The 70,952-nt window shown below is 42.2% G+C and overlaps 5 protein-coding genes and 1 long non-coding RNA gene across 7 annotated transcripts; 2 read left to right on the top strand and 4 right to left on the bottom strand.

Annotated features, from left to right (window-relative positions):
• The first annotated feature begins 32,499 nt into the window (after positions 1-32,499).
• On the top strand, positions 32,500-37,687 carry Fancm (FA complementation group M). Of its 2 annotated transcripts, none has more exons than XM_064680102.1 (5): positions 32,500-33,189; positions 33,306-33,992; positions 34,058-36,337; positions 36,395-36,600; positions 36,664-37,687. In XM_064680102.1, the coding sequence occupies exons 1-5, from the start codon at positions 32,596-32,598 to the stop codon at positions 36,986-36,988; spliced, it is 4,092 nt and encodes a 1,363-aa protein (XP_064536172.1). In that variant the 5' UTR covers positions 32,500-32,595; the 3' UTR covers positions 36,989-37,687. The 2 variants fall into 2 exon arrangements, with proteins under 2 accessions (XP_064536172.1, XP_064536170.1); XM_064680100.1 differs by having other exon boundaries at positions 36,392-36,600.
• Tsp68C (Tetraspanin 68C) lies at positions 37,442-40,291 on the bottom strand. Its single transcript, XM_064680095.1, has 3 exons — positions 40,235-40,291; positions 37,739-38,812; positions 37,442-37,540 (listed from the first exon to the last, which is right to left on the bottom strand). The coding sequence occupies exons 1-2, from the start codon at positions 40,289-40,291 to the stop codon at positions 37,757-37,759; spliced, it is 1,113 nt and encodes a 370-aa protein (XP_064536165.1). The 3' UTR covers positions 37,442-37,540; positions 37,739-37,756.
• Positions 40,292-42,675: 2,384 nt separating this feature from the next.
• LOC135426808 (uncharacterized) lies at positions 42,676-46,895 on the top strand. Its single transcript, XM_064680103.1, has 6 exons — positions 42,676-43,979; positions 44,618-44,798; positions 44,857-45,334; positions 45,532-45,717; positions 45,771-46,349; positions 46,409-46,895. Exons 1-6 carry the CDS (start codon positions 42,792-42,794, stop codon positions 46,677-46,679), a joined length of 2,883 nt encoding a protein of 960 aa, XP_064536173.1. The 5' UTR covers positions 42,676-42,791; the 3' UTR covers positions 46,680-46,895.
• LOC135426809 (uncharacterized) lies at positions 45,103-45,661 on the bottom strand. The gene is made up of 2 exons (XR_010435962.1): positions 45,522-45,661; positions 45,103-45,463 (listed from the first exon to the last, which is right to left on the bottom strand). It is a non-coding gene; the product is annotated as an uncharacterized LOC135426809 (long non-coding RNA).
• Positions 46,896-47,049: 154 nt separating the features above from the next.
• On the bottom strand, positions 47,050-49,222 carry Elp4 (Elongator complex protein 4). The gene is made up of 4 exons (XM_064680099.1): positions 48,884-49,222; positions 47,957-48,822; positions 47,658-47,892; positions 47,050-47,589 (listed from the first exon to the last, which is right to left on the bottom strand). The coding sequence occupies exons 1-4, from the start codon at positions 49,032-49,034 to the stop codon at positions 47,486-47,488; spliced, it is 1,356 nt and encodes a 451-aa protein (XP_064536169.1). The 5' UTR covers positions 49,035-49,222; the 3' UTR covers positions 47,050-47,485.
• Positions 49,223-66,437: 17,215 nt separating this feature from the next.
• LOC135426800 (histone H3-like centromeric protein cid) lies at positions 66,438-67,064 on the bottom strand. The gene has a single exon (XM_064680094.1). The coding sequence runs from the start codon at positions 67,062-67,064 to the stop codon at positions 66,438-66,440; it is 627 nt and encodes a 208-aa protein (XP_064536164.1).
• Positions 67,065-70,952: the final 3,888 nt, after the last annotated feature.

The following is a 70,952-nucleotide window of genomic DNA, read 5'->3' as shown; positions in this document are numbered from 1 at the left end:
AGTAATCAACTTTTTTTTCTTTTACAACCGATCCTCATTGAATGGACTTTTATAGATCTGTCTAAAAACTCATTAGTCATCTGATCTAAGCTCTTTGGTAAATCTAAAGCCTCTGATTGGGTAATGGACGTCCAAGTTTAAATAGGAAAATGTTAAGCTTTCGTTCTTTTTAAAAGTACTGCATACAAATTAAATGAATAGGAGAAAACCTGATTTGAAATATAATAAACAAAGAATGTAATAGCTGCACCTAATATATAGTTCCTTTATTATCAACTCCCTAAAAACAAAATTATTTAATTTACCAAACTTCATTTAAAATTTGGGCAATCGCTTAACTTCGACCCGTCAGACAATTTGGTTAGCAAATTTTTGGAAACTCTTTGCAATGGCAATGCCTTCGAATTGCAAATCGATTTTGTGTAACCAGCAGTTCCCGTTCCCGTTCCCGTTCCCGTTCAAGTTCCAGTTCCAGTCCCAGTGCCAAAGCCACTCAACTTCTTTCCTGCTTTCCTTTGCCCATTTCCAAAATAAAAAGTCCAAAGACAGACACAACACGCAAAGGGTGCGCTCGCTAGGTGCGTTCGGGGCAGGCGGTTGGAGGGGGCGGCTCGATTGGAGGGTGTCAGTTGCTGCTCAGGGGCGGTTTTCGGTCTACGCTGCAGTCGGCGTCGGCTTTGGCCCGAAGATAAATGATGCATTTTACAAATTTGTATAACGCAAAAAACATAAATTATGCACATGGTAAGCTACAATATTTAAAGAGAAGCCACGCCCACGCACACACACACACAGACTCACACACACGCGCGCGCTAGGCAATGCAATCGGCACAAGTGCCTCAAGGTGAGCTGTGACAAACAAGCCACAAACATGGATTGCAAATTTATCCCCGGGGAAGTAATTTAAAACCAAATCAAATCATTTATGTGTATATTGCAAAGCATATTCAAGTGTTTAAATTTATTTGTTGGAGCTGAAAAGCAAAAGAAATTAAAATATATGAAGGTGTTCTTTTATATCTGCACTTATTCGAGTTCATCCAGAGCTATCCGGGCTAATGCAAACTTATCCGGAACGAAAACAATGCAGAATTAAATTTTTATTTATTTATTTAGAGTTATCAAAGTTTATCCGGAGCTTATTAAAAACCAATGCAGACCTGGCTTATACGCACAACACTTATTAAGGAGTAGCTTTAATTATCCGAATTTACCCGTGTTTATCCGACTTTTATCCGATCCTGCCAAATATACTTGGATAATTAATCTAACTGTTATAGATTCAAACAAACTTGTCCGTCTCTAGGCAAAACAAAGCCAAGCGCACGACAGTTCAGCCCACGGCCAGAGTATCAAGATAAACAAATCGTTTCACAACACTTGTAAATGTGAAGCAATCTGTATAGATAAAATCGTAGTAATATACATATTTAAACTAAAAACACCTCAAGTTGCACACTACAGGTAAACACACAATGCCACAGCAATTACAACAACAACAACAGCAACAAGAAGAACAACAACTAACTTACTTAACAACAACTTGGCTGAGCTTGAAACGATACGCCAATAATATGTTGTCACTTGTCAATCAAGCCAACAACAACAACAGCAACAGCAACAACAAACACCGAGGCAATCTCGCACTTGAAACAACGGCACGAAAACTGGCTGAAACCAACTCTAGGGGTTGTCGAATGTTTGGCAAGGGAGGATCGAGGTAGGGGGAATGGGCTACTAAGGTGTCGAAGGGTACAATGGGGTTCGAGGGAGGCGCGTGTCGTGCTGGGGCAGACAACATGCAACGCTCTGACTCTTTGACTGACGTCTGTCAGAAAATGCCACCACGTGAAGTGAAAATTGGCAACAACAGCAACAACTGCAACAACAACAACAAACAATGAGAGGCAACGCAAGACGAAGCCAATAAAAAAAAATAACAACGACAAGAAGCACAGAAAAAATTGAATGCAAGAAACGAAAGAGAGAAAAAATTGCAACACGCGACTTTCCCAAATAAAAAACGCATTATAAACAATATGTTTTACTTATGTTGTTGTTGTTGTAGTTTCTGTTGTTGTTGTTGTTGTTGTTGTAGTTTCTGTTGTTGTTGTTCTTGTTGTTGTTGCTTTCATGTTTTGCATGTTGCAGCCGGCCGCCAATTGTTGGCCGTAATTTGCCGTGATTTTCACTGCCAACCGCAGCAGAAGCGACAACAACAACAGCAGTAAAAGTTTTCCAATACCAAAACGAAAAAGAAAAGTGAAAAGCTTAGAGAGTTAGGATTGGGACCCCCTGCTCGGAGGCCGGACGCGCTCGATGGACAACAGTCGATCATTAATTCATTTGCGCATTTTTAATGCCACCTGTCGCAGAGTCGGATGAGTGAATAACTAGGGAGAGTGCAAATCACTAGGGAGAGTGCAAATCTATACACAAATAAATATATACAATAAATATATACAATAAATATATATATATACATATATATATATACATATATATGAGTATATATGCATATCTAAAAATAAAAATAAAATAAAATACAAAATGGAAATGTATTTTTCTTTGTAATACATGATGAAAAGAACTTGGAAATATATATAAATATATATATATATGGATAAACATTATATTTAGATTAATCTAAAACAACACTTTTTCCTGTACAAATTTGAATATTATTTGTTTATTATATGATTTAAGTATCCAACGCAACATATATATAAAAGTATATATTTCCATTAAAAATTTGAATAATTTTTTTTTCAATATATGTATATATATCTATATATTTCCATCCATATGGAACCTTCGAATATTTATTTATAAGGTATTTAAGAATTCGATTTGTAATGGCCCAACAAAATTCTCAAGAACTATGCAATTCCATATAATTGAAGCACAGTTTAAAAAATAAATGAAAATCTTCAATTTATCTAAACTAATCTATAAAAAAAAGGAAGTTCTTGGCTGCATCGGAGCAGCTCTAAGTACTTAAGTCTCTATTAAAACTTTGACTAGAGATTTTCTATTTAATTTTATAATTATAGTTTGCGGTTAGCCGACAAGTCGGAGGTCTCCAGCTAGCGATTAATGTTGAAGGTATGCGAAATAATAACAGCATTTATCGTTTATCGCAATGGCTAAGCCTCTCGATAAAGAGCTGGGGCTGGGGGAGGGGCTGGGGGAGGGGCTGGGTCTGACGTGTTTGCGGATAAGAGTAAAATCTTTCATTGTGAATCAGCTACAAATTTTTGCATTACGCAGAAAGCAGAGAGGGAAAGATTAAGAGAGAGGGGAAAGAGAAAGGCAGAGAATATACAGAAATAACGACAAAAGACTTTCAAGCTAATTAAAATTAAACAAAAAGGCATCAAGGAGGGGGGTAGGTGGGAGGGGGGCAGACTCGACTATATATACAAGTGAATGATTACCGGTCGCACATGACACAAATGACATTGCAAACGGATGCGGAAAATGTAGAAATTACCTGCTTGCAAGTGAACGACTGCAAGATGCCCTGTAGAAATATAATCTCTATATATAAAACTGTTTGTCCTGACTGACTGACTGACTGACTGACTGACTGACTGACTGACTGACTGACTGACTGACTGACTGACTGACTGACTGAATGAATGACTGACTGACTGACTGACTGACTGACTGACTGACTGACTGATTGGTGATCAGCGCACAGCCCAAACCGTAAGAGCTAGGAAGCTGAAATTTTCACTGTAGCTACCTTATGTGATGTAGGTGCACGTTAAGACGGGGTTTCGGGAAATTCCACCCGCAAGTGTGGAAAAATCGCGAAAAACGTTTGTATGTAACTTTTTTGTTTACCATCCGATCGGCCCCAAACTTATTTTCAAAGATCTTTGTTCAAATTCATTTGAGGGGTGTTTCGCACTTTTCGGAAAACCCATTCCTCCTTAGTGGAAATGGAGGTCAAAGATTTGGTGGGTGACGTTTCGCGCTCAAATTCATTTCCAGTGATCTATATGAAAAATCATTTGAGACGTGTTTCTCACTTTTTGCAGAATTCAAACTTCTTCGGGGGGAATGCGATTTAAAGATTTTTTGGGCGGCGTTTTAAGTTTTGTCCGATTTGCATCAAACTTATTTTTAAAGCTCTTCATAAGAACTTAATAAGTACGTATTTCAGCGATTTGGAAAATTCCACCCGCAACAGTGGTAAATTGGCGGAAAAAGGTTGTATGAAAGTTTTTTGTTTACCATCCGATCGGCCCCAAACTCATTTTCAAAGATCTATGTTCAAATTAATTTGGGGGGTGTTTCACAATTTTATGAAAATCCATTCCTCCTTGGTGGAAATGGAGATCAAAGATTTGGTGGGTGACGTTTCGCTCTCAAATTCGTTTCCAGAGATCTATAAGAAAAATCATTTGAGGCGTGTTTCACATTTGTCGCAAAATCTAAATCACTTCGGTGGAAAATGCATTTCAAAGATTTTTTTGGTGAATTTTAAGTTTTGTCCGATTTGCATAAAAGTTGTTTGATTCCCGTCCGATCGTTTCAAAATCATTTTCAAAGCTTTTTGAAAACATTGATTTTATAACATACGTGCCACGAGCAAGGCCGGGTTATACCCGCTAGTTATGTATAAAGTTGTACATTTTCTATTTTTGTTTTAAGGAAACGGGCGTGTGATATACAAAATTTGTTTCTCATTCTAGCAGCATTGGGTGGACTTGAGTTTGTATACCAAATTTTATACATTAGCTCTCTTAGTTAAGATCAATTTCATAATCATTTGTCTAAAGCCAGCTCACATTACAAATAATTTATGTTTTTGTCGTGTGGTTCCAAGTTCAACTGAGAGGAAAATTCTTTATTTAAGATCAAAATTATGTTCCAAATGTTATATGTCTGTCCGTCGTTACAATAGGGTTCAAGTGAGTAGAAAAATATATATTTTAGATCAATTTCAAAAGCGTTTGTCTAACTCGAGTTCATATTCCAAATATTTTATGTCTATTACTTGTAGTTTCTGAGTTTAAATGAATGGAAAATTATTTATTTTAGATCAACATAAAGTACAAAATTTTTTATGTTTATTCTTTGTTATTCCTGTGTTTAAGCAAATAGAAAATTCTTTGTCCTAGACATATTTCATAAGCGTTTGTTTAACTCGAGTTCATATTTCAAATTTTCTATGGCTATCCCTTAGAGTTCCTGAGTTCCATAGGATCATTAGGGAATCGCGTGTGATATTCAATAATTTAAATACGTCTATGCTCTATTAGGAAAGTCGACAAACCAATTTTGATTATCTCTAGCTTTTGAAGTTATAAGGTTCGATAGGTTTACACATACCGGAAACAAACATCTCTTTAAAATATAAATGTATTTCTATTGTTTTAAGGAATGAGATACTACGCATCCAAATACCCCTTATTATAATGTGTAAGTACTACAGGGTATTGAAAGTGCGCCAACAGAAGCTCAACTGAATTCGAACAAAACTGAGCTCAGATTCGCTTAGTTCAGTTCAGCTCGCAGATGGGCAACTGGTCAGCTATAAATGCGAATAGCTCACGTTTGGCTCAAGTGGAAGTTGATAAAAAGAAATAGAAACTTGGAGTTTTCAAATCGCGTTGAAGTTGCAGTTGAAGTTGAAGTTGACTCTGTAAATTTGTGGCAATTACACGGGGTCGATTTGGTCTCTAGAATTGCAACAGAAAGCGAACAACGAACGGCGCATTGGCAGAACCAACAATTACATAAACTAGAGTTGCAATCAGTCAGTCAGTCAGTCAGTTAGTCGATCAGTTCGTCAGTCAGTCAGTCAATCAGTCAGTCAGTCAGCCCCGTTGGCCAGTCGACTGACATGTTGCAAGCCTTCATGCGGCCGAGCTGGAGATGAAGACAGAGACGAGGTCCACAGAGTTCGCTGGGCTCTGTTTGAAGTATTCGACGAGAAAAATCTTTGGCTTACAAAATAATTTCAAGGTATTTAAAATGCACACAACCCAAAGCAGTACCTACAACGACAACAACAAAAACAAAATGTATCTTGTAGCTACAACTTGGCAGCGAATGCGAATGCGAATGCGAGTGAAACTGAACTGAAACTGAAAAAAGCAAAAATAAATAAATAAATAAAAAATAAAACAAAAAAAAAACGCTGACCTCATTATTATTTTGTATACATGTGCAGTTGTGTCTGTGTGTGCGTGTGTGTGTGTGCTGGCTTCGTTTCGTGCACCAGCTCTAATATTGCGCCCAAAACATAATAATAAGCGCACAATGAGCCTTTGCCGAGCGAGCGTGAGAGAGACGTATCTGACAGATACATATGTATCTAAGCATGCATGCACACTACTCGGCTACATATATATTTATACATGAAGTGCTGCAAGGCAAACGACACAAAAACCAAATTGCGAACCAGGAATTGCAAACAGCTATGTGAATTGCACATGTATCACATAGTTTAAGAGGCTTTTTAAAAGAATTCCATAATAATCCGTAAGATTCATCTTCCTCGTAGACTTTTCGGGATTGTCAGACTACAAAAGCTCCTGAAATGATCCAGTTTTATCTGGCAACCTAAATATACTCTATTTTACATATAGAATCTATAATTTTTTATTCTAAATCATCCGTATTTTATCCGGCTGTCAAAACTAACTCTAAATTCATCCGAATTTTATCGGAATGTCAAAAACTAGCTCTAAATATATACGCATTTTTTCGGTTTGTAAAAACTGTTTTAAAATTTATCCGACACTTTATCTCATGGTCAAAGTTAGCTTTATTTTTATTTGAATTTTTATCCAACTGTCAAAACTGGCTTCAAACCGCAATCTGAAATCTTATCCGACTGTCAGAACTAACTCAGAAATTATCCGAATTTTATCCGACTCGCAAAACTGGCTTCAAATTTAACCGAAATTCTATCTGACTGTCAAAACTAGGTTCAAAATTATCCTAATTTTATCTTGCTGTAAAAGTTCTGCATTTCAGCTGTAAATTCAGCTCCTCTGAAGATCTCGCATATACGAAACTTTCGAAAAACAAAAACACTTTAATCGAACCCCTTTCCCTTTGAATAATTATTCTTATATTTATAAATATAGTTCAATATGTATTTTTGGGCACTTACCACATGTACGCTGCTCTGCAGCTGTCCGGCTAACATCTGTGTCTGTGCCTGCTGTTGGGTCTCCGGCAGTTTCTTTTCAGTCTTTTTGGCCGCCCGCTTGTTCTTGCTCTCGAGGAAGCGCTTCTGGAGCGTGGTTGTCTCATGGTTCTGCTGCTCGCAGACGGTGCTGAAGGTCTGCTCGTAACGTGGCACGCAGTCCGTTTGCCTGCGCCGATAGTTTTCCATGCGTCTGCGCAGGCGGTCAAGAATTGGCTGGCGTTTCGTTGGCAGACCGTCGCCGGGCGCAATGTTGCCGTTGCTGATGTTGATGCTGTTGTTGTTGCTGTTGTTATTGTTGCTGTTGCTGTTGTTCCCATTGGGTCCGCCGACACTTGCTGCAGACGCAACGCCGCCAGCTCCGTTGCCGCCAGAGACAAGGCCGCCGACAATGCCGCCTGCTGCTGCCAGGTTGGCATTGTAGGGCGAGTGTTGCTGTTGCTGCTGTTGCTGTTGTTGCTGTTGTTGCTGCTGTCGCTGCTGTTGCTGCTGCGCCTGCAACTGCTGCTGCTGTTGCGCCTGTGCATTGTGTTGCTGTTGCAGTTGCAGTTGCTGCTGTTGCTGCAGGTGTATGCCCAAACTCTGCTGCTGCTGCTGTTGCAAGTGCTGCTGATGCAATTGGAGATTCAAATGCTGTTGCTGCTGCTGTTGTTGTTGCTGCTGCTGCTGTTGTTGTTGCTGCTGGGCGACGGCGGCTGCTGCTGCTTGGCTGGCGCTCTGGAACACTGGCAGGCCGCCCGCATCCATAAATGCGTCCGTGTTGAGGCTTTGGCTACGGCTCGTTGCTTCGCGTCTCTCGTCCTCCTCCGTCGGCGGCAAACGCTGACGACGGCGACGAAATCACGAAGTAACAAGACCACAAAACGGCAACAAACACGCTCGAAGCGTTTCTCTCAGTGTAGTTTGTTGTTGTTTTTTTTTTGTTTATATTTAGTTTTTAAATGTTTTTTCTTTTTCTTTGCGTTTCACTTGTTGCTGTTGGCAGGAATTTTCACAAGACTTTGTTGTTATTATTATTATTTTTGTTGTTGTTGCAATTGCCACAATTTTGGTGGAAGAATATGAGACAAAACAGAAGAAACTCTACGTTGCTCGAAGTGGCGGGACGTGAGGCAAGAGGCATCGATATAGCGATTGGGTAGGCATGATGAACTATCTGTAAATAATGATAAATACACGTAATTAATAAGCTGTTAACGCTAAAGCAAGCATTATTAAATATTAAATATTAAATATTGGAAATATCGATAGATATTAAAATCGATATTGAAAGCTATCGATAGGCAGCGAAATAAAGAAAGAGGGAAATGGAACAACATAGAGCTTGTTCTACCAGAATAGTAAAAATTCCAAGCAATAAATAAGTTTAGTCAAAGATATTTCTTTAAAACAAAACCTCGATAATTGCCATCATCTACTTTCATTGCTTCTACTTAGTCGAACACGCACTATATTAGTGTAAAGCCACGGAAATCAGTTAAAATTTTTTAGAAATATGCCTCATTTATCAATTGCTTGATAACATATCATCAAACTTGAAATAACCAAAAGAAAAAACACAATTAGAAAGCCCATTAAGCACATAAAGCACACATATTATGATAGTTTATTGGAATTAGTGCTTCAGAGTGCTTCAAATGATCTCAACTATTTCAAGTTACTTTTTTATGCATAATTTCCTGATAAATGGCACTTGCAGCAATTTCGGACATTTAAAACAGATCAAACTTTTTGTGTGTGAAACTCTCCTAGAAACTCTTTTTAGAGCTCAAACTTTGCACAGACGACTTTTTTATTTGGTTTTTTGTGTATTTTTTTAATTTTTTTTTAGTTTTTTGGCAATCTGAGGCGCTGTTTTTCCAACTTTTCTCATTTGGGTTCTGGCGGATTCCCCGCAACAATGGGACGCAAAAACAAACTGCTGATAAGACACGAATGGACTAGCATATGAGTCAAAAAGAATAAAAATAAAGGTGCTACGTGCTTGCAGGCGGCACACACACACACAGATACAAACACACACAACAATCAAAACAAGCATTATAAACCAAATGCAAAATAGCGCTAAAAAAAAAAAAACTTGACTAAAATTCAGTTGAACTGATAAAAAGCATCCGAAACGTATGAGGCAGCCGCAACAACAACAACAACAACAAGAACAACATCAATAATTACGCACTGATTAAATGCATTAAACGCCAGCGAGTCGCGCGCGAGTTTTCTCACGTCTGCCCTGAAGAAAAAAAACTGCACAGACGAACACAGAGAGCTGTGAACTGGCCTGCACGCGGGCTGCCAAATGAATGAATGACAAACTGACTAACTGACTGACTGACTGACACTCTGTTGTGCTGGCTAACAACAATAACAACAACAGCGAACGCGTCTGGGGGCAGGGTGGAGCTGTGTGGACACGACTGCAACGAAACCAACGAATATGTTGGAGTTGTGAGAGGCGTGTGCATGTGTGCGAGCGTGTGTGTGTGTGGGCACAAATGAGCGAACCTTTTGCAACTTATGCCTAATGTGGCACGTGAAGCACGCCGTCCAAAAGGCACAGGGTATAGGGGGCAGGGCCCCCAATCAAATTAAGCTGTAAACAAAACTGGTTTGCAATGCTTGAGGAACGCACGCCACAAGCAGCAGCAGCAGTAGCAGCAGCAAGAAATGGAAGTGGAAACGTTGTCGCGACTTTACGAAAAACAACAACAAAAGTTTACTCGCGACAGCGACGCGTTCGATGATCGAACGAGCGACTCGACTCGCATACAAACGAACGGCGGTTTGGCCGAACACTTGAACAGGCGCACAGCATAAAAAGGCAGCGTAGGCCGACTGACAACGACTTGCAGCAACAGCAACAGCAGTCGCAGCCGTCGCCAACGTCAAGTGCTGCGAGTCAGAGCGAGAGAGAGGGACAGAGAGAGCGAACTGCAGAACGTAACGAGCGAGCGAGCGTGCGGCGAGTGCGAATAAACGAGTCAAGGCAGAGCGAGTTGGCGTGAGTATTTGTTTACATTTGACATTGTTGTTGCTTGCTGTTGTTGTTCGCTCTAGCTCTTTCGCTCGTTTCTGCCTGAGGAGCGAAAGGCGAACATAACAGAGGCAGAGCCCAAGCATAAAGCGAAAAAGGTCAACATATGTATTAAAGACGAGCGATTTGTTTGTTGCTGCTGTTCAAGTTTAATTAGGAAACTAAGCCACGCGCTTTTTTATTGTTAACATATTCTGTTAACAGCATACGCGCATATATGTAAACAAAAAACGCCTAGAAGAGATGTTAACGTGACACAAAATAGGCTTTGTTAATAAATTAATATAAATGTTTAATCTTTTTTTGAACAGTAAATCCTGTGTTTATAAACTTTTTAGTTCAAATCAACATTTTTAAATGAATTTACTTATATATTTTTAAATGTTTACATATTTACATACATATGTATGTGCATAAGAATAAATAAATTTGCGCGTTTAAGAATTTGATATTTATGGCTAGACTAATATGAGGAAAAGGAATTGAAACTAAAAAAATCCCCTACTATGGCATCTGCTTCACCCGGAGTTCTCACTGTACAAATGCACGTTTAATTATTATTTATGAATCCATTCCGCAAATAGCACTTCGCAGAGAAATGCGATTTGCTCCGAATGACGTACATAGTTAGCTGAGTTCCGACTGATTAGCAATTATATTCTGCTTGGCGTGACGTCACATGACGACAAGTGTTGCACAGCAACTGATAATCAAAAGTACAGTTGTAATGTTAAGACAGCTTTGGGACTGCACAAAAGCGCCAAAGCATCGATAAGAGTTTTATGAGCTCTCAGCATTTAATTAAAAAAATAAAAGCGCGACGCCCTGGCTCTCTTACATTCGCATTAAATTACACCGAGTCAAGTAAATCCCCTTCCGAAATTTGCATTGTATTTAGGCTGAGAGGGAGGGGAAGTGGGGGGTCGCATCAAGAAATCGATAACAGTCATAAAATTTCGTGCAGTACATTTTCGGGCAGTAACTTGGGCTTTGCTTAGCGAAACGATTTTTACAGTAACTGTAAAAGCGGGAATGAAGATGAGATTTACTACAGTTGCGGCGCGCACAAACACACAACTATAACAACATCATGATTAACTGCAGGTTAATTATCATTACTGCAACTTCATTATTTTGCTCATAATTATTTGTTCAACATACAAAACAACAACAACAGACGACTCGACGCGACGCAAGCAGCAGCAAGCATTAAAAGAGTAAGATAGAGAGAGAGAGAGAGAGAGAGAGGCAGACCAGGCACGTAGAGGAGTTGAGTCGCAGTCGTAAGTAACAGAATTTCTTAGAACAAAACAAACTTACGTGCATTTTGTTTGAAACTGATTTATAGATAGAAAGACGTTGAATTCCATCAAAATTTTGCGAATCAGATGCTATCAATAAAAACAATGCGGCAAACTGCATAGAAAGCAGCAATAAAAACAAAGAAACAACAATAATTATCACAAATGTTTTCGTAGAAACTGCTCAAACAGCTCTCGCTAGCAAAGCCGGCGACAGACAGAGAGAGAGAGAGAGAGGGAGAGAGCAAGGGCGAGCGAGCACTCGTGCGGCGTCAACTGTTAACTGAGCCGCATTTTAACATTCGGGAACTGTTAAACAACAGTCGCCGCCGGCACAGAAATTGCAAAATCGGCGCAAATCCAAAATCGCCGGCGACGACAAAAACGCGTTGAAGCAACGTCGACGACAACGCACAGTGGACGAAACTAACAAAACAGCTGCTTACATTCCTAATAGCATGCTAAAATCCAATATCAATAAGCTGTGCATACGTATATGCGAGGTAAATAAATAATGGAAAATTTTTAGAGCAGCTGGCGCGCTCAATGCCAAGCTGTTGAGCGAAAATACAAATCCATGACTATCTATCGCTTAAATCGTTAAATGCTGCCCACCGTACATTTTGTCCACTGTGCAACGGCGACTTTTTCAGGCAAAACGACGGCGACTTACGTCGCGCGTCTATCGCAAAAACGAACAGGCGCACAGCAAACGTTAACGGGCGACGCATTGTACTCTTCAGCGCAGGCAACAGAAAACAAAGTGCGAGTCAATTCAGTGTGTGTGTTTGTGTAGGTGTGAGTGCGAGAGCTGTGTGGCGCTCGCTAGCTCGCTCTTTGCTGCCGAGTTAACTTTTTGCCTATTTCGTCTGCCTGTATCGGCTGCTGTGTTGTGTCTGTTGTGTGTGTGTTTGTGTCGACGCGTCGCTATCTGTCTGCATTTGTTTTTGCTTTATGTTGTGTGAGCAGCAGCTACATCAGCGAGAACAAAACGAATTTCAATTGTTTCTTATGCCCTTTGCAGAGCAGAGGCATTGCGCATAACATTTTCTTGTGTTTTTATGTAATGTTAACGTCTTATAGCAGCGTATGTTAATAGGTGACTATGTACAGTAAAAGGTTTATTAAAAGACAGTATACTATCTATGCGGACATCTTTCATCGACCAGTTTTTTTATTGCGAAACTTTTTCCTATATGTTGATTTAGCAGCACAATATACATATATATGTATGTACATATAAAAAATAAAAATTATGCGTGTCCGCTGAATAGAGCTTTCACTGTAACCTTAACATGTGATAAATCTGTTAATTAAAAAGAATTTTTTGGTTTTCTAATGGGAAGACTAAACGTTTTACATAGAAACATATACCGCATGTGTATATTACCACTTGGAGTTTGTATTTGTATTCCCAGTCCTTGCTTTGTTATTGGTTCACTTTCTTCTTAGTATTTTCTTTATGACACACATGTGAATAGGACAATAGCGAGAATCGCGCGCGATTTTAAACGCACATAATTGCAATCGCCCGACTGCAAGCATGTGCGCTGTGGAGACAAATCGCATTCGTGCAGTGGCAAGCAGCTTTCCCAGCTGTGGCTATGTGCTGCACTGGCTGTTGGCCCATTAGAAAACGACGCCAAACAAAATGGTGCCGCCGACGAGACCGGCAAAACGGGCAACGGCGACGGCATCGGCGACGACGTCAACGCTAACGACGACCGACAAAAAGTCAATTTTATCGGAATATAACAGGCAACAAGCAAATGGCAAATGGTGCAGGAAAAGCGTGCGGAAAAGCGCGTGTATGGAAAAGCAGCAACCGCAATCGCTTGGAAAAGCAACCGGCCGCCGCCGTTCGCCAGGGCACGCTTTTTCGATATCTGTGCGCCTAATCCAAATTGCGAGAAAGATCCGCTTTTAGAGCTAGTTCAAGGCACACGCAGTTCGCAGCTCCACAACGGGCGCAACTGCAGCGAACAAACTCACAACTCACACACACACATCAAACATTGCTAAAGGCATAGAGAGTGGAAGAGCGAGTGAGAGAGCGATTAGAGTGTCGCAGGCGAGAGCCAACCTCAGCGATTGCATTGGCTGTGGTGGGTGGCGCGGGCTGCCAGAAAGTGGGAGCGAGTTAGGTGTAGTTCGAAACTCACCGCAGCCTCTGCTGCTATCTGGTACAGCAATTAGCTTAATTGTCTCTGTTGCTGTTACTATTGCTTTTGCTGTACTCCAGCGAGGTGGGCTCATGAGGTAGTCTGTTAATTTACATACGTACATATGTAAAGAAATTTTAAATTCATTTTAGTAATACGTAAAAGTAACGTATTTTGTTCTGTTTCAATTTAACAGAGGTGAAGTTTAGCCTCAGAATTAAGGGGACAGTTATTTAAAAGCTTGTGTTAATAATAGTGTTAAGAATTATCTCTTTAAAAAATTTAAGTTTTATGTCTTAAAAGACTGTCTAATATATGATTATGGAACCTTAAACCTGAACTGTTATATCTGACATTATTATTCTTATTTTTCTCGTTTTATCACGAACCGCCCTCGCCCAAAGAATCTTTCTCAAGTACTGCACATGCGCGTTTTGTCGCTTTTTGGGGTATATCTTGCAGCATATTCCACATGCCGCATGCCGCATGCTTGGCAAAACTTACCCCTTGTTGGTGGCTGGCAGAAGGGCTTAAGGTTGGGTGTAGGGGATTTTCCACGATGTGTTCTGGCCTCTTCTTATCAGCACAAACAGTTTTTGTGCAATGACAATTAAAATGTTAGCTAGGGGCAGTTCTTGTTATTGTTCCAATTGGATTGCAGAAATGTGGCCATAAGTGTGGCAGTGTCGGCTGCAAAGAGCGAGAAGAAGAAGAAGGACCAGACGATTAGGTGAAAATGTCAAGTACAGTTAGATAACATCTGAATGAAGGCGATAATTTGGCAATGGAATCAGTTGAATGAAGCGAATGTCGTTAGATACTTGAGATATTTGGGAACAAGCTAATGAAATAGCGGAAATAATTATGAAAATATGTGTGAACGAGCTACTTGAAAAATATTAGAAGGAGTATGAATATGAATATATAAAAAAGCAGCTCAGAGTAATAAAAACTATAAGCATTAGAAATATATATTATTAAAGATATGATTACATGATTATTTAGATAACATTTTATATAATAAGCACAAGTCATAAATTAAATAATTTTGCGCTTGCTATGCCTTAATTCTGTGAGAATTGCATAGAGCGGCGCTTTACGATTTGGTTCACACGCGCGGCTGGCGTTCAAAAACCGCAAAAGGAAAAGCCCCACAAGTAAATAAATGCAAATTGTCAGCGACATGATGGCTCCAACTGTTGGCCAGCTGCAACAGTAGCAACAGCAACAGCAACAGCAGCAGCAACAAACACAGCAGCGACAACAACAACAGGTTCATCCAGCAAAAGTGAGGCGGCGACTTGCAAAACAGATGTCGTCTGGAGCTGCTGCTGTTGCTGTTTGGTGCTCACATGTGGCAGGCAGCGCGATATGGAAACAGCTGCAACATGCAGCAGCAACATTTTGGCTGGCTGTGGCTGGTGCAACAACTTCTTGTGCTGCTGCAACATTGCAGAGGGCGCCACTGTTGTTGTTTCGTGCCACCAGCGATGCGGCGCACAGCAAATGCAGCGCCTCACAAGTGCCACAAGTCGGGATACGGCAGCCTGGAAAATTCGCAAGCAAACAAGAAACAGCAACAGCAACAACGGCAACAACAACAATGAAACCGGTTCAAACAGCAGCAAAACTAGCGCAAAAAGTAGACAAAAGAGTGTGGCGCACACAGAGAGTGGCCACCACCAGCTCTGAACCACTTGGGGATTGTTGCTTTTTTTTTCTCCTGCATTTCGTTGTCATCTCCTCAAGAGCGTCTTTTATTTGCTGGGCTCCCTTCTGCACACAGGCGACCAGCGTCAGCGACATGCGACATGATTTATCCCCTGCTTTGATTATTCTGTTTTATTTGGCTTATGAATATTTTATACAGTGCTGAATAAGAGACAAACGTACAGTGTTGTGATGCAAATAAACAGTTAAAAGCTCAATAGTGTTGCAAATCACTTATTGTGCTGCTTAAGCCCTTATGCTATAATAATCTAATTTATTTATGTAGATCTTAGATACTATATTTTTCTCTTCTTTTTACTTTATTTCTCGTATTCAGCTCTTCCTTTGGCATCCAGAATTTGAATTACAAATGAAATTAGTCGCATTCTGAAAATTAATAAGTATTGCAGTTCTCCGACGACTGCCTATCGTGGGTTAGGCCTCAGGGTTATCAGCTCAGAGAAAATTGCATAGCGCAGTCTAATCAACACATAATTGCACTGAGCGGACTTTGTAAACAGTGTTGTGTAGCGAGCAGCAGTGCTATGAAGCAAGGTATTGAACAGTTTTGTAAAGTGAGATGCACGAAACTAACTGTGTAATGTATTAAAAAGTTTTGCAAAATGTTCACACAGAACAGTGTTGAATAACAGGCAAACAAGTAAGCTTATATTCAACAACAAACATACAGTGTTGTTTAATGATAAATAAATTATTTAAGTGTTGCTAATCCTAAGCAAATGAACACCTAAAAGCTCATTAGTGTAGAAAATCGTGGAAAAAGGCAGTGCTGCATAGGCGTTAAGTTTTAATTAAATGCCAGTTGAGTTCATTATTCCTAAGAATCAATTACCAACATCTGCCAATTGCATTGAAGCAGCAGAATGACGTCACCTGATTAGGGGAAACTACAAAAATAGCTTCAGTTGGAAGCGATTAATGTCTATGACAATCGCCAGAAATAGAAAATTAATTAAAGTTAACTGCGAGTCCTTAGAGCGCTTTGGTAGTGCAGCCAGCCCGAATGCCATTTACTTATTATTATCCCTTTTTTTCGGGGAAAAGTCACCCCTGTCTCGAGTGTGTGCGTGTGTGTGTGCCTGCGTGTGTGTATCTGTAGCTGTGTGTATCTGTATCTGTGCCTGTGCCCGCTTGTGCGCGCCTTTCGGGTAGATACAAACACTGCACATCGAGTGGTTGGCCGTTAAAATGTTGTACAACATGCGTTAAACGGCGCAGCTGCGCCTACCCGGGCTGCAGCCAGCCAGCAAGCAGAGGGGAGGTTGCTGGGGGGTAGAGAGAGAGAGAGTGAGAGAGGGATGGGGGGTAAGGGTAAGATGTACCGAACGATTGATGAGCCCATACACTGGCCATTTGGGTGGCAAAAGAAGCCCAAGAAGTTGCAGCCACAACACGAAATATTCACAGTTTTGCGCTCCGCTGCCTGCTAGAGCCGGGCAGAAAGGGACTAGCGAAGTTGAAGGGGGCGGGGCGGGGGGTGTCAGGCAGGCGAATAGCCGCATGACAATGCGTTTGTCATTTAGTTGAACGGACGGCAAATGCAACAACAACAACAACATCCTGCAAATGGATGACCATGAAAAATACAAACAGAATTTAAGCCTCGAAAGGGACCAGAAAAATTGTTAAGAGCACTTTAAGCACCTGGTAAATGGTTAACAACTGATATACATAGATACTCAAAAATCTGACCAAATGTGATCTAAGTGTAAATGAATTGCAATTCGTGATCTTTCTTCCTTTAGCTTTATAGACATTGACATAAGAGTCCATTGTCCAATCTTTTTGTAACTTGCAGAGTTCTCAGTTGATAGTTAAAAATTTGCTAACTGTAGTTAGCTTAAATGAAAACAGAGTATCTGACAGCTGGTCCAATGTCAGCTCAGCCAATATCACGTGTGCCCAGAAACACATTTACATAAGTTCAGAGCTTAAAGTTCAAACCGCCCACAAATATCCGTCTAGAGTTTGGTATTTCGACTAGTTGCTGGGCGCCGGTTCAAACTGGTTTTGTGGTCTGCTTTGATTATAATTAATATTATTTATATAATGAAATTTGTAATATTTTAACAGATGAAGTGAAAGTGTGAATGGAATTTATACGCGCTTTGCTTAAGCGTCTAAAATTTAGTATTCTCTTTAGATTTTTTGCCTTTTTTTATTAAAGATTCTTTATTTTAGTTTTAATATGTGTGGCTCAAACAATTAAAATAGCAACAACAACAATATTATTAATATTAACAGTGTCATAAGCTGGTTAGTTGAGGCGACATTTGCTGCGAGTTGTTGCCATGTTCAGAGTTGTTATTGTTATACCCTACTCCCATTGAAAATGGGCATATTAGCCCTTAGAAGCATATACGAACCCAATATATATATATTTGTTCAGAATTTGAACTTTTACATTGCTCGATAACAACTTTAACTAACCTAAAATCGATAAATATCCCGAAAAACCGATAAGCTACAGGCCCAAAACGTAGGCTTTCCCTTTAGACGGAAACCTCTCTTAACAATAATAAGATAAATTGATATTTATTGATCTAAAGTATTGATTATGGTTATATAAACACAATTGATTATCTTCTTTAAGTGTCATAAATTTCGTAGGTATCGCACGGATAATACAAAAGTTATTCCCGAATCAAAAATTCTCCATAACCTCTTTTCCGTAAAGCTTGACTTAGAGTAAAGAAGAAGCACAGAATCAGGGTCAAAGTGAGCAGCTAGCGTGGTAAGCACGAGTGTGCTCGTGTACAGGGTAACTGCTAGTCGTGCACTCTCTGCCAAGAGCACTCGTATTTTGTGTTTGTAGCTGTTGTGCGTCGTTTTCATGGCTCTGTCGACGTCACGTGTAGCTCATAAATATTTAAACGAACGGAGTCGTCTGAGCCCGTGAGTTGGGTCTGCGGGGTTTTTATAGTTTTTCGCGTTCTGTGTGTTAATTTAGCAAAAAGCATTGCGAAATGACTCGCAATTTTAGACTTCATTACAAGCGCTTCGGGGTGGAACTGGAACTGGAACTGCAAATGCTAATGGCAATGGAAATGGAAATGTAGATATATATAAATATATATGTATATGGATATACATGTGGAATCGTGGCTAGGCCGAGTATTGTCTAAATTGCAAATAATTGCAAAGTAGTGTGCGGCACGTTGCACAGTCGCTCTGCTGGCGGCAGCGACCGCAGAAAGTTTAAATTGCGCACAGGATATGACAGAATCCGGTGAAAAGGCTTCAAACGGGCGAGAGAGAAAGAATGAATGGGAAGGGGCAGAGAGTGCGAGAAATTCGCTCGCAAAGCAGCACACCTGCCTCTGTTTAACACACACACACACACAGCCTGTCTAAGGACTGCCTGAATGTATCCCACTTTTGTATAGATCCTGAAACCGGATTTGCGAGGCTGGCTAAGCAAATCTGTGTGCTACCCAAAATTGACAACAATTATTGTGATTGACAGAGAACAAGTTCTATTATTGAGTTTCAAGTGAATCTCTGTGAATAAAATGTAAATAGATGCAAATATATTGAGCATTACTTTGAAGACTTTTGATTTTTGTCTTGTGGCACACAAGTGTGCTTGTCTTTTTCTTATAAGAGTTACCAAGTATCAAATTTAAAACGAAATTGTTCTCAAATCGCTTCACTCACAATGTCAATGCTTCATTTCAAAACTATTATTTAATAAATCCAAATATTAATTAAATAAAAACATGTTTCTTAATTCGTAATCATGTTGAATTTTTGCTTTTAAAAAATTCAATCAATTTCCTCTTAAATATTTTCAAGTTTAAGCTGATTTAAATTGAATGGGAATTATTTCATTTAAGTCTGTGTCGATTTAGCTTTAAAAGTCTAAGATCATGTGATCTCTAGTCTTTGAGAACATGTGATCTCTTGTTCTTTAGATCATATGATAGCATAGGCCATATGCTTTTACGCAGTAGATCCATGATCTCCTCTAGAATAGAGTTTGTTGCTATTGTTTCCATAATTTAACAAACAGCTGAGTGCTTTAAACTAAGTTGGAAACGCAATTATAAATATCATAATTATATAGCTGCTAATCAGCTCTAATTATATAAATACTTATCTATATAAGCGCTGGCATTTCTCTATCAAATGTCTCGTGCCATGCGAGTCCACTTAATTTAATTGTTGTTGTTGTTATAGTTGTTGGTTTTATGGATCGAAAACTTGATTAACATTAATTAATCCATGCTACGCGTCGCTTTTATTTGTACAAATGACTAAACGAGACGAGCGAATGACAGCTCCAGCCACAGAGCTGTCCAATTCGTCTAACCAGGCAGCCAGCTTGCCGGAAATGCGCGCACACACATAGATACAGATACAAATACAGCTAAAGATACAGATACAGATACAGATACAAGTACACCCATGGCAATGTTTGACCCAGTAATTTACGCATGTTTAGCAGCAGCGCAGTTAATAAAGCTAATTAATGGACTTGCAGCAGCGACAGCAGCAACGGCAGCGGCCGTCGACTGCAGCTTGAATTGTATCTGAGAGATACACATGCTAGAAATGTTAACTCCTTGAAGATACTTGTTGTTTGCCGCGCCGCACCGCAACGGGCCTAGGTGAGCAGCGCCCAGGGCCAACCTGTTTTGTTGTTTGTGTACACAACAAAGCAATTTCATGGAAAATATTTTTACTAGTTGCAGCGACAGCGGCAGCGGCAGAGAGAAAATTAAACGCTGCCGCAAATGAAGCGAACAAACGACCAAATGACCGAACGCTCGAACCCGCCCGAAAAAAATAACAACAAAAACAAAAACAAGAAGAAGAAGTAGCAGCAGAAGCCGCACAACAGCGACGCATTCTGAGCAGAGCGTGGGAGTCTGTTAACAGCTGTACAACACTAAGCCAATGCTCTCCCACTGCTACGTTCTCTCACAGACACGCACACACACAGACACATGCATGGCTGCTCTCTTTGACTGTTGCGCTGGCACGTAACAACATCCCTGCGGATGCGTCACACGTTGTCAGCGTCGGCGGCGACGGCTGCTGCTGCTGCCTTTTTGTCACAGGTCGTTGCACTGCCGTCACACACACTCACATACATTGACAAGCGCACATACATCGCAGCGCTGCCCGTGTGTGCAGTGACACATGCAGGCCACGAAGCGACGTCGACGTCGGCTGCACACACGGACAATGGACGATGGACGATAGACGCTCATCGGCCATCAAGAACATTGTTGCTGCTGTCTCTCACCTCACCTCCTCTCGCACAGCTGCGTGTGTGCGCGCGTGTGTGTAGCTGCCGGCTGACCGGCTTCGGCTTCCCTATGCAGATATTTATTTTGCTTTGCTCTCTGCTAGGCTTGCTCTCTCCCCCGCTCTCAGCCAAGGAAGTGCGCTCTCCAAGTAAACATAACATGTTTATGCTATGCTAAAGCTACAGTTCCACAGATAAAGTAATTCTCATTAGCAAATACTTGTGTTATGTCTATCAACAACATTTACAGCTATAACCATAAAAGTCGTTGCATTACAGCATGAATTACTAGGCAGACAGAAGTACCATGAAGCAGTATGTGGCAAGGTAATAGAATTTTATATGGAATTCATGAGTTTTGCCCCAGGCTTGAAGGTCGGTTCACGGTTCGAACCTGCTGGTTTTTTATATTGAAGAAGAAGAAATTCGAACTTGGTTCGTCACAAATTTGCAATGATCGAAATACGTGGAACTTTATATGTTATAAGAATTAGATCTTCATTCAAAGTATAATTTAGTCGATTATTCAAACAAAATATTGTGCAAATTTTGAATAAATCCCATAGATTATATTAGCATAAAGAGTCCCAATCTATGTACAGCAAAGAAAATATGTGCGAGTAAATATGTAAAATTCTTATCTGTTATGTATTTAACATTCAAGTTTATTTTTCTTGCTGCTGCACAGATTAAAGTTCCACTTGGGCAGCATAAGCACTGAAATGGGAAAGATTGAACGTGGAATGGGGCATGCCGCACAAGGCGGGGCATACCATAAATTTGTAATGCCTCAAGTGGGGCAGGCGCTGCGGGCATCCTGATGGCTCCTCTTGGCTGAGCCACTCGATTTGCTTTTGCATTTAATAAATACATAAAAATGCCCAATTAAAACAAACGATGAGTGCAATCATTTGCCTCTGGAGCGCTACGGACCTGGTATTTTTGGAGCGCGCCAAACCAAATTCAAGTGCTACAACGACAACAACAACAAGATAGATGTGGAGGAGAGGGGAGGCGAAGAACACGAAAATATGCTCAAGTGGCGCGGCGAGCATAAAAATTTGTGTATCTGTATCCCGCAGCATAAAAGAAAAGCGTTCAAATGAACTTTTCGTATACCCTGGCACCCTTTTAGCCTGTTAAATAGGGTATATTGTCGCACATATGAATATCTAAGAAGCATTCATATTGGGCGCGCATTATAGTTACTTATAGTTTGTTATATATTGAGTTATGTTTTATTATCTTTCTAATTCTCAATATTATTTAAAAGAGTTTTGTAAACAAAAAGAAAATATTTGCAGTTAACACGTGATTCGCTTAAAATCTTAGGATGAGCTTCTTCTCTTCTCTCTCTCACATTATCTCTGTCTCTTGAACTTAATCTCTCCGCCTTTTATCCTAGTTTTTCCGTATTTTTTCTCACTTTCTCTTCTGAACCTACTGCGCTCCTTCTCTCTCTCACTTTCTGTGTCTAAGCCTCTTTCGCTCCTTTTTGAAGCATTTTTTCTTTTCCTCTCTACCCTAATCTACCATTGCACGCACTTTTCTTCTCTGTGCCTTACGCCTCTCTCATTCTCTCTCTCTCCATCGGCCATTCTCTCTCTTTCTTTCCATTTTTTCGTCTTTTTTTCTCTATCTCTTCACTTAGTTTTCTCTATCTTATTCTGCCCCTTGACCACTTTCATTCTGTTTTCAGTTACAGGGTATTCTTATAGTCGTTTCACTTCAGATTTTTTAATGTTCTTACTTGTTTTGTTTTGTATTTTTCGTTGTACGTGGCACAAGTGCGGTCGCATGCTTAAGCACACACTAACACACACTCATACACTAGCACACACCAACACACACACACGACAGCCAGAAACGTGTTGAGTGGCCCCACCAAACAAGTCGCTTTGTCTCCGTCTACTTTCGCCTCCATCTCTCTCGCACTCACTCGCTTCTCCTCTATCTTTCTCGAATCTCTGTTGGGCTTTGGCAATTCTGCGCTATCTTTTGCGCAAAAAAAAAACAAAAACAAAAACATTTGTGACTCCGCTTGGGTCAGCGCACGTTCAATGCTGAGGGCCAATACAACGCATACCCCCCTCCCCCCCCCCCTTCTCAACGGTCCATCCACTCCTGCACAGCACCCACTTACGCCCCTGCTTGTCCACTTTGTTTTCCATGCAATTTGATTTACAAATGCCCAACAAAAGCAACAACAAAGGCTATGCAAAGTGCCGTCTCATGCAGACAAATGAAGAAGAACAAGAGCAGCATCAGCTATGAAAAGGATATCAGCCCAAAAACTGTTATCTACAGCTTGCCGATTATTGAATACCCTAACAGACCCCAAGCGGATGTGGGATATCTTCCTATACGACTTTTGTCCGATTTGATTTAGATCATAAAGCTCATAGTTCCCATAGTTAAAAGAGTTCATCTTATGGCTGCTATATAATATAGTTATATGATCCGATTCCGACTCTACTTTTCAATTAATCAAGATGTGCTTTGAAGATTTATCCAAGAATGCATTAGAATCAGACAATGTCCTACTGAAGGGCATAAACAATAAAATCCACATTGATTGAATGTGATTGAATGACTAAAGGGTGATGCTGATATGGCGCTATATAATATAGTGCTATGATCCCATGCCTTGCTGGCTTTTGATATTAATCAAGAATTGCTTTGAACATCCATTTAACAATGAATTACAATCTGACAATGCGCTCCTACTTAATCAACATGGATTGAATTTGATTGAATGACTAAAGATTGATGCTTCAATCTTCGAGCGATCAGTCTATATTGCTGATATATAATATAAGGTATAACTAAAAGGTATAACAAATAAAATCCACATTGAATATGATTGATTGACTAAAGGTGCTTCAATATTCGAGCGATCAGTCTATATGGTTGCTATATAATATAGTTATATGATCCCATGTCGAGTCGGCTTTTAATATTAATCACGAGTCGCTTTAAGAATGCATTATAATCGTACAATACCCTTCTAAAAATTAAAATACACATTGATTGAATGACTAAAGGATGATGCTTCAATCTTCGGTTGCCGCTGCCAGTTGAAAATTGAAATTTTAAGTTTTAGAGAAACACGGGAAAAATGATTAATGCGCCGCCAACGTGCGTACAATGATTGATTAATTAACGTTGACAACCAGAAAGGAGTAAAAAGCACCGACAGACACACACACACACACACACACACGCACACAGGGCTGTAGTTGTGTTGTTGTTGTTGTGCTTATTTGTTGTCCAGTTTGGGGCGACTTTTATAAATTGACTTCATTTTCGTTACGGTCTGTTTTTCCACATCTTTGAGCTGCTGCTGCTGTTGTTGTCGTTGTTGTTTTCCCTGCAATCATTTTCCAATGAAATGTGTCATGATGTGTGCATGTGTGTTTTGTGTGTGGCCTTGATTGATTTCGACACAGAGCTGGAGGTAAAAATTAATTTTTTCTTTTGCGCTCAACTCAAATCTGTGACATGTGAATGTGCATAGAAGGTGTGTGTGCGCAATTCATTTTCTTTGACAATTGACAGCTATCGAATAGTTATCGGACAAATTTATCGAATGCATAATAAATAACAACCAAATATAGGCAGCTAATTGTTATATGTTACGCTCGCCAGTCACACAATAGATTGCAGCTACGTTAACCATTTACGGATGCGATGCAAAGCAGATGAATATATTTAATATTAATAGAATATTTAACGCTCTCGGGAAGGCAAGCGCAAGTGATGAGAGAGAGAGGGAGAGAAGGAGAAAGCGCGTAATCCTTAATATATTTATAGTCTGTTAAACGCTTGCGGATGAGACTGAAAACAGAAACAATGTGAAATGGAATAATAAATGTGACATTAACAAAGAGAAGATCAAATGCGCTTTAAAGGATGAAAACGAGTGAGAGCGAATCAGAACAATGAATGAGATGGTAACAAAGAGAACATCAAATGCACCTAAATTAATAAAAGCGAGAGAGTGAGAGCGTGCATACTACGTTTACGGATACATTTCAAAGCGGAAATGAAGAAAAATCGAAAATAAATGGGAGCATGCATCGAAAAATGTAAGCGAATGAAATTCAAATGCTGGCGAGAAACTGAGTGCGACACCATTATACATTCACTCAAATACCATTCATAATTCGTGCTAAAATTTAGGACGTGCAATGGTAATAGCATTCAACGTTTACGTTTACGGATACAATTCAAAGCGGAAATGAAGAAAATTTAACTGTCCCCATAAGTGTAAATGGGAGCGTTAACGTTAACGAATGGGACTCAAATGCGACTAAGTGCGATGCTATAATACCCAGAGGCCATCCATAATTAATGCTAGAATTTAGAGCTGCATTTTTCTCCGAGTGTATCGTGCACACTTACAAACTGTATGTGCATGTCGTACACAGTCCATCTTCATATCAGTCGCTTTGAATAGTTCTCGGCGTACTGGAACGTAGCTAAACACAGTTAGCCTAGATTTGGTCATAGCTGCATTTTGATAGAGAGATTGCAAGTCGACGACCTGGGGCACCCCCGCTCCAAATTCCGGAGCCCGGTTCAAACAATGGGCGGGCATTCATCTTTACGTAATTTGAACAGATAAAAAATGTTTGCCTGAAACAAAACAGAAAAGTGAAAGTCTAACTGGCGCAGGTCGCGGAGTCCCTCACAAAAATTAAAAACAAAAAAAAAACACATTTCAAAGATAATTACTATGCATCAGAAAAGCGAACAAGGCGAACATCGCGTCGCGTCGAGTCGCGTCTTTGGCATGCCATAAAATTAATGAATGAATATGAAAATATTGAGCTGGTACCAACCTCTCTCCCCCCACCCCCCACTATACACCCCCAAAGACAGTGTACAGCAAAAGTATCTGAACTTTGGCAACAATTGTTGCCCGCTGTCTAAACCAGTTTCGCGTTTCACATTTGTCGAGCCAATTCGAAATGAATAAAAAAAAATATGTTGCAGGAAATTCATTTGTGCCAAAACCAAAAAAAAAAACAAAACGGGAGATCATTTTTATAAACGAAATTTAAATAATTTTAAAATAAAACCAGGCAGCGAACGCACATTTTATTATATATAAAACAAAGGCGTGCAGCGAACAGACTTGAGCGAAGTTTGAATACGCTTTCCTTTTTTTTTTTTTTTTCAGCCTTAACTCTAGCATTTGCCACATGATATTAGTATAAAATATGTGTTTAAATGATCAGGAAATGGCACTCGGAGTATTATTTATGTATATGTATCTGAACAATAAAAAGTAAAGTTCCGGGTTCGAACCTCAGGCTGGCATAACGATGTAGCATGCTCCTGGTATGTAAATAGTCTAAGTGATAGCTGGTTACCAGATCCAATATATATATTACCTAAAATAACAAGGGTTCAAGTGTTTTGGTGGGTAGAGTTCGACTGCTAGATACCCTGTAGTCGAAATGTAATCAATATTTAATGACCTTTGGAAAATACAAAGTAATAGTTAAGAGTATTTATCAATTGCAGCTCATTTCCAATTCAATATTTCCAATTTGTATTTCCTCTTAGCATCATTAGCTATCCAAAACACAAACATCATTACCAACTACTAATGCTTGTCAAGTCTAGGGTATATTTAGTTATTGGACTAGAAAAATTCCCACGCTGAGGCAAATATCAGCACAAACGTTTCACTTGTTGTTGGTTTATTTCTGCTTTGGGATTTATTAAAAAATGCAATCCAGACCAGTTTCAGCTGAGCGTACACTGCGCGAAAACCCGAGTTCTTTACTATAAAATGAATGGGCTAGCTAGCTTCGGGTCTATATAAAAGCGTGTGGAAATAAGCATTTCTAATATAGCCAATGATTTCATAAGCTTGAAAGGACGTTTGTGCTTGCTTTCAACACAAAATGCTAGACTTTTTCGTCGAGTGTATTATATCAATATTGTATAATAGATATATATGTATTTATATATATAGATATCGTAGGGTCCTTTGCCTGTTATGCCTCATTGGGCCACAGAGCCTTGGACCATTGCATAGTTAACGGGCCATGCAAAGAAAATATATTTCATCAGCTAGCTGCAAATGTATCTGACAGATACGCGTGCCGTCCTCGCCAGTCTCTCGGTCTCTAAGAGTGTGTTTTTTTCTAAATCGTTTCTCAAATCTTCGAAGATATATATATAATACACATAAACACGCGCAGCACAAGCGACAGCAAGCGAGTTTCTTTATGCTGTATGTCTATCTATACCTCGAATTGTAGGTAGTACATACAGATACATTTGTATATACGATATATACCTGCAAGTGTGTATGTGTGTGTGTGTGTGTGTGTGTGCGCCCAACTGATTTATATTAACCGAAAAAATGTACAGAGCAAATGCTGCTGCTGCTGCCGTCGCTGCTGCTGCTGGCGTCGGCGCAACGCACGTTTGATGTTGTAGATACTTTTGTTGTTGCTGTAGATACTTTTGTTGTTGCTGGCCAGCCAAGTGCGAGTGTATCTCGGGCCTCGACAACAACGACGACGTCGACGACGCCACTCAGCACGTTCATTATGGCATTTTGTCAGATACAAAATTCAGATTCTCGGGCGCGCGCGCGTGTATATGTGTGTGTGTGTGTGTGTGAGTAGCTGTGTGTGTGTGTGTTGCTGCTGCTGTGGTTTGTTGCGCGATAAGCATACGGATATGTCAGTTAATTATTTGTTTATATTTTTCCCTTTTTTACTTTTTGCTGCCTTTTTTTTATATATACACAAAGTACATGTGTTTATTCTTGCAGTGTATGTGTATGTAAGCGTTAGTACATATCATATATATATATATATATATATTATTGTCGCCGCTGAATATATATATATATACAATATATATATATATATGTATGCATGTTCATGTTCTGTTTAAGATTTTATGCTGATTAAAGCACTCTTTGCCCGCGAATTTTTATAATTTTGCAATTAAATTTTTTAAAGAGTGTTTGTATTCAAACGTTTTACAACACTTAAGATTAGTTCAGCTGGGTATAAATATACATACAACACTTAAATTTTCGACTCGCTTCCTAATTAAATTCTTCCCAAAATGTAGTTAAGCATACATCAGGTGAGCCTTAACATCCCTTAAAGAAAATCTTCTATTTTCATAGCATTTTCTATGTCTTTTAAACTTATCCGACCCGAGTTTATGTCAGCTAAGTCCTCAATTACTTTAATCGATTTGATAAAAAGTAACTTAAATTAAGTTTAAAGTTCGCGAATAGCAAACTTTTAAAAATCTTCAAATGACGTTAACAGCGCCGAGGCAAGCCCACCCCCACATCACCCCATACACGAATGCCACGCCCCTTTTGCAACGAGTCGCGAGCGCCCCCACTCGGTTTGCGTGCAGATGTTTTGCAGCAAGTGCAGCTGCAACTGTTGGCGCTGCGGCAGCAGCGGCAACGAAACAGGCGACTAGAAAGAAAGCGCAAGCAAAAAAGCTCCACAATACACACACATACTCGCGCACACAACAATGCACACCGTGTTAGGATGGGGGGAAGGGGGGGGGGGCGCATTGACGCTGATGAAGAAAGCCATAAACCGGTGCAAATAGTTGTTGTTGCTGTTGTCGTTGTCTCTGTTGCCGTGGCCGTCTCTGGCTTTGGCTGCGGCTCTTGGCAATTTCGATATGCAACATGCAGCGTGCAACTAATCGCAACAGCTGAGCGCCTGTTACGCAGCGTCTGCCGAACACCTGGAATGGGGCATACAATTTCGGGATAGCCGCAGCAAACGACAGCAGCAACAGCACAGGGAATACAATACACCGCAAAAAAGAGTTGAGTTTCAATTTTAAACAAAATTGTGTATGTTTTTTATATATAAAACCAGCTTGGCATTTTGAGACTTAAATTAAATTTAATAAAAAAAGAAAAGAGATTCACTAATAAAAGATATTTTTATTATTGTAATTAAGTTTAAACGCGCTGACGACAAAAAATAACGAAAAATGCGTTTGGTTCAGGGCGGAGTCGAACCAGGGGTCACGCGTTTGCCAATCGTCAGTCTTTCCATTGAGCTGCTCCTTGCAACCAAACTACTCTGGGGAAACTGAGTAGCCAGAGGATTCGAACCACAAATTTTGTGTTTTAAGAAGCGTTGCTTACTCAGCTACGTCCGCCAAAAGATTTTAATCCAACTTTGTTTTTCATTTTAAGGAAAATACGCATACATTTTAAAGCTTAAGTTAATTTTCGCTGAGTGTATTTAATGTTTAAGCGAGAGAAAAAGCAGACCTCGTCAAACGAATTGTTCAATTGACCTAGTCTTTTAGGCAGCTGAAAAAAGAGGTTGTTGGTTCGAATCTCAGGCTAGTGTTATAATAACAATTGTTAAGAAAGTAATAATAGATCAAGAACTAGAATAACAATATAAATAAAGACAACATCTTTTGCGTGATGCGCAGTTTTAGCTGCAGCTTTGCTCAAGGGCTGTCTTCGAGTCGTTGTTGATGTTGTTGTTGTTGTTGTTGTTATTGAGGGGATGTTTCGCATCGGTTCAACTTGCATTGAACGCGAGGGTTCACTGTCCCAAACTGTGGGAGAAGCAGCGACAACAGCAGCAAAGCTTTGGCAAAACCTGTTTGCTCGCCCAGCGGCAGCGGCTGTAGAAGCGGGGCCAAGCAAGGGGCAGGCGGCAGACGGCAGGCAGCAGGCGGACGGCTGGCAGCATTGACCTCAACTGAGTCAACGACAAAATATGCCAGTCCGCAGGCCGCAGGGATCAGGCAATCGAAATAATGCAGAACATGGTGCGAAATATTTAATACAGAAATGCCACAGCCAAATGGCTAAAAAGAAGCTGCTGCAACACGGCTGCTGTTGCCAGTTGTTGTTGTTGTGGTTGTTTTTGGTGTTGTTGCAACTGCAGGCGAAACCAGTTTTGGAGTCAAATACTATCCCAATGCGGCGCATCTCTCGCTTAGGCCACCTACATTTGTGTAGGCCTTAGACAACGGCTAAGCCTAAGCTGCGGCTATAGCTGCTCAGCTTAATTGGGTCATTCACTTGCTCGACAAAACACACACACATGCACACACAACATTTGAGCCAGAGCAACTTCCGGTACAACAAGACGCAGACACATTCGAGGCAAAGACAGCAGACAGGGAGAGAGAGCGCTAGAGAATTCGAGCGTGCAAAGTGCGAGAGCGAGACAGCGTGCGCAAAGCTATGGAAGCGACTCGAAGCATGGGTAAAGTCTTTAATCCATAAAGACTAGTACATATCCGATACGCGCAACGCCGGGCAATTCTTCTGGTATAACATATTTCTCAAAGCATTCACGTTGTTCGGGGTTTTCTTCATTGATTGAGCCTCTTGAATTTCTGTTATCTTTACAAATAATTTTTCAATATTTAGCCTCTAAAATTTGACTTTATAATCTATAATAAGGCCAGGCCCTAAATTTTTCCGTCCAATATCATGCCAAATGTCCAATTTTTGTACACGTAATGCTCCCAAGTGCCAGGTCCTTAAACTGCCGTAACATTTTCAGAATTAATAATTAAAACATATCTTTTAACCTTATAAAACTCATAAAAGCATTGACCAACTTATCTTGTCCGAAATAAACAAACATCTCTCTCTTCCGCGTTCTCTCTCTCTTCCTCTCTTTTATATTTTTTTCTTAGTTCCTTTAATACTGTTTTGTGAATTTGATTGATTTGATCGGCATCCGCATCGAACGTTAGCTGGAATGTGAGAGAGCACTTTCTCTGCCTTTCCACGTACTCCGCTCTCTCGCTCTCTGAGCTACAAAAAAAAAGGATCAAGCAAGGACAGCAGCGTACCAGCAGCAGCCGAGCCAAAGACCGAAAAAGAGGGCTAAAGAGCGAGAGAGAGAGAAGCAGAGTCAACAAGAAAAAGGCAAATAAAATGTTAACCTAACCAAAGCCTTAAAAACTCAACCGACAACTTTTCGAGTCAGCAAACGCTGCCAGCGTCGACGGCGACGACGACGTCGACAGCAGCAGCACATCCATCATTCGTCGTAGTGTGCAATGCGAGCTAAACTCCAAAGAAAATCCAGGCAATTGTTTCTAGAGAGCAACAAGAACAACAACAACAAACTGCAATCGCCGTTTCGCAAGCGCTCTTCGAATTGCTTTGTTACGAGGGTTGCCATACAGTTTAATGGCTGTCATTAGCTTTTATATAGATTTTTGAGTGCCATAGTGTTTAGCTTTTCTTTGTCTGAGGCAGACTCAGACTTTGCTAAGCTGCCCTCGCACCAATTTGATAATCGCATTAAGCAACACTGTTGTTGTTTATTTGTTGTTGTTACTGTTGGAGTTATAGTAGACCCACTTAAACTGGTCCGCAGCTTGATCTATTTTTAGTTTACCCGAAAGCTTTTACAAAGCTCTTGCAAAAGTTCACAAGCGCAACGGAACGGCAATCAATGTGAAGTAGTTAATGGCCAAGGTCTTGATTCGCCCACCCACACACACAGGTATACGGACACACGCACACGCACACACAATAAGTAAGGAGCAGAAAATAAAGAGAAAGAGGTATACAAATAAGAAGCAGCAACAGCGCAGCTTTTGTCACTTACCCAACATTATTAGCACGGGGCTTGGCGATAATCCAATTTGATTTTTTTTTATTAGTTTGTCATTTCAATGAGTACGACGCGCACAAAAACAACTACAACGACAAAATTATTAGATTGCAAACAACAACAACAACAACAACAAGAGCAGCACGGAAATCAGTTCAAAATTGCGGCCGCTGCTACTACGTGTGTGTGTGTTTAAAAATCAAAACAAAACACGACAAAAACACACACACACACAAAGTGAGAGAGCGACGGCCACTGAGAGTGCGAACATAGAAAAAGAACAACAACAACAACATTAAATTAAGCTGCGATCCCTGCCGCTGTACAGTGTTGTTGTTGTTATTGTTGCTATTATTGCTGCTGTTGCTCTTGTTGTTTCTTATGGCTGCCGTTTGTTTTGACTGCAACATGTTGAATGTTGCAGCCAATACACAAGCACACACACACACACACACATACACAACACACACGCACTCACACTGCGTCCAGAGACTGGCCCTAACGGTAAATGTAAAAACAACTCAAGCAGCGCATAAATGAAACTCGCAATAAATATGTATATGAAAATATTTGATAAGCTGCATTTGAATTAATTAACACATTTAACATAAGCAATTGCACTTTGCATACGCAGCGGGTTGTTTTTTTGTTGTTGTTTGTTTTGGGATCACACCAAAAGGACGCGCGCGTATAAACTCACAAATGTATTGGGAAGCCATACAATTTTATGTATTATATTTAAATTTTGCTCACTTTGTTAAACACACAATAAACACTAAACGTACACAGTTCTTGTCTGTTAAATGTTCGGTTTATTAAACGTAAATATGCGCGTGAAATATACGAAACACCAAAAAGGGTATAAAAAAACACCGCGTACGTGCTCTGCATACAACAGAAAAAAAAGCGGCACTGACGTGGTGTGACCGTACTTGGTAAACCGTATATTGCCACAGTGCAGTTAGCACACACCAAAAAAAGGCCGAACAGCGAGCAGTGCTGCAAAGAGCCACTCATAAACGATATATCGAATTGATTAACGTGCTGTTACAGCTTAAACTTTGATTTTAAATGGAAGCTAAATATGCCACATCATTAAATATATTTAATGCACTTTGATCTTTGTTACAAACAAAACAATTTCAGTGTATTCTGCATATTGTTAGTGGTATCGATAAGTTCGCGCTTCAAAAATACCAAAAACCCAGCCGATCTGGCAACCTGCACAGCTGTTTAAGTTTGCAATTTTTTATACATATATGTTATCGTTTTGCAATTTTATGTTTACAAATTTATTTGCATTTTAAATGCAAACATGAACAACGACTGGCCAGGCGACGACGCCACATTCGATTTGGCATTAAATGATGAAGCCTTGGGTAAACTACTAGATGCACCAACTCAGCAGCTGCCAAACATTAATCCAGAGTTCGAGGGCTTCGATGAGAGCGTCGGCGATAATTGGCTCTATCCGAGCAATTTGCCGCTTCGCTCGTATCAGCACAGCATTGTCCAGGCGGCGCTCTATCGGAACACCCTGGTGGTGCTGCCTACGGGACTGGGCAAGACCTTCATTGCATCCGTGGTGATGTATAATCTGTATCGCTGGTATCCCGAGAGCAAGCTGATTTTTATGGCGCCAACTCGTCCCCTGGTCTCACAGCAGATTGCCGCCTGTCAGAAGATAATGCCCTTTCCCGCCGAGGATACGGTGGAGCTAACGGGCCGTTTGCCGCGTGCCAAGCGCGCTGAGCTGTGGCTGAGCAAGCGTGTCTTCTTCGCCACGCCTCAGGTGGTGCAGTCGGATATGCTGGACACGGGCGATGGCATGCAGTTTCCATTCATGTCCATCAAGCTGCTGGTGGTAGATGAGGCGCACAGGGCCAAAGGACGATATGCATACACACAGGTGGGGGCTGCTAAAGCTAGCCAATACACTCGGCTTTGCCTAGGCAAAGTGTTTCCTACGGCTTCATTGATTCCGAGTCAGTCAATCATATTGTTAATCTAGCTTCAATCACACAGGTAACGGAATCCATCATGGCGCGCAATCCATACTTCCGCATGCTGGCCCTGTCCGCGACGCCTGGACGCACCATGGACGATGTGGCAGCTGTGTGTCGAAATCTGTACATCTCGCATCTGGAGGTGCGATGGGAGGAATCGATTGATGTGCGGCAATACGTGCATAAACGCAGCATGCGCACAATTGTTGTGCCGCTCAAGGATCGCATCAAGGAGCCGCGTGCGCGCCTGCTGGAAATCATCGATCCCTATCTGCGCCAGCTGATTGCGGCAAATGTGCTGAAGAGCGCACGTGGCAACATCTCGCGCAATAATCTGCTGTACGATCAGAGCCGCTTCCAGGAGCGCGTCGCCAACGGGGAACGTCATCCGGAGCATAGTCTGATTGTCAGCAATTTCGCCATGTGCATCAGCCTGTATCATGCCATGGAGCTGCTCGAGCGGCACGGCCTGCGCGTCTTTGTCAACAATTTCGATGCGGACGAGCATGGACGGGATAAGTTTGTGCTGAAGGATGTGGCGCTCAGGGAGCTAGTGGAACACGTGCGCCAGCAGCTGGGCTCCAATCCCCTCGACTTTTCCACGCACGCCATGACCAATGGCCAGGTGGCGCCGCTGCCTGCAAGCCTGGACTTTGGACATCCCAAATACGAGCAGGCGCGTCAGGTGCTGCTCCAGCACTTCGAGGTGAGTCTGTGTTTTATTCCAAGAACTACTTGGGTTCTTATGTAAATCCTTTTGTGCCATTCCAGTCGCATGCCGATTCGCGTGCCATTGTCTTCTGCGAGTATCGTGAGTCCGTGATGCTGATTCAACGTTTACTGCTGCAGCACAGGCCGCTGGTGCGTCCGCGTTGCTTTGTAGGCCAAAGCTCCGGGGGCAGTGGGATTTGTGCCCTTACCCAGAAGGAGCAGCTGCAGATAATGTCGGACTTTCGCCAGGGCATTTCTAATGTGCTGGTTGCCACCTCGATTGGCGAGGAGGGCCTCGACGTGGGCGAGGTGGAGCTGATTGTGTGCTTCGATATATGCAGTTCGAACCCGACACGTTTTGTGCAGCGCATTGGACGCACGGGCCGGCAGAAGCGGGGCGACGTAGTCATGCTGGTCACTGAGGGACGGGAGCAGCAGCTGCTGAAGGAGATGCTGGCCAACAAGGATCAAACGAATCGCAAGCTCTTGCAATCGACGCTGGTCAAAAGCGCTTTGTATCAGCACGCACCACGACTCGTGCCGCCGCAGTTTCACCCGCGATGCGAGCAGCGTTTCATGGAGCCGGCACAAGTCAAGCCGCAGCCACCGTCGCCTGCGTCCAAGGCGCGCGGCAAGCAGCCAAAGCAGGCAACGGTCGGGTGCCAGGATCTGCGCAAATATTTTAAACAAAGCCAGGACAGGTTTCTGCAGGGCGAGCCCACCTATAAGACGAGCGCGGCCTCGCAGCAGCTGCTGCAGGAGCAGGCGGCGCGGCACAGCGTGCCGATCAAGAACTTTCTGCTGGACACGCAGCCGGGCACCCCACCCGAGGCAACGGCTCCAGCCGATGCGATCAGCCCAACAAGCAGCAGCCAGGAACGGATGCAGCGTCTACGGAAGATTACGCGCCTGCTGCAGGCCACAAAACCGCTGGTGAGTGACTCGCAGCGCAATCAGGATTTGCAGGCGCAGCTGCAGGACAAGCAGCTTCCGGCTGCACTCAAGCTTTATCTGCTGGAATCCAATGTCGGCTTCGTGCGCGATATCCATGCCAAGATGCTGGAGCAACTGCAGCGGCAGCTGCCGGCGGCGCGTTTGAACTCACGACAGCAGCGCACGCGACGCATCTACGAGCTGCTGCAGGCGGTCTGCGGCGAGCACCTGGAGCGGCTCCTGCAGCCGGAGTCAAGCGGAGCGGAGCTGACCCTGCAGGATTTGCTGCAGCCAGTCGATGAGCAGCAGCGCTTTGAGGCGGACTGCGTGGATATATTTGCGGGTCTGCGGGAGCAGGGCCTGTGTGCGGATAACCATGAGCTGCTGCAGCAGCAATTGGAGCAGCTGGAGCTGCGTCGTCTGGAGCAGACTATGAAGGAGCAGCTGGGCGACGAGTCGACGGGCATCTACGAGGATTGGCAGGAGCAGCAGCTGGCGGAGCAGGACTCGCTGCTGGCAGACGCTTCTGTCTATCAAAGCCAATGGGCGAACTCGGTGCAGACCGCGGAGCACAGCTCCACGCCGCTGCGAGTGAAGCAGCTGCCACTGGAAGATGACTCCAGGGTGGAGTCCAGCCAGCTGAGCGCCAATCTGAGTCGCCTCAATTGCCTGATGAGTGCGGCAAGCACGCCACTCAACAAAAAGCTGGACAAGCACTCGCTGCTGGCAGAGCTAGATGAAGATCTGTCCACATTTGATGAACTGGCCAATCAGCAGCAGCAAGAATGCCAGCCCAAAGCCGCTGAAACCATGCCGGAGGCACACGACATCGATCTCAATGATTTCTTAGAACCGCTGCCCGAGGAGCAGCTGCTGCAGCAACAGGAGAATCAGCCGCTCGCCTTGTCAGCGGCAATCACGCCGCGCAACCTATCGCCTGATCTGTTCTCGGAGGACTCCACGTCGCCCTGCAAACCCACAACAACAGCGCCTGCTGCAGCCAAAAGCTTAGCCGCCAAACTGGCTGCCAAGTCCACAGTTGCTGTGCCCGCTGAACACTCGCCGGTGCGGGCCAGTGCGCCCGTTGGCCAGGAGAAATCGCCCAGCATTTTTGAGAATTATCTGCGCAGCATGCGGGGGCGTGGTCACCTGTCCAAGGAGGCGCAACGTATACATCGGATGACCAGCTTGGCAGCTGTTAATGGAGCTGAAGCTGGTGCCGCGCCTGGCCAGGAAGAGGAGGATTCACCAATTGTGCGACGCCGGCCAGCTAAGCGCAAGATCTATGACACATTCGACGAAGTGGATGAGGAGGAGCAGGAGCAGGCCAAGGATGAGTCAAAGTGCGTGCTCGCCACGCAGCTTATGGCGGAGGACAGCTTTGAGCAGGTGCCCGCCACTCAGCTGGTAAGTGCACCAAATCCCTCATTAGTTCCATGTCCAATAATTCCTTATGTTTAGCAGGAGCTGGTGACGCCGCCGCGTCGCAAACGCGCCAGGTTCAATGCGTTCGTCTTGCAGGAGGCGGAGCAAAGTGGCTCCGATCACGAGGAAGATGAGGATGCGGAACGCACCTACGGCGCTTACCTCAGGGACTCCGTTATTGTGTCCAGCGAGGATGAAGGGCACAACGATACCACGACACATGCCATGTACCTGCAGGCGATGAAGTAAGTCTTGGCTCGCCTGAGTTGCCATTTACCCAACTGATACCATGTCTATGTCTTTGCCAGGAGTCCAGTGCATCGTCCGGGTGCCTTTAAAATGCCTGCACCGCGTGCATTCCACGATGAATCGATTTTCTCCCAGCCCGTGGAGGCGGAGCCATCGCAATATTATCCCTGCTCGTTTGTGGTGAGTGATGAGAGCGAGGCGGATGAGAAGCACGACCTATCCGAGTGCCCGCTGGAGCGTGCCGAGCGCATTCTGAAGGAGCAGCGACGCCAGAGACGTCGTGGCGCCCCAATCGACCAGAAGCCGCCAGTTGTCAGGAGCAAGCGGCGGCGCATTCACACGCTGAGCGATTCCAGTGACGATGATGTTGTCTACGTTAAATGATTGAGCCTTCTCTTGTGTATACCCTATTATTTACCGAATTTATTCCCTTTTTAGACACAGGCTTAACGTGCTCCAGAGACGATGTCAATTGATATTTCCAAGTTCTGCCAGCTCTTTATATACACTACCTCTCTGTTGTATACTCTATACTTTACTTCCTTTATACCCTGTACAGACTCAGGCTTAACGAGCTCCAGAGACGATGTTGATGTTGTCTGTCAATTGACTATTCCAAGTACTGCCAGCTCTGCTTTATATACACTAGCTCTCTGTTGTATACCCTATACTTTACTTCATTTATACCCTGTACAGACTCAGGCTTATGTTATAGGGTGACGTTATCTTTGTTAAATGATTAACCCGAGTGCGACTAGCTCTGCTTTATTTAAGGTGCCATAATGCATACCCTATAACATTAACTTCAGTTAGTTTATACCCTGTAAAGTCTCAGGTTTTTCGATTGTGATTTAACGCATTAGTTAAAGTACTTTATTTTACGTGTTTGTTTAATACTTTGGTTTTTATATGTATGTGGTTCCAGTTGTGCAGGAGCTTCAAAGAGAATAATTAAGAAAATTTCGTTCGTTTAGTCTTTAGTATTGTGCCATGTACCTTAAATCAAATCTGTGAATCTACTTTAAAGATGTTAGTTTTGATGTGCCTATTATGATAATAATAATGTTTTATATCATTTTGCAAGTCCCTATGCATTTTAAATGGGGCGTAAAAAGGTTTGAAGAGTCCGCTCACCTGTTCCGGGGGCGCCTCCTAGACCAAGTAGCTGCGCGCTGGCGTCTGATAGTCGCTGGCAATGGGCTTGAAGGTCGTGTTATGGCGCTGCTTGTAGAGATCCCTGGGCTGGACGTACAGCTCCTTGAAGTCCTCGCTGCTCACATGCCGGCTGTCCGAGCCCAGGCACATGCCGCCACTTTGGCCATGGCCGCGCAGCTGCACCTCCGACTCGTAAATGTTGTCGACGAGCGCCTGGCGCGACTTGGCCGTGGTGCGGCGTCTGCCCTTCTGGCTGAATGCCTGGGAGCGCGGACCACTGTCCAGTCTGGCGCGCCGGGACGCAATGCCCGTGCAGGTGAGTATAATGCCCAGCAGCACACTGAACTCGACCAGCGCCAGGACAAGACTGGCGGCCAGAAAAATGCCATACTGCTCGCGATACCAGCCATCCAGATGCACCAGGCAGGATTCTGTGTAGCGCTCCCGCTCGTAGACGGACCGTTCCAGCGCCTGACACTGCGTCTCATTGGCGGGCTTGGGATCGAGAAAGGCCAGCGGCTGTGGCGCATTGGCCAGCACGCAACAGCTGAGCGGAACGGGCCAGTTGCGCTGGCCATAGCTCTGGAGGCGCCACAACGAGTTATCGTAGTCCAAGGAACTTCTCATGCCGCAGCATCCGAAACGGGTTTGGGCCAGGTCCATGGCATTAGTGAACTGCTCCTGGCCGGGCACGCCATAATTGCGCTGCAGCGCCTTCACCATCTGCCCCTCGTCCAAGCTGATGCCCAGGCAGTGCGGCCAGAGTGTGATGGCCAGGCAAATGACAGACTCCGCCAGCAGCAGCACCACCACGCTCAGAAAGTAGATGCTGAGGAAGCAGTAGGTGTGCAGGCAGCTCGCCCAGAAGCCCAGCACCGCGGCCAGCACAGCCGCAAATCCGGCTATGGCCAGACCCAGTGCGATGTAGTAGAGCAGCGGCTGGGGCAGGGCGTTCAGCTGTTCGCTGGGCGCAGCCAGGAGGCGTGACAACAAAATGCGTTTGCTATCCGTATAGAGATAACAGCCTGCCACAATCAGCAGCGTGCCACAGAGCTGCAAGAGAGCGAGAGAGCGGGAGAGAGAGGGAGAGAGTGTGTAAACAAAAGACAACATCTATTATTATTATTATTATTGTTGTTGTTGTTGCTGTTGTTGTTGTTGTGTGAAAAGCATGAGGTCTGCGCGCACGCAACGGAAGTTGGAGCTCGCCTGCCCCCATTAACCCCTGCCCATTTCCTATATTAGATGTTACCTGTTTTCAAATACCCTGTACCCAATGGTGAGGGTGTTGCTCAGATGAAACGTCTGTACCTCTCGATATATGCCACGATCTCAGAGACTCTGACCAACCCACAATTTTGTCTTGATTTTTGGTATAACAAAACATTTGAATATCATCTTTAAGCCTCGAACATTTCTGAATGATCTGACTATAGACAGAAAAGTTATCTAGCGATAAAAATTAAGTTATTTTCATCAAGCTGTCTACAGGATATCTGCTAGTCATATACCCTTGACTGGAGTTGTTTACTGGTGCCAAGCTGCGCCTGCGCTTGGTCCGCCCGTTTGGCAGCCAAAAAGCGTTGGCGAAAAACTTTTGGACTCCTCCTCCACCAACTCCTCCGCCCAGCTGCCTAATTCAAATAGTTTCAATCAGCCAAGCAGAACATAAAATAATACAACAAAATCGAGCAAGCAAAATAGTGTAAAATGCAAGAGAGACGAAGAGCGTATGCTCTAACAAACTCAGGTGTGTGGCGGGAAGATAGGAGTTGAGTGGACCCGAGATAAGATAAGTTGAAAAACTGATCTTATGTCAACTATTTGGGTGGTTATTTTGTTAACTTAGCTGGGAAAACTGATTTAGTTTTAGAGAAGTCCTCGTTACTTTACGGTGAGATAACTTATTAGAGAAGTTGCTGGTTCAAATCGCAGGCCAGAAACCCTTTAGGTTTCTTAGAAACTGGCCAAGGTATCACAGTGCTTTTTATTTACCTTATTCCTGACTTCTTTTTAGACTTCTTTCATCAGGAACTATTCCAGTTCTTAATTTTATGTGAAGTTCGTAAGGGAAAACATTATTTATTTATTATTGGTCGACAGAAATGAGTGTCTTCCTAATTGTTTAATACAATACAATATTATGAAAATTAAATGTTTGAAGCCTAGTTAGAAAACACAATTTTCTAATAGCATAACCGACCGATGGAGGTGTTTTATTTGCCCGTCCGGGCTATAAAGGGCGATTATGTCCTAACTCTCAAGTGTTTTTTTTTTAATTTTGAAAATATTCTTGTAAACTTCATCATATAACCATGGTACCCCTTAGTTTACACCCAACTGAACTGAAACAAATGGAGTTTTACACAGGTAATTTGGGCAGCTTGTGACGAGTATAGGGCCTAGATTTCACCTCATCTATATATATATATATAGTATATATAGTATATCTATGTATACCTCTGCAAGACTTACCAAAAACAGAAGGTTGCAAAAGTTGAGCACAAACTTGTGATTGAAACAGCGCCCCATTTCGCTGTTGTTGTGGGTGTTTCTTAATTAATTAAGTGAATTTTAAGACAATTGAGCGGTCAGCGTTTTGTGGCATGTGGCAAGTCGCGTTCGTTTCACATAAATTGTTCTTTTCTTTATGTCATTTCTGCGGCTGGGCAGCTGTTTAAGTGGAAATGCACAAAATGCAGCGACAGCGATTTTCAATTTTCAACGGCTTTTCTTTTTTTTTTATATAACCAAACGACGCGCTTGACGGATGAACGTTAACTGAAATGTCCAAAGTTGCGGCAGCAGCAATTTTGCTGCCCCAAGTTGTGGCAAGTTCACGCGCGAGCGTTAAGGCAGAGCCCAGCCAAGCTCTAACGCTCACATTTCTGTTTACGATCACGTTCTGCCTCTCTCTCTCTCTCTCTCTCTTACTCTCACAGACGCTCTCTCCCGCATTCGCTCTTCCTCTCTCATTCTTTTGCTCGGTTGCGTCTGCAGCTGCAGTCAAATGGAACCGTTTGTAAACAATGGAGCAACAACAACAACAACAACAACAGCAACAGCCATGGGAGCTGGTCAGAACTCTGCATGGAAAACTTGTTGGACAGGCTTATCTTTCTATGCGCGACGGCTGCTTTGAATGTTGTAAAACATGGCAAATAGATGTGGCTAAAATATATTAAGACATTAATTATTATTGCTACATTTGTTTATTAATTATTTTCACCATGCAATTTTGTACGTTTAACTTTTGACACACAACTAAAAAAGACGCTTTATTTTGCGCGACGAGAAGACACGAGAACAAATTACAGTTCTTTCGACAAAGTACCGCTGCAAGCATGTTCGAATATCGAAAGGAATCAAGTGCAAGGCAAAACCGGCGAGAGCAGCCTTTGCTGTTGCTGGCTTATCTAGTTAACGTGCAGACTCAGCACAGCTACTGTTCAAACATTTGGAGCAACTCTCGCAAATGCTCAATACGGAGCGTGTTCTTTGCCTTTTTGGAGACACTTTAATTGCATTTTCTTGTTGACCTGCGCTTGGTGCGCTCTCTTTACACACTCTCTCCCACTTGGACTCCCACTCTCGCGCACTCTTTCGCTGCCCACTTTACCGTTGTGATCCACATGGCGCTGGCATTTCCGCTGCCGCTGCGTAATACGCATAGCCCTTCCCTGCCCTACCCCGCCCCGCAAGCACATTAAATCATTCATTACTTCACTCATTTGGGATTGGGGTCAAAGCTGTTGTGGGCGCAACCACTTGCCAAGGGTTGCCTGGGCAATTAGAAATCACCACAGCAGCAGCAGCAGCAGCAGCGGCAAAGATGCAAAGTGTAGCCGCTCCAGAATAAGTGCATAGAACTAATCCAAACTGGGCGCTGGGGTTAAGAGGTGCAGCGTTCAATGAACTTGAACATTTGGGTAATGTGGGTGGAAAGCAGATGAGTTAGGGAATTTGTCAAAAAGAGTTTAACTTGAGAACAACCCGATTCATTCATTGGGCTCCATTTGCCAATGCTTCCATTAGAGATTTATCTCTATATATAAAACTCTTTGTCCTGACAGACTGACTGATTGACTGACTGACTGATTGGTGGTCAACGCACAGCCCATACCGTTAGAGCTAGGAATCTGCAATTTTCACTGCAGTTACATTATGTGATGAAGGTGCACGTTAAGACGGGGTTTATCATCCGATCGGCCTCATTTTCAAAGATCTTTGTTCAAAAGAGGGGTGTTTCACACTTTTCGATAAATTCATTCTTCCTTGGTGGAAATGGGGGTCAAAGACGTGTTGCGCTCAAATTCATTTCCAAGGATCTGTATGGAAAACATCTGAAACGTGTTTCACACTTCTCGCAAAATAAAAGCTTCCTGGGTGGAAAGAGTGATTCTACGTGTTTCAGGATTTGGAAAATTTCGCCCGCAACCATGGTAAATTGGCGGAAAACGTTTGTGTGAAAGTTGTTTGATTACCATGGTTTAAAACTAATTTTCAAATATCTTTGAGAGGGGGTATACCCCCCGCTATTATCCTATATAGACATAGTTCGAAATTTTCCACTTCCATAACTCGGTCAAATCTCATCCGATTTTCACGATGTTTAGGTCTTTGTCCATTGGTTGATCTAAATCTGGCAAAATTGTTCTTGCTCAAAATTCATGTGAAAATGTTACCCTCAAATATCCAATACACACTTAGGTCAAAATTTCCCACCCCTATAATTCGGCCAAATCTTAGCACAGGCAATATCGGGGATTACGCGCTCGTAATATATAAAGTGGATTCGATGTGGATAAGAAAAGATAAATATATTTAAAAGAATTCTTGCCAAAATTTTACGAAAACCGAATGCAAAGAATGGTTAAATTTCCCATTGAAATTTGAGTCAAAACTAAAAATATTGTGCCCTATAAGTTTAAGTCGAAAACTTATATACATATATTTATATTTTTGTATAGGATATAAACACAGTTTTGGTGCATAAGCTAAGAACAGTTGCCATCATTTAGAAGACAAAAAAATGCAAATACAAAAGCCAGAGGAAAATGGCCAGCTGGAAAATGGAGAAAATGTGGAAATGGACAACATGCTGTGCGACCTCATCGACATACACAAGGTGAAGGGCAACGAGGAGGCACTGAAGCGTGTCCTGCAGAGCATCTACAGCCAGCTGAATAGCAGCCACGAGGTCAAGTTTGGCACCAAGCTCTATGACAAGCTCATCTCGGTGGTGATCGCGGACAGGGGCAACGAGCATGTGAATCGGGAGCAGATCTCCAAGGTGCTTGACGCTGTCCAGGCGCATGCACGTCAATTTCCCTGGCCGGGATTGTGTCTGCTCCGCAAACTCTCCTCGATATCGCTGTGCGAATCCATAGGCGCCGAGGGGGATCAGCTGGCGGGCGCGCAACTGCATCCGCATGCTGGCCAAATACTGGAGCATCTGTTAGATGACTTTGTGCGAGAGCTCGGGCTGGAGTGCACCTGCTCGCCGCAGCTGTTCACAGTGATCCAGAATCTGTTGCAGTCGGAGCTGAGCGAGAACCGCCAGCTGGCCTATTCCATAATGCGGAAGCTGCTGCTCAGCATAGAGAAGTGCCATGAGAATAATAAGGATTGCGACAAGGACTGTCCGCAGGTGCAGGAGGCGCTGAAGTGCGTGGAGCCCCACTGGCCGGCCTATATAGTCATCATGGAGCAGCTGGAGCAGCAGGATTCGCACTTGGTGCTGCCCATGCTGAGCGGCCACCTGCCACGCTTTGTGGCAAGCAGCCAGGACAACGATTGGCTCAGCTGGCTGGAAATCCTGTATCTGAGACTACTCGATAATCAAAACCAGTTTGTCGTGCGCTGGACTCTGGAATACTTTCTGCTACACTCCAACATCACGGAGCTGCGTCGTGTCAATCTGCTGACCAAATTCCTGGATGCCACCAACAAAACTGAGCTGTACGATGCCGAGGATTACATGCTGCCGGAGCTGAATATCAAGGCGTTTGTCCAGAATAGTGGCACGCTGCAGTTCCTCGAGTCGCTGGTCACTGTACCCTGGCAAAGTCTGCCGCTGCTCCACTGGCTGCGCAGCATGCATCCTCGCCAGCCGCATGTGGCCAAGAGCTTGCTCTTGAAGATTTGTGGACGTGTCAGGTCGTTGCAGCATGAAACTCTCCGTTATGAGGCGCAAAATCGCATGTTTGACATATTCGAGGTGAGTTTGAGCCCGCTCCAAATTGAGGTTATGCGCTTTTGAGGTTATGTGTATAAGGTTTTGAGGTTAGGTTTCATAAAATACGGAAAAGTGTGTTGCAAAAGGGTCTTATAATCGATAGAGCAACTGTTTGGGATAAACCTCTATCCGTTTTCTCTGATTAGTTGATTGACTGACTGATGACGAACGCCTAGCCCAAACCATTAGAGATATAAAGGTGAAATTTCTCAGAAAATCTACCACCTTTTAATATATTCACACTCTGCGTTATAAGGCGCAAAATCACATGTTAGACATATTCGAGGTGAGTTTGAGCCTATTTCAAATTGAGGTTATGCGCTTTTGAAGTTTTGTGTATAGGGTTTTGAGGTTAGGTTTCATAAAATGCGGAACAATATTTGCAAAATGGTCTTATAATCGATATTTTGTAAATAAGAGAACAATTTTTTGGTATTAATCTCTATCGTTTTTTCTGATTGTTTGATTGACTGACTGATGATGAACGCCTAGTCGAAACCAAGGAGATATATAGGTGAACTTTTTACCTTTAAATTAATTAATATGAGATTATGAGATATTATCGCTCACGGGCAGAAAATTCACCGCCTATTAATAACTTCACACTATTTTTATTTCAGCCCACAATTGAGAGCTTCTCTCTGGGCGATTATATACAGTTTATGAAGGCACTTTGCAGCACTAGTGATAATTTTTGTAGGGATCACAAACGTTTTACAGCAAAAATTACGAGCTGCACAAATATAACTGAGGAAATGGTCTATTTCGACAAAGCCCTGTTCACGATGATTTTTCGCACAGGTAAAAGCAACCATAGTTTGAATTATCTAGTTTTAATTGAACTGTATTATCTGTTTAGATGTCAAGGTAGGAATCGAGCTGCATAAGCAACTGAGCCAATTGCCCAGGGCTCAGCATGGCTGGTGGCGTCTATTCTCTTTCTTTTTCAGCTTGAAACTCGAGTGTCCCAGTGAGCGAATGCATATTCTCGACTTTTATCAGGAGATCTATGATTTAAACATAGATGTGCTCGAACGTATAACAGATCTTAAAGAACTGCAGCAATATCTTGTCGAAAAGCTCAAATGTGAAACGGATGAGGAGATCAGTTTTGTGCAGCACCGAGCTGTCGATTGGTTTACTTGTGAGAAACTCATTAGTTGGAAGCAATTGGACGAGATGAGCATCAAGCCCGGCGACTTACTTAGTCAAGGCACCATTCTAACAGCCCAACGTATAGCGACTTTATTAAACAATATCGAGGCTAGATTAGAGGATGAGAGCATACTTAAATCCCTAATGGCATATCTAAAACAATATCCGGACAGTGTTTTGGTGTAAGTCTCACTCTTAATATTGGATACGAAACGAACTTCCCATCCGTCTGTATAAACGGGGCGATCTCAGAGTTCAAACTGCTTCCCATTTCAACAGTCTTTTAGTATACACAGATTAAGAAAAGTTGACTGGAAACAGGGTATCATTTAGTCGATCAGTCAAGTTGTTTCAGTTGTTTCCACTTACCCTCTTGCAGCGCCACGGCCATTGTGAAGTACGCCTCTACGCATTGGCCCATTGAGGAAAGCGATCAGATCCTAAACGAGCTGCTCGAAGCCAGCCAGTTCCTGAACATAAACGTCCTGTGCTGCACAAAGAGTGTGCCCACAGCGCTGCTTATACGCGGCATACTCTCGGGCAATCCACTCTCTGGCGAAAAATGGTGAGTAGAGAAGTTCCCATTTCAATCTTAATTAATTCTCCGTACTCACACAGCATCGAATATGGTTATCTGATCAATCAGTATAATTATTTCTTTACCAGCTGTAGAAAACGCGATAGTTATATTAATTTTGTTATTGAAGGTAAAACCGATACGAACCCACTTCTAGAGGAACTGCTGCGCATCAACAACGAGATGACCGAGAAGAAACAGAATTATCAGGAGAACTCCAAGGAGCATCGCATTAAAATGCGTATCGCCAGGGCATTGCTGAGGATCACATTCAAAAGTTCTAGTTTCTGGTCGGATCAGTTGTGGCTGGCGCTTCTGGCTGCCAACGAGCGGGAGAATGTCCGATATATGTACGAGTGCCTGTTGGCTCGTTGTCTGCCCAACGTGGAGCTGCTATTGAAACGTCTGCAGCAGTTGGCCGCGCTTAAGGCCTGCCAGCAGCTGTCCTTAATCTCCGTGCTGCACATCTACTGCCTCAGCAAGTACAATCAGATCAAAGTCGAGCAGCTGCAGCGTATTATCGATCTGCTATTGCCGCTTACGATGACCAAGGATCTGGAGATCAGACTGTTCGCCCAACTGGTTTTGCACAGGCTGCTGGTGCAGTTCGAGGACAGCAAGTATAAATAGCTTGACAGCATCATTGAACCTGATTAACGGGCTCACATTCCATTTTCAGCATCAAGCTGCCTGGCGTTACCAACATGAAGCTGGCCATTGAGGGCAGCTTGGGCCACAAGCTCCTCGAATGCCAGCACGAGGGCCGCCTGCTGCTGCCCAAGATATGCTACCAGACTCCAGATGGGCTACAGGCAGCCGATTTTATACTATATATGACATATGCGCCGTGCGACGAATACTTTGCCGATGCGCTGCGGCCGAATATGAAACTGAAATCGGAACTGGGCAAATATCGCAGCAGTCTCAAGATTAAAGTTGTGCCGGGTTAGTCAGCTACCCCAAGGGAAACCCTGCAAATATTTTAAGAAAGTTAAGATAAGTTATAAGATATTGAAGAATTTAAATACATACCATAGTTTTTTAGAATAGGCTGCACTTAAATTGCTACTTCTAAGCGTAAAAAAATCATTAAAAAACCACAAAAATAAATATACATATAACATATTCAAATATTAGTAAATAAAATATTTAACAAAAAATGAAAACCAATTGCAGTTGTACTTAAAATTTGTGTATAATTGTAATAAAAAAAACCAAATTATATAAAAACTACTTTTAAAAAAATTTCAATGGCTTTTTGTTGTTGTTTTAATACATATAACTACATAAAATCTTACAAATTTTGCTCGCATCTCTTCGTTTTTGTTTTGTTTTGTTTTTTTTGGAAAATAGTTTTCGCATGCACACAGAACGTATATATGGAAATTTTGGGCGCACTCTGTATACAATATTCTGTTATTATTATTAACTATTTAAAATAAGAAAACTTGTAAAATTGGTTGTACTAACGGCGTCAGCGTCTAATAAACGCCAAACGCTCTATATTGTATATATAATTGGTAATTGTTTTATAACTTTTTCAGCATTTGCATTTGCTGTGGCTTTCTTTTCTTCTTTTTTTTTTGGGTTGATTTTGAGGCCAAATAATGAGTTGGTTTGTTGTACAAAAGATTTGATTTGCATTCGCACAGCTTTGGGATTTTTTGTTTGCGCAGAGACAGAGTATAAAATTAGGTTTAATGAAACAACCAACAAAACGTGGTGGCAATGGCCATAATATCGGGCCAAACAGGCACTAGAAATCCATGGAAACATTTGAATTGACCGGCACATTGGCGCTGCAGTTGGGCAAGGCCATCATATCAGCAGCTGCCCCCTGCTCCGACGTCTCCTGCAGCTCTGCAACGATAATTAAAACACATTCAACAGGTTTTTGGAGGGTTGTAATCGGGTGCAGCAGCTCCTACCTGGTGGCAGATGCAGTTTCTCAATGACAAACTTCTTGCGGCGCAGCTTAAATGCCAGATCCGTGGTCTCGGGCATGTGCACGGCCAGCGTATTGATGGCGCTCATCTTGTGCAGATGCAACAGGCCGCTGTACTCCTTGAAGGCCGGATGCGTTTCACGCTCGGAGCCGGCAAACGATTCCAGCTCAATGGCATAGTCGACCAATTGACGTATCTTGGGCACCAAGCTGGTTTCCTATGGATCAACGAAAAATATTAATCATTAATAATATTTATATATATATAGATTGATTACTCACGTATTTGGCTATCAGATGCATGGGCATTGTGATGAAACAGACGGCGGTGCAGCTGCGCACGCTGGCGCGCAATATGGTTAGAAACTTGAGCAGATCCTCGGCAAAATGCTCATCGTACCAGAGTGGGGAGCCCAACGAGGTGAGGCAGACGCGGCACAGATTCTTCTGCTGCACATTGGTGCCCGGCTCGAAGCTCTCATCGTTCAGCAGCAGCTGCAGATAGTCGAGCAGGCGGCCATAGCGTGGATTGTAGAAGAAATGTGGCTGAGCGGCTGGCGGCGATGCAGTTGCAGTCGCAGTTGCAGTTGTTGTTGCGGCTGTGCTTGTTGCATTGTTGGCAGTGCTGTTGTCCGTGATAGCATTGTCATTGTTATTGTTGTTGTTGTTGTTGCTGGCAGTGCTTTGGGCGTCGAGCTGAACAACTGGAGCTGCTTCATCGCCGCTTGCAGCAGCAGTTGGCTCCAGAGAGCTGGAGGAGTTGCATATGTCATCCTCTTGGACAACAATGTTGGCTTTGTTGTTGTCATCCCAGATGGTGGCTTGGGCATAGGAGAGCATCATCGGTTCCATGTGCTCCATCAAATTGAAATGATGTCCAATTTTGGCAGTGGCCTGCTCCGAATTGACCAGCGGCAAGTCGCTGTAGCGAAAGGCAATGCGCAGCCCATTTTTATCCGCCGGCTGCTCTTGCTCCTGGCGCTGCTCCTGCTCCACCTCCTCGTCGGTCAGCGGCTTGGGCAGACGACGCAGCATTTCCGCTGGCAAATCGTCCAGGCTGCCCAGAAATATCTCCTGCTTGGACAGCACGCCCTCCGCCAAGAAGTACTTGACCAGCACCTTGGCGTGCGTCATAAATCGATCCTCCTCTGCGCGAACAACAGTTAGAATATCAGATAGCCATTACTGCGTTTCACAGTTTCCACTTACCAATCAGGCATATCGAGCCGATGGGCAGTCCGCCGCCTAAAATCAGATCGAGCGATGGATTACCGCTGGAGGTGATCACCTGGGCGGTGTGGGGGCTTGTGCGTGTGCCACGGATTGGTTTTTGCACGGTCCGTTTGCGAAAACTCGTCATGTCTCAACAATTTTCCACTATTGCGTTACGTTTATCAGTTCTCTTTTTTGTTTGCCGGGAAAAAGAAGACGGAATGTGTGCAAGGGAAAAATGTGCTAAAAATGGACACCAACTCTACTTGGTATTAAATACTTGAATATTCTTTGGCGTGACAATAATCCATGCCTAATGCGTGAATAGCTTGAACTTTATTTGATTAAAACACTGTATAAATGTAAATAAAATAAAATGTTATATATAATTGTCATTTAATGTGCATTTATAAGACGTGGTGACAGTTTTAACTATGCTTTTAAATTCATGTGTGCAAATTGCCTTAAAATCGACCGACCGCCACAGCATGTTGTTGAGTTTCTGTCTGATTTTTCTACACTGTGCTGTTGTGCGATGTTTACAGACACTAGAAGCAGTGTGCGATGTTTATAGAAATAACTCTCAAACGGATTTGCTTAGCAATGCACAGCGACTGCCAAACTGTTGATGAGCCTGCCAATTTTGTGAATTTTTACAAATTAAGGACACACTGGAAAATAATATATTATTAATTTTTTATGTTTTATTCGTTAATAAGTGTAGTCTGTGTTGGTTGTACTGCACAATTACTGTACCTAGGTGGCTAGTGTCCTGCCAAGCTCCAACTCAGCATACTACTATTTGGCGATGTTCACAGCAATTCGGGTAAAACTGTATAGCTGAGCAATGCATAGTGGCTGTAAAACTTTTTTGAAAATTGGAAGAAATCTTGATAAAGCCAATTTATTCGAAATGCTTTTTTTTGTATCCCTTGTGCGTTGTACTGAGTATTTACTGTAGCTGGGCGGCAAGTGTTCTGACTACAAAGGCAACCGTTTAGCAAATCAAACATCCTGCGGGTTATCCTTAAGCGTGTGTGGCAGCTGGCACGCCCCGCGTCCTCTGAAAGGATAATTGCGCCCATTTGCGCAAAAAGGATGCGGCGGCTGTTGTTTTAATTACAGGTTACAGCCTGTTCAATGGACTAACAAGGATAATGATAAAAAAGGCAAACAGCTAATTCTCCGCAGGACACCATCCGGAAGAGTTAAGCGACGGCTCCAAAGTCTAACTGAAGAATGTGAAATCTCTGCGTGGGCTTTCCTGGAAGCCACAGGACACACGCAACATGGCAAAAAAAAACAGTAAAAAAGGACGCAGGACATGCAGTCAAATGGCGTCAGTCTTATGCGTGGGAAAGGTAAACAGCAAGAGGACAATAAATAATGGGCTGCGCACAGGCAGAAAGGACAATGCAGGACAATAATTATTGATTGCAAGCGACATACACACACACACACACACACACACACACAGGCACACACACGCACACATAGCCAAATCCTGCCGAATTGCAAAACAAGGAGGAAGAGCGCCCATAAAAGTGTTTGCCAAAGGATTGCGTGTCCTGCCCGTTGCACAGGACTTGTGTAATTTATGGCCAGGACTGACCAGCATGCCCAGCCGCAGCAGCTGGCACCACCCGTCGGCGCAAACTGAACGTGGTCAGCTCCGGTAGGGGCAGCAGTTAGAAGAAGAAGCAAACCCATTGTCGAATCCTTTGACTCCTTTGACTCATTTAATTACGAATTTATGTGGCATGGCCAATGCGTTTCGTCATGGCCGACGGCGCAGGCGCAACAAATCCATATTTGACTGGCAATAATCACGCGGCGGCGGCGGCCGCGGCAGGACGAAAAGGATAGTGAAAGTGTGCGGCAAGGAGCCATAAAAAAAAACATGTGGACACAAGAGAAATCTAAATATAAACGACGCGTGGCCGTGTCCTTTATAGCTAAACACAACAAGTGTTAAGCGTGTGAATCTCAAACTGTAATAGCTGTTGCCCTCAAACTGTGAGTGGAAAATGTAGCTATTGATTGACTGATTGAGTGACTGTCTGACTGATGAGCTAAGCAAAGGGCCGTCAAAACTAGCTGACTAAATATTCAGCGAAGTGCTTAACTTATCTGTTGCAGCGGAAAACTAAGGCGGAGACGGGAAAATTCCTATTGTAGTTGCCGAAAATTAGTGGAAAACGATTGAGTGCAAATGTTTTGGTTCCACGTAACTTTAAACTTACATTCAAAGAAGTTGGAAAATTGTATGGATGGACAATTATCTGTTTAACAGATTTACATAAAACGTGCTGGGTTCCACTGGTTCCAGAATATTCACAGCTTCGCGTGGAATTTGGTACTCAAGTTTGTTTGGATATGCTTTTTAATCTTTCGTCGAAAAATGGTACGGAAAGTTTGAAAGTTTTCCCCGGGCAATGCCGGGTTATATGTATATGTATTTAGCTATATAGAATTGGCACGGGAAATCAAGTTGATTTGAACGCGTTTTTTAAAGATTGGCTTCAATTCGAACACCTGACACGAGCGATGCCGCGCTATACCGGACTATACAAGCTATATATCATTGGATACTGGTTCCAGAAAATCCTTGTTGAATACAATCTAAACTGTTTTTCCGTGCAATGCCGGTCTATTTCGGACTATACCAGCTATATATCATTGTATACTGTTTCCCCAAATCCACAGTTCTGCGTGGAAATAGGAATCCATGTCAGTCAAAGGACGTTTTCTAATCCGCCGCCGGAAAAGGATGCGGAAAAGTGTCGGCTACAATTCGAACACTTCGCCCGTGCAATGCCGGGCTATATCAGCTATATAGCATTGGATGCCAGGACTCGCGCTGCATATGTGATAAATGGCTTGGTCCTTCGCCAGCTGACAGGAAGTCAAACGACAAATTAACTCGACTAAACTACACGCGGCGGCGCACATTTTCGGTTTTATTTTTATAGTCGTTGACGTTTTTTTAATGAATTTTTGGGACTTGGATGCGGGGAATGTTTGTGGAAAAGTGCGTGTGCCCCGGCGGGGCAGGGGATTGGGGGAGGGGGAGGCAGTGGGGCAAGCCGTTGCTGTAGATTCTCAAGTATTTTCGATGGCGTTCATTTCGACAGTTTCGAGTGCGTGTGGATGTCCTTTTCGTAGATAACATAAAAAGTAGGTTGTTTTTTAGGCGCAGGATATTAAAAACTCTTGATGTGAAAATCTCAGGAACTGTTATGAAAATTGTCAAAAAGTTACCAACACTTTCTCCCAAATGGTTCAAACCTAGACAAGAGAGTTTCTTCCTCGACTCTTTCCTGCCTTGGCTGCGTCTGCAAAAACATTTACGGGGTATTTGCCAGTCGTTCTCTTTTAAGTTTCAAATACTTTTGGGGCCTGTTTTGTAGTGCTCTCGAACTTTGATTGAGAAGAAGCTGTCTTGTTTTTGCCTGACATAGCGTCAAGTTGTGGCTGTGGGCGTTACATGCCGCACGAACAGGACATGTGTGTGCCGCATGTCCTGCGCCCCACAGGTAAGTTGCGCGCATAAGCTGGACACGCCTGCCCCCGCCTCTTTTCAGCCCATTTTAAGCTACGTTTTACTTTTTTGGCTGTTTTCTTCCTTTCTGGCGGACATTCGTTGCCTCGTGTCCTGATGTCCTGATGCTCCAGCCTGGTCGCTAGGATACCCTTTTGCTTTTAAGGCAGCCGCCTGTTATTTGATGCCTTGTTAACTTTCATCTGCGGGGAGTTGGGGGGGGTGCGCAGGCGGCAAAGCAGGAATTCGGCTTGTTTTAGCTTGTTTTTTACTTTATATTTTTTTTGTTTCTTCGGGCAGCAGCTTCTTGTTTTTCAATGAATGTCCTTTCTGGCTAGGACAATGCGTGTTGCTGCCGCTGCTCGTTTTTCTTCTAATGAAAAGAAAAGTGGGCTTTCATTTTTCATTTTCTTGTATACTATTTTTTATTTTATTTTATTTTATTTTTTTCGAGCACTTCTTTGAGCTGGGATGAGTCCGCTGCGTGGTATTCGCTTTCATGTACCTTGGAGTTTATTAGCTTTAAGCTGGGGGCAACACGACCCTGTGTGTGTTTGTGTGTGTGTGTATGTGTATATGTGTGTGTACGTGGACAGCTCTTTGGGTTACCTGGGCAGCCGGGTGCCTTTGAAAATTAAAGCAATTATCGCGAGAGGTTAGCTGGGAATCACTTTGAAAAGCTTCACAAAAATATGGCAAGACCATGTTTTGAGATTCTGTTCGAAGCTTATCCTAGAGCTGGATCTCTTAAAGCTTTAAAGTTGTTCTCGAATTAAATATTTCTTTAAAGCTTTTCTAACCCTTTTGAGGGATTCTGGTCGAAGCTTATCGTATAGCTCTGCGTAAAAAAGCTCTATAGAATTTAATAGTATTTTAGAATCACATTTAAAGGTCTCGTTTTAAGGTAATTTTATTTAGCACTTAAAGCGTAAAAGAATCTTTCTAGGCGTGGCCCATTTTAGAGTTGGGTATGAAAATATCTATAAAGCTTGATTGAAGCTTATGCTTAACGTTATGGTAAGCTTTCTGAGTTACAATTGGCAGTTACAGCTAGTTTCAGATTGAAACAATTTATAAAGCATAAATATAATCAAAACTTATTCAAAACCAACGCTTAAAGCCTTCTCATTTGACAGTTAAAGCTAGTTTAAAATTGAACTAATCTGTAAGGCGGATATATTCAACAATAGTTGTTAGCTCAAGCTGAAAGCTTTGTTTAGCTTTTAAAGCTAATATTAAAGGTTTTGAGCTCTTATTAAAGCTCTAACACATAGACAGCTACTGTTAATTTAAAATTCAAAAAACTATAGAGTAAACAAACAATGAAAGCTCATTTTAAGTTTAAGCTCAAAGCTTTAGCTAGCTTGTCGAGTTACTATTAAAGCTCTTATAGTTTTAAGATACAGCAAGTTTGAGGTTCAGTGCTAATTGTGATTATAGTATGTTAGAGTTGTGTACGATAAAGCTAGGTTATCAAAAAATATTATTTCAAGATCAGCCTTAAAGCGCTGCTGCTAGGTTTGGGAGTCACTTACAACAAATTCCATTTACATATTTCACACGCTACTCAGATGACGCGCCACTTCATTAATAACCCAACATATCCTGTCACACTCGAGTAGGTCCCGGGCAAGGTGCCCAAGTGGTTGAGCATCCACAGCAGCTGCTGTGTCCGCCGATCCTTTGACACATTGTGACATCCTGTCTGTCCTCGCGTCTGGCCCCAAAGAGCTGCCCTAATCAGGGCTCGTAAATATTTTGAACAGCTCACATCGTTTACAAGTTTTGAATTACCTTTAAGCGATTCATTTATCACATTTGAATGGAAGTACTTGCCTAGCCCTTGGCTCGTTGTGATTGGCCAACCGCACGAAAAGGGTTAACCCAGCCGCACAACCCTTGAAGCGGGCACAGCCCTAAGCTAAAGCTTGGACTGCAGCTTTTTCAATGGCCGCTAGCCTGCTGCGATTCGTGCTGCGGCTTGTTGATTTCCAACGCAGCCTTTGTTTAGCTCTTGTGTGCACGCAGCAGGCGGTCAGAGCTTTCGGTTCGCAGCAGTTCAAGGAGGAGTTCGGGACCAAGGATTCCACTAGACTGCATCGCATTAGGCTCCAGCTGGTTTGCGGTCTTAATTGCTGTGGTTTTTCTGCAAATATTTTGGCTGCTTGTGGCCAAGTGCTACGCACATCCCCGTGCTCCGTCCCGCTCTAAGCCGCTCGCTTAGGCACCTTGCCACAATGCACCCTTTCCGCAGCTCTCTTTGTCGGCGGATTTAGTCTAATCGCTTTGTTTTGTAGGTGGTGGCTTAGGATTTCAGGCGCTGGCTCACTTTGATGTCGCATTGGTTGCAAAGGATTACCGCAAAGGCTGAGAGAAGCGCTGTGTTGGGCAGGAGCTGCGCCTGGAACACCCTGTACACAAAAAAAGGATAAGAATGATCGAAAAGTCCCCGAGAGGTCCTTGCACGCGAAGAGAAATGTCATTCTAAATTCGAATATGAGTTTAGATATGATTCTAAAATAGTTTCTACTAGATTTGAACAGAAAACATATTTTCCTGACTCTAGTAACTCGGGAACTATGGGCACTAGGCCTACAAAATTGCGTATGCAGACCTTCTGAGACACCGACTTTGAAATTATTACAGTGCAACCCAGGAATATGGTCTAGGTTAGAAATTACGAACTATATTCAACCGTCAAAGTGTCAAGTAACGTGCATACACAAGAAAAAAAAGTCATTATAGATTCTAATGTGACTAAATTAGAATAGAGGTGGCATTCCGACAAAGTTTCTACTTGATTTATGCAGAAAGCATATTTCCCTGACTGTAGTAACTTGGGAACTACGGCAGCTAGGCGTACAAAATTAGGTTTGCAGACTCTCCAAGGCCCCTTCTTTTAAATTTTACAATCCCAGCTCAGCCACAGTCTATATTCGACATTACGAACTATATACAACAGTCAAAATGTCAAGAAAATGTCACTATACATCCTTATGTGACTATATTAGAATAAATATCGCGTTCTGACAGAGTTTCTACTTGATTTAGCGGAAAACCAATTTTCCTTACTGTAATAGCTCGAGAACTATGGCAGCTAGGTGCATGAAATTTGGTTTGTAGACTCTTCAAGGCCTCTTCCTTAAAATTTGACAAACCCAACTCAGCAACAGTTCTATTTAAGACATAACCAACTATAGGAAACAGTCGAAGAACAAAGTTTTTACACTCGAAGAAAAATGACTTTCTAAATTACAAATCAAATTCTGAATAAAGTTTCTACTTAATTTGAATACAAATCTTCCTATATGCCTGACTATACAAACTCAGGAACTATGGCAGCTAGGCGCACAAAATTTGGTATGCAGACTCTCTGAGGTCCCTTTTTTACAATTATCCAAACTCTGTTAGACATTATCTAATTAAAATAAATATAATTGAAAAGGAAAGAACAACTCTCGCACGCAACGTCGCCTGTGGCAGGACACTTGCACGTGTTGGCAGGAAATCCCCAATGCATTGGCATTCCGGGAACTGTCTGGCAAAGGATGCTAGCTCATAGGAGTGTCACATAGATACACTGTCGCGTCCTGTTTGTGGGCGTGCAATTGTCGCAGCTCATAAAAAACAATAACTAGGTAGCTGGATAAAAAATTTATGAGTTAGTTGGCAGAGACGGGGCAAGGCAACAGGACATCGACATGTGTCCTTAACTCCGACTGACAGCAGCAAATGTGACTGTTTGTTGTGTGTGCCTGGAGGGGGTGAGGAGTGGAGATGGTGGGGGGTGTGGGGGCAAGGCTAGCTGTTGCATTTTATGCGCCAGCTTAAGTTGCCCAACAAATTTTCATATGTTAAGCTCGGGCTCGGAGTTGTCCGCACATTCAAAATAATATTTTTTTGGGGCTGGGATTTTAACACGAATTAAGCAGTTTTTATGTGCTGCCCCAGCCCCCTTCCCCCATACCAGGTAAGCTCCAAGCTTGTGGCAAAGCCGCCTAATGGCCACTTAACTGAATTTATTTTTACGGCGGCAGCAGAACAAGGCTCTATTCCCTGGCAGGATCAACTGTTATATATACATGTGGCTCAGTTTACAGGCTGGACCAAAAATCCGTGCCAATTTCATTTGTTAGCAAAACTTCGGCACCGGCTTAGACAATCCGCTTAACCCCTAGTCCTGGTGTCAGTGTCTAGCCTAATCCCTTCCAGGGAAACCGTGTGCTCTGGCATTTCAAAAACGTGCCGCAACATTTGCATATCTCCCATATCAAAGGTAGGTGTAACCGTCGGCTGCAAATTAGCCAAACTGTTTGCAAACTCTGAACGCTTCGTGTTCGGCTTAGACGGTTCGTCCTGTGATCTGCTCTGCAGGATCTTTGCCCTGGGCCTTGGCCCTGGTGCACCGAGGCGTGTGCTATTAGCCGTCTAATGCCAGTGTTTACTTTACTAATCAATGCCCAGCCGGCGGCTTCAGCCTCGGCTTCAGCTGCCCAATCTCAGATCTCAGTTTTGGTTTGCTTTTCTTTACCCATTGCTCATTAGATGCCCAAAGTGTGGCATGACCTAACCGGCTGGTTAAGCTACTTGGTAATTAGCCAGTGGGTAGTACAATGGATTACAGCTGTTTAGCCCAGGCGCATAATGCGAAAGAAACGGGGTTTTTCTCTTCAGGCAGTGCAAGGATTCCAGGCTTTTCGATAAGTTTTAGCACGCAGTAAAATATCTTGGCCTAAATTGATTTTGCTTTGAAATAAAATATATAAAATATATACAAAATAAAATTTAAATGTGAAATTTTAAATTTAAATGCTGTCTTCCATTTTAAGTCAACATTCTAACTTACTTTATTTATTTATTTATTTTTTACAAAAAATTTGAATTTAGTTCGTTTTAAGCCTCCTCTTCACTAAAAATTTATTTAATTATTTTATTATGTCTTAAAACTTAAATAAATATAAATATAAGAGGTTCTAGTCGGGAGCTCCCAACTAGGGGAAACCCTGAACCCTCTTCTTCCGACAGGCGATAGGTATAAAATGAAAGATACTTGATATATATATACTATTCTAGGAGCTACATGTCAAGTTTGCTGACTCTACCTCATATTATTGGCCGAAATTGCTCAAAAAACAGGATTTCGATATCGAAAAGGGGCAAGTTATTGAATATCGGAAACAAACTCGATCTGCGCGGGCATTAGGAGGACCTACAGTCAAAATTGCAAGTCTCTAGCTCGTAAAGGCTCTGAGATCCTTGCGTTCATACATACGGACAGACGGACGGACGGACAGACGGACGGACGGACAGACAGACGGACATGGCTAGATACACTGTTGATGCTGATCAAGAATATATATACTTTATGGGGTCCTTCTGCCTGTTACATACATTTGCACAAATACATAATACCCTGTTTATCCATTTTAATGGGTTCAGGGTATACAAATAAGCTTTAAATCGTTTCAATAAATATTGTTTGTTTAGCTTAACCCAGCCTTTTCTTCATTTAACAAAATATAATCGGTCTTATTATTTATTTATTACTTTTTGGCTTAAAACTTATAGAAAATGTTGAAAACAATCTTGAAAATGGTTCATTAGCAATTCTTTTTGCCAATCTAACTAAATTTGTAAGCTCTTTCTTCATTACACAGAAAAAAATGTGACTTAAAAGCCTTTCAATTCCCCTCCTCACAATATATTTAATGATTAATGAACTTAAAATCGTTTCACTTACAATTTGTTTGCTAAACCTTACCCAATTTATGATCTCGGCTTTCCTTCTACATAGTGGAACGTGGAGTGATAGTAGCTCAATGGGAAGGCACATGCCTGGGAATCGAGAGGAACTGGGTTCGATTCAATCATTATTATCAATTATTTAAAGTAAATATTTTTATGCAGCGCAATCGATAAATAAACATTTATAATATCTCTTAGAAAATGCCTTTTTCGTATATATTTTACTAATACCAATTATTGCTACATTTTCTACCATATTAATTATTTTTTTTGGTTAACTCTTTAAAGGTAAATTACGTCCATATTTTAGTAAACTTTTTTTATCAAGTCTAAAATTGGTCTAACTGTTTTTTAGAGCCAACAAAATGGCTTTAAATAGAATATAAAAATTGTTTGCAGTGCACTCTTTGAGGCCAGCTCACTTTGATCGAGTACAGACCTTCCCGCTGTGCGAGCATTTGCCGCATTTCTTTTAACACCTACGATTTATACGTGTTGTCCTCCGATATTATACCCTCTAATAGGCTAATTCCTGAATGCACATTGTCTACCCTTTGGAATTGACAGGACGACTTTTATTGCGCACCTATTTGTAACCTTAGGGTTAAGGAACCCTTTGCCTTTCGGCTAAGATGCTTGCGGTAAATTAAGGCCGCATTGTTTGCTTCGGCTACCCCTCGCTGCATTTTCCCCCTTGCTCCGTTTAACCCCCAGACATTGTCTGGTTCGCACCTAATGTAACCCTATAAATGCGAGCCGAGTTTCAGCTATTCTTTAACCATTTTTTAATGGTGCTTCATTTCCTTTGTGTGCGAGCTGGCTGTCTTGGAGTTTGTTTGTCAGGATTTATCGTTGTTCGATTTTTTATGCTCAATCTGGAAATACTTTAGGGCCTCTGTGCGGACTGCCTTACCCCTATTCGTGAGCTGCTTAACCTTTTAACCAATGCCAGAGAAATCCCTTTCTTGTAGGTGTTTTGATTTATTGGCATTTTCAGTTATTGTTTGCGATTTGATAAGTTGCCAAAGGACCAAAAGGATGTGCCCAGACAGGGTGTGGCAGCACTGTTTGTACTTCTTTTTTTGTCAGAAAAAAACCATTGAGGATTGTCTTGCAGTCCGCTTTTTTTTTTACGCTCTGCAGGTTGAGCAACTATATTCCTGGAACTCTCAATGAAATAAGGCAAATGCCGCTCGTAGTCATATTTCGGGAAATATTGCAGCTATCAAGCTGAAAATTGGTATGTGGATCTGAAATTAATCAATTTAATATGGCTTGTACCTAAAACTAGAGGTTATTATTGTACATTTTCATTTATTAAAAAGTACCATATTTATATTTAACTATATATTTTCATCGGCATTTCCTTACACACTTTACCTCAGAGTCATATATCGGCAAATATTGCAGCTATCATGCTGAAAATTGTTATGTGGATCTGAAATTCATCAAATGTTCTGGATTTTATCTAAAACTGGAGGTAAGAACTGAAGTTTTTCTTTTATTGAAGAGTATAAAATTGCTTATATAGTATTCTATTTTGGAACATGTTTCTTCGATATTTCTTTACAATCTTAACTAAAGAGCCTTATTTCGGAAAGAATTGCAGCTATCACGCCTTAAATTGGTAAGTTTATCAGAAATTCGTTTAAAACCTGGCTTATATCAAAGTCTACCGCTAGAAATTGAAACTCTGCATTTATGAGCGCATTTATTTGTAAATTTTGAATCATTTTCATTTTTGATCTTGGTTTATGTTTTCTCGAGCAGTTTCTTAGCTCTCGGCTATATTTCTTACCCGCTCAACCAATTACTTTCACTTTGCAATGCAAATACACAAAAACAAATAAACATATCTGCTGTTACCTGATACCCTACACGACACAGTACTCGACCCTCAACTACGCTCAATGCCGCAGCATCCGTTCTGCATACGCCACAGAGAGCCAGACCGGCAGCTGTTGTTTGGATATTTGTAAAGAGAATACCTTTGCAATTTCGATGCAATCATTGCATTCCTGTTATCCTTGCTATCCTTAATCAAATACTGTCCCAGGGCTCAAGGTGTGCCCAGGAGATTATGCATGTTGGCGCGCGCGCGCGCTCTTTCGCTTTCTTCAGTCCTCCTACCCTCCGCAGCGGCTACCGGAGATCCTTAAGATACACACGCACAAACAATGATTATGCAAGAAAGTGTCCTGCAATGTGGCCTGGCCTGGCCATATGTTGCCACAAGCAATTGTCTGGTCAAGTGCTGACCGCAACATTTGCCACGAGTGCCCCATAGATCTACTCAGATCTACCCAGATAGTAATCTGTCCGCCATTTTGCGTAGCCAAAAACTCGCACTCACACACACATATGCTAATCAGTCTCTCAGCCCCCATTGGCAGTCTGGCAGCACAGCGCAGCGCACAGTAAAAGGGGTGGCAGGGCCCGCAGAGGACGCCATATTTGACTTTCGCCTTTCGGCATGCTGCGTGCCACATGTACCCGCAGCGCGTGTGTATCTTTGGCCTGTGTATCTTGTATCTTTTGCTCTCTGCTGCCTTTTTTTTTAACCGAGTTGAGGCACATTTATTTTCTTTTTTTTTTTAACATTTTCATTTTTTATGTGAGTGGATCTGTTTTCGGGGCGGGCACGTATGTGCAAAGTTGTCGGCCTGCCTCTGGGAACCCCCCGCCTCCCACGCCTTCTGTTTGGGGTTGCATGCCCTGTTGGCTGTGCGTGTGTCTACTTTTCGTTGCCTGTGTGTTGTTTTTTAATATCGAGATGACTTGACTGAGTTATTTTGGGGCCAGAACATGCAGAGGGTGGCCCATGTTGTGGCTGTTTACACACAAATCAAAACTTGGAGCTTCTTTTGTGCTATTCGATTTTTAGAAAATATCTCAAGCTCTTGCTGCGTATATATACATTTCTATACATATCTATAAGTATGAAGTATTTCCTGAAAAATAAATGAGCAGTATTAAAAGAAATTTATAAATATAGATCTTGTGTTTCTGTCCTTCGAATTTCTTTTAGTGTACGTTTTACCAACTAGTTCCACAACAAAGAAATGATGACAGCCAAAAAAGGAGGGAAGTCCAAAAAAATAACTTAAGAATTTCGAAACTTCTTGATTTTGAATATTGTCTCCCATTTCGTTTAGTGCATAGTTTCTGGAGTTCTTGGCCCATACACCCATGAACATTTCATGAAATTCTCGTCAACTTCTTCACATTCAAAGTTTATTTCTCCTCAATTTCTTCTAGTGTAAAGATCTCGAGCTCAAGAGCCCAACACAACATGAACTCTCTTGAACTTTTTCACTTTCCCAATTTCTTTCAGTGTACATCAACTTGAACCAGTTCTACAGCACAAAAATTATGACAGCCATTTTCTCGACATGCACGCCCACATAAACGAGGCAGTTGCCTAATACTTTTTATAGGCCACGCATTACGATAAGAAACTCTTTCGTATAGAGATTCGTATAATATTAAAATGGGGTAAAGCACCCAATTCCAGCGCCAATGAGCGAAGAGTAAAGGAAAATAAAAATGAAACCAAACCAAAACGGAAGCTGTCGAACTTTGGGCTGGAAGTGGCACTGTGACTAGGTCTGCGGCGGAGGTGGAGTTGGAGGCAGCTGTCGGACGTATTTTTGGGTTAAAATTTATGCGCAACGCATGCAGATGAGGGTCGGTCGTTATATGGGGAATTTGTGCGGCATAGTTTCTAGTTTCTGTGCGTGTGGATGTCGGAAGTATGAGATATTTCCGCTTGAACTTAAAGTTGATTTGGGCTTCTCGACGTCAGCATTAAGAGATATAGTATTGCTGGGAGGTAGGCGTTCAATCAACATATAATCTAATACACAGCTGTTGTTACGAGCCCGAACCCTTAACTTTAATGACAGCGCGTCAACAAAGCCATTAGAAGGCGGCTAGAGAGTAGAACCCTTGCCCATATCCCACACCCGATTAGACAAATTTCTACACCTTAATTGCTTTGAAAACAATCAAAAATATGGCACACTCAACACACACACTGGTCGCTCATATGCTGGTCTCTCACGGTTAACGCCAGGGTTGGAGGGCAGTTCAAGTGGTCTGGGGTCAGTCTAACCCTTAAGCGTGGGGGCGCCAACTGTTCGTGCTTGTAATTTGAATTTAATAGGAATATTATGTGTTTGTTTTGTCCAGCGAACCCAACGGAAGTCCACAATTTGCCCACGCACAAGGGTTAAATTTCGACAAACAAAAAAAATGAACAACTATCTTTCTTATTGTTTCATAGCATGTGATCTATTGTTTGGATAGAACATATGAGTAGGGTTGACCGGTTTCGCATTTCCTCAGCCAGGCAATTAAAGGGTTAGCTCTGGGTGTGGGTGTGTATAATGGCCTTAGTGAGTGATGAGATCTGGCTAGGTATAGGGGCTGAGACGATGTTCACTGGGCAGTTACAAATTGGAAATTATAGGCCTGTTATTACAGCAATAATATTGATGCAAGCCGGTTGGAAGCTCTCCTGCTCAAGCCCGGAGAAGGTAACCTCCATAGCTAAAAATATATATTTTGTTCTTATGAATATGAAGAGAGTGTTCCACTGAATATTGCCAAGAATCGAAGCTAAACTCTGCATCATGAAAATAGAAGACAATCGTTCAAGTCTTTGAACTGAACCAACGAAAGTTCTTTTAATTGGCCGCCCTGAAAAGTATTTCTATAAAAGGAAATAAGCTCCTATCCCAAAAGCTTCATAAGTTTGCTTTGAATTTTCTATTTAATAGAATTTTATTTGCACTTATTTTGTTAACACTTTTTTTAACCTTAGCTTTGAATCACGAAAGAAGAAATCAATGTTTCAAATTCTTGAACTGAAACAAACACAATTTTTAATTATTTTTGTTTTTGTATTGGCAGCCCTGTAAGGTTTATCTATAAAAAGAAACAAGCTCCTTCCTCGAAAACTTCATCGGGTTGCATGTCGTGCCACAATTTTTGGCCTTCATTTCGGCTTGCCTCCATTTGTTGCCCAAATCGTGGAGTCATAAGTCAATAGCGAACCCTTTCCGCCTGTCAAATGACTGCCAGACAGACAGGCAGGCGGACGGATGGATGGACGGAGTGGCAATCAAAAACATGGCGTTGCAAGCAATTTAAATAAAATGCCGCATCAAACACGCCACCTGGCGGCCGATATGAAATTTTGATTAATAAAACGACGCCGACAACGACGGAGACGACCCGTTAAATGCCTTCGCGTGACAAACGCAAACTGTCAGCGCCAACGCCGCCCCCAACCGCCCCCCCCTTGCCTAGTTGGATTTGAACGGAACCAATACATTTGTGAGCGTAACATGCCATAAATCAAGCGATACGTTAACTTGATGATTTCGCGTTATAAACAGGCAACTTTTTATGCCCGGCCCACTTGGCCTGCCCAGAAAAAACTAAAAAAATAAACCAGAGGAAATACATGGCGAACATTTAATACTCTTGTAGACCTACAATAGCAGTATTTGCGACAGATTGTAACTATAATGATGTAAGAATTTTATTCTTATATAGGGGTTCGTGTCGAGATTTGAACTGGCAACCTTCCGTATACGTACTGCAAGCATATCTTAGCTTTAAAGCTAAGCATTGAAAATAAAAGAGGTATAAGAGTCAGATATTAATGCTTATTAAGAATATAAATACTCTATGGGCTCAGAATTGACTTCCTTCAATGTGAGGTTAGATTAAGAAAAAAACAAGTTTAATGAGATTAATTCCGATACAATCTAAGATAATTAAAACATGCGTGCAATTAGCCATTAAATTTTTAAAAAACGTTTTTCATTTGATTTTAATACAAATCTAAAGGTACAGATAAGTTATGTTGAATGAATAGTATTTTAAAGGTAAAGTAGAATGAATTATAGTTTAAAGGTTATGTAGAATAAATAATTCTTTTATACATTCCACTTTGTGACAGAATTCAGATACCCTCTAGAAGGGCATCAGAAACACGAGGCCAAAGCCAAGTTTCTTGTTTATATTTGGGGTGTACGCTTAATAGTGTCCACAAATACACACACACAAACACACACACACACACTCATACACAATCGAGTCACATGTGTATTAACGGTTTTTCTAACTGCTTTCTTGGTCCTAATGCGGCGCACATTACAAAATACAAAACCAAAGACCAAAATGCTGGGCACTTTTTGGCCATTAATCAAACTATCTCACGGGAGCATCACACACAGCGACATCATGAACGAGTGTGTGTGTGAGTGAGTGTGTGTTTGGGGCCAATCTGTATCTTTGTATCTCTTAGCTGCAGATATTTACTTGACTTTTGATAAGCAAACGAACCCAAAAAAAAGAAGAAGTCATGGTCATTCGTTTTTTAGCATATGCTCCCAGTAGTAAATTAAGTTGCCAACGAAAAATGAAGAAGAAGCGGAAAAAAAAACAATCCCAAATAACAGCAAAGCTGAGAAAACAGTCAAATTGAGATGCTACCCGTACTCACATGTTCCGGGACTAACGAGAGGCGGACTCTGGGTTACGACTTTTGCTGCCAGTTGACAGTTTGATTAGAATTCGACTGGAGGGGGCTGTTGGGTGGCGCAGCGGTGGGGTACAGTTGTGTTTGTGGCAACTAAAAACCAAAGTTGTTAGCAACTGGCACAAAACTCTGGGGAAAGTTGATTACAAGTAGCCAGAAGCTCTCTAAAAACTTAAAAGTAAGGTTATGTTGAAGGTACAAACGATTTAAAAAAAATATATTTCACAGTCTTTCATAAAGGTTAAGTGAAAAAAGGTATAATAATACTAGATCCAGAACTAAGATTAAGCTAACGACAAAATAAAATTTGCAGGCCAGTCAGTTACCTAAAATCGAACTTAATTCGATTTTAATAAAGATTTCTTAAAATTTATTTTATGCTGAATGAATAATCATTTTAATAATGCTAGGTTTATTATTAAACTAAATTTAAGACTAAGATTTATTCAAAATTCCATTTCATTTTTCATTTCAAGAGTTTTTCACAATTCTATTAATTTTATCTAGCAATTCTAACCTAAATCCCTTAACCCAATTGTTTTTAAGGGTTGCTTTTAAACGGCATTGCAGTTCATCCCACATATTGAATATGAATTCTAGTAGATGCTCTTTAACTTTTGCCACATTTCGTGCCACCTACTCCAAAGCCAAGTGTCTCGAAAATTGAGCAATCGTACAGTGGGTTCGTGGCTGATGAAACTGTTGCGATAAGAGAAAGCGAACGCTAAAAAAATGCAGGAGGCGCCGCGGAGGGTAAAAAAGGACACATTACGGGATGCTTGTCCGGCGTGCGGGCAAATAAAAAATCACATTAGAAACACACGTTGCCGTCAACACCCGACGAGCAGTCTCTGCCGCTGGTCGTGTAATAAATGATCTATGTAATAGACCTATATGTGGCCGAGAGAGAAAAGTTTGTCCATAATATGCTTTTATCTCCGACAGGCCGACCAAGTGACCAACGTCCTTCCCCCTACCAGCCCACAGCGAGGTGTGGCATAGTCGTTCTTTTTTAGGCAAATTTCGATTGTGTGCATTAGATTAGCAAGCGTTAGGTTGAGGTGTGGGCCTTGTGTGTGTGGGCTACATTATAAGGGTGTAAATAAAAATATTAACACTAAACCCACACGCACACCCCAATCAGAGAAACGAACCCCAACCACGACACTCGAGACCGCAGCCATTTGCCTCATGTCATTTGGGAGCACATGCATTAGCATCTTATTGTTGTGGATTCGATTTGCTCGGGGTTTGTTTTTTGTTTTAGCATACAAAAGCCTCGAAACTGGGGGAAGCTGTTGCCATTTAAATTGAGTAATCACTTGGGGCAAAAGTTTTCGCCTCTTCTCCGTCGATTTTTGCTGAGTGGGCGCTAGCACATATGATGCAAATGAATGATTGGGCTTGAATTGGGTTGGCCAGAGTCTTGAGTTGAGTATAGCCTCAATTCGAAGCAGCTACGATACGAATGGGATATGTGTCCAGCTTGAACAAGACTTTCAAACAGACGGACATGGCTAGACTGGTTAGGCTCGTCGTCGCATTCCAGATTGTCTTATGCTTTATGGACTCGGCGATGTTTCCTTCTGCATGTTACATGCATATCTCCTTGTTCCCCATTTTCACCACTTTTCCGCTAATCTAGAAACAATGTTAACAGTATTTTAATATACAAAAGTACATAACAAGGCAATTCAAATTCGACTTGCGGATCAGAGTTGTCCGTGCAACTTGCAGACGAATGCCATCAAGGCCATGTCGCGCACCTCCAAGGTCACCCGACTGCGATGCAGGGTCATCAGGTAAGAGTCCTGAAAGCGTTGCGTAAGAAACATCTCCGTGGCCGTCTGCAGAGCCTCCAGGGCGCCAACGGTGATGCGATAGGGCGTTTCGGTGTGCTGCAGCATAATCTCACGAACCACGCGTCCAAAGGACAAACGCGGTATCATAAAATGTGGTGAACGCCGCAGCGTCCGCACCTCGCGCCTGAACTGGGCAGCACGCTGCAAAGGATTCGGTTGTTTACGGCGAGTTGCTCGGGCAGGTGGCGGTAACTGTGGCGGCGTCGGTGTCTGTGGCGGCGAAGGTGTCTGTGGCGTTGCCGGTGGCGGTGGTTCCGTGGCAGCGACGGTATCAGGTGTTGCTTCCTCGCCTGCCACTGGCGGCTCCAAATTTACCACAGCCGCCTCCTGTTCGCCTTGCAATTGCTGCTGCTGCTTGCGTGTCGTTGAGCAGCGTTGTTCAATGGCCAACATACCCAGAATGTTCAAATCAAATGCCGCCGTTAAGTCAGATTCATCCAGGGACTCATTGGAGCCTTGTGCATCAGTTCGACTCATATTAATAATGTTTTGTATTGCTTAAAAATGGCAAAAACTAAAACAAAACCCAACAATGCAAAATGTAAACAAAGTACATTTTTGCAATTTAGTGTTGGAAATGATCGTAAATTGATTGATGAAATGAACAGCGTTCATTCGCGCTGCAGCACTGAGTGAATTTTCGTGGACGCGGCAATCGACGCGCTTATTTTTGTCTAATTGGAAACTACGAAATACGCGTATTATATGAGTGCAGTGTAAGGGAAAATAATAAAAATATATTGTTGAAATGATAAAGTGTGCGAAATTCATGAAAGTTGGCTGAAATACAGTGTATATTGTGGTTTCTTAGCAAATTAAAATTGCTTTCACCTGTTATGCGTATTTCCTGAGGGTATTTGCTAGACGCTGCAGTAGGCGATCTTTTTTTTAGCAAATTGAAAACTACAAAATAAGCGAATTAAATGTATGCAGTGCAGTGTAAAATAATTTAGTGATATGTTGATTCGTGAAAGTGATTTGTGCTTTATTTTCTTTTTTTTTTTAAGTTAAAAATGCATGGCAATTATGCATATGTGTGTATGTGTGCATCCATATTTGTTAATGTGTTGGGAAATTCCCACGTGTGTGAATATTTCCTTATATGATGATGGGGAAATTTTGCATACTATATGAATACATACATTTGTGTATGTCCCGCGAGCTTCAATGCGTCTGCGGCAACGCGCGAATGTCACAGAAATGTTATTCTTTTTTTTCCATTTCACTCTTGCGTGCGCGAATCTACATTACGAGAGGAAATAATCACAAATAAATTCCCAATTGGCATTTTGGCGCATTTTTTAACAAAACGTGCCACAAAGTAAGTAAAAACTGTTTATAATTAGTATGAGGTTATATTCGAATATACCCACTAAAATATAATTAAATACAGTGAAAGGCTCAATGAACGGGCAGCTAAATAAGTCCTTCACAATTTTAAGCAAGCTTTCAGTGTAGTGTTGTCTATATGCAGTCTATGCATTTACCGCTAGCATCGATACCTGTCCCTGATAACTCACTTGAGACCAATAGAGCGTTAGAAATAGCTGCCTAATCCCCAGTGTAGATCACCTGGTCTGAATTCTGAACACACAAATCAAGTGCATTACTTGTCGAAATTGAATCCTTCAGCCGTACCCATTTTACTCTCGACCAGTCCCTAGCCAATCCCCTATGGCAATCGGACAATTACGAGGCATGAGCTGGTGAAATTTGGAACGCACGAATGACTTTTCCAAAAAGGATTAAAGCCGGCCAAATTAACGGGGCCGAGCTCACATAATTGCTGGCTCGTCTGAGTGTTTTTTTAAGCCACCCACACAGACAGGACCCTCCGGGCTCTTGGGTTAAGTAAACAGTTTAACGGTGCAGGATCTCAGAGAGAGGTTACTTGCAAAATTAAGAGAAAAAAAAAAGAAAATAAATGCAGAGACTGCGTCTTGGGACAGCCTTTGTTTGTTCTAATTAAACGGAGCAGGCGTGGAAAATGCAACGTCATGAGAAATGGACGACGTCTAGAGAGATCTACGTACTTAGGGCCAGCTAGGTAGCGGCAACTACCATGGGCATTCGGGAATTCTTCCTCTTTCTCCTTTGCATAATGCGTAACGGCGGCTTTATGCAAAATATTTGCCCATTGTTCGCATGTCAGCAAGGATAAGGGCCAAGGCAGGGAATGCAGCTAAGAGAATTTCGCAATGCAACCGAGATTCGAACCCGTGACCACCATGGTCCATTGCCTTGCATATGATGTGCTACCCAATGTCCGATGTCCTGCGGCGTGTGAACGTGTCCCTCTGGCTGCTGCCCGGGGAGTCATCTACTTTTTCAGCACTACTTTAAATGAGACTTTTTATTTGGTGCAATTTTAAGGAAATGTTTTTTAAATGTCCTGGGTCGTCGACAAGGTCAAGTGCTTAAGATGTGCGAAAAAATTGGTTTCTTTTTTATTGTTTTGCATAGGTAGGCATAATATTTTGATGTTTGCCCGGCGATAATTTTGCATATGTTCGGTCCAGGACCTTGGGGTCAAGCTCATAAGTGGGGCAGAACTGTGTGAGAAATTCAATTTACATTGACAGGGAAAGCGGGAAAGTTCTTGGAACTGAACAAGAGTGTTATCTGATCGGGATATGGTTTTTATTTAAATTGAAAAAGACCTTAAGATCTTTCAGCAATTGCTAAGCGATTTAAGAGAGAGCGGTTCTTAACTTATGGAACAAAGGAAATGTGATAATCTGATAACATGCCTCCTCTTTCTATTTTTCTTTATTTTTGTATGTAGTTTAGCAAGAGTTAGCTTATTTTGTAGAGAAATTTAGAGTTAGTCTAAGGTACAGATAATATGATAAAATGGAGTATTCTACAGAGAATATGGTCTTGGCTTTCCGTTTGCTGTAAAATACAATCGGAATTTATTATTTACTCAGTTTCTTTGACAACCCATGTAAAAAGAGAGTCTGTTGTTAAGCATTGTGAGGCTATTTTGTGCATTTTATACCCTTTTCGTGAGAGAGTGAAGACGAGTATATTCGTTTTGGGCAATATCAGTCTGTCCATAAATATATATCTACCCAATTTAAAGCTAAACTCTAAAAACTTGAAACATGGACTCTTCTATATTTATTTTTTTTCTTTCTGTTTTCGAGTTGTTCCCAGTTTTAACTAGTCTGTAGAGAATATTGCGCAGCCGTTTGCATCTGAGTGCAACGTTTTTACGCCATTTTTTTCAAACATTTGTTGCAAGTATTTCTCATATGCATTTTCATAATTTTGCAACTGATGACCAGCGCGCGTTGTCTCCTGTCTTTGTCCCCTTTTTTGCATAACGCCGTTTGTGCAACCCCCTCGTGTGCCTTTCGGTTGCCGCTTGGCAGCTTGCCACATTGCCATAAATAACAGATAGGCGAGCCGAGGTGAGGCAACGATCGGGGCGCCCCCTTTATTTTGCATTTTGTACAAATTTTTGGCATGGAAATGTGAAAATGGAAATGGGAAATGTATGTAGGGAAAATGGAAGTGGAAAAACATGCAAATGGCGCGCTAAAACGCTGCACAAAAGCAAATCCTAGACGGAAACATTGTTTGGCCAAAGCGCCAGGCGCAGCATACACACACACACGCGCATACTCGCTCACACACACACGTGCATAGACAAAAAGGATATGCAAGGATATGTTGCCGTTGCATGCATGCAATCAGTCACAAAAATGCCGGCTTTTGTTTGCGGCCTGAATAAAGTCCAAGGGATAGAAAATCATCAACAGAAACAGAAACAGGGGCAGCTCGGGCTTGGGGTCATCGAGAGGTCAGCAACGGGATTTTCGTGCCATTGTTGACAAGGGATGCAGCCACACACAATCACACACATGCACACACACACACACGCACACACACAATTTTTGCCTGCATTTTGGACAATTTTCACAATGTTTTTTCACAATTTTTTTGCTGTTGAAATTTTGAATGTTGCATTTAATTTTTTTCCCATTTTTGTTTTTAATTTTTTATCTGTGTCCATGCAAAGGAGCAGTAGCAGATGAGGTTAAGGATGCTGTCTGCCAGGCACGCGACGTGTTGCATGGTAGCAAGCAGCAAGCAGAAAGCCGCGGCACGCGTTGCAACCATTTCTTTTTTGGTGGCCCGAATCGCCCTCAAATTTCGTTGTTTTTTTATAGCCTTGCAGAGGGTATTTTAACTTGGACACGAAATGTGTAACGCATAGAAACGGGCATAGGGTATATAAGTTCTTGATCTGTAATAGACTAATGTGTATAAGTTATCAGAGTCGACCGAATCGAAACGTTATGAGAACTTGAGCTCTTTTATGAAAATCTTTTTTGTTTACCTTAAAAAAACTCAATA

This window comes from Drosophila montana, unplaced genomic scaffold, assembly GCF_035044405.1.
Source record: "Drosophila montana isolate Dmon_TW-CO22-7 unplaced genomic scaffold, ASM3504440v1 contig_2081_1, whole genome shotgun sequence".
Lineage (NCBI taxonomy): Eukaryota > Metazoa > Arthropoda > Insecta > Diptera > Drosophilidae > Drosophila > Drosophila montana.
The sequence above is the reverse complement of the archived record's forward strand: the minus strand, read 5'-3'. Positions and strand labels throughout refer to the sequence as shown.

Excerpts from the sequence above, each read along its gene's own strand:
- Elp4 (XM_064680099.1), bottom strand. The coding sequence starts at position 49,034 with ATGACGAGTTTTCGCAAACGGACCGTGCAAAAACCAATCCGTGGCACA. Across the intron at positions 47,893-47,956 it reads TGCATCTGATAGCCAAATAC|GAAACCAGCTTGGTGCCCAA; the intron begins GTGAGTAATCAA and ends GTTGATCCATAG. Across the intron at positions 47,590-47,657 it reads GAAACTGCATCTGCCACCAG|AGCTGCAGGAGACGTCGGAG; the intron begins GTAGGAGCTGCT and ends TTATCGTTGCAG.
- Fancm (XM_064680100.1), top strand. The coding sequence starts at position 32,596 with ATGAACAACGACTGGCCAGGCGACGACGCCACATTCGATTTGGCATTA. Across the intron at positions 33,993-34,057 it reads TGCTGCTCCAGCACTTCGAG|TCGCATGCCGATTCGCGTGC; the intron begins GTGAGTCTGTGT and ends GTGCCATTCCAG. Across the intron at positions 36,338-36,391 it reads AGGTGCCCGCCACTCAGCTG|CAGGAGCTGGTGACGCCGCC; the intron begins GTAAGTGCACCA and ends CCTTATGTTTAG.
- LOC135426800 (XM_064680094.1), bottom strand. The coding sequence starts at position 67,064 with ATGAGTCGAACTGATGCACAAGGCTCCAATGAGTCCCTGGATGAATCT.
- LOC135426808 (XM_064680103.1), top strand. The coding sequence starts at position 42,792 with ATGCAAATACAAAAGCCAGAGGAAAATGGCCAGCTGGAAAATGGAGAA. Across the intron at positions 43,980-44,617 it reads GCATGTTTGACATATTCGAG|CCCACAATTGAGAGCTTCTC; the intron begins GTGAGTTTGAGC and ends TTTTTATTTCAG. Across the intron at positions 45,335-45,531 it reads TATCCGGACAGTGTTTTGGT|CGCCACGGCCATTGTGAAGT; the intron begins GTAAGTCTCACT and ends ACCCTCTTGCAG.
- Tsp68C (XM_064680095.1), bottom strand. The coding sequence starts at position 40,291 with ATGGGGCGCTGTTTCAATCACAAGTTTGTGCTCAACTTTTGCAACCTT. Across the intron at positions 38,813-40,234 it reads TTTGCAACCTTCTGTTTTTG|CTCTGTGGCACGCTGCTGAT; the intron begins GTAAGTCTTGCA and ends GCTCTCTTGCAG.